Source organism: Lygodium microphyllum, chromosome 5 (genome assembly GCF_053477565.2).
Source record: "Lygodium microphyllum isolate KBCC chromosome 5, Lygodium_microphyllum_v1.1.10, whole genome shotgun sequence".
NCBI classification, from domain to species: Eukaryota; Viridiplantae; Streptophyta; class Polypodiopsida; order Schizaeales; family Lygodiaceae; genus Lygodium; species Lygodium microphyllum.
In genome coordinates this window covers 110,616,271-110,688,359 of record NC_141139.1, presented here as the reverse complement: position 1 = coordinate 110,688,359, position 72,089 = coordinate 110,616,271, and the positions used below count along the sequence as shown (strand labels likewise).

The 72,089-nt window shown below is 39.7% G+C and overlaps 1 pseudogene; it reads right to left on the bottom strand.

The window, feature by feature from the left end:
• Window positions 1-14,792: 14,792 nt before the first annotated feature.
• Window positions 14,793-60,573, bottom strand: LOC148036285 (putative MO25-like protein At5g47540 pseudogene; annotated as a pseudogene).
• Between the last annotated feature and the right edge of the window lie 11,516 nt (window positions 60,574-72,089).

The window sequence follows — 72,089 nt, the reverse complement described above, 5'->3', positions numbered from 1 at the left end:
CAGCCATGCTTCCCTCGGGCCGTGCATTTTGCCTTACAAAATCTTTTAGGGTTTTCATAAAGCGCTGTAGAAAAAACATCCACCTTGCATGAACTACCCCACAAATTGCGACCTCATTAATCAGATGTACGAGTAAGCGTACTTGAGTAATCAAAATGGAGCGAGGAAAAGTTTTCTCCACCAAACAAACCACCTCAATGGACAATACTCGAGCCTCTTGCAACGTATTTGGATTGATTTTCTTTGAACTCACAAATCTACCAACATGCAATTGAGAATGATGATTAGTTTTGTCCATAAATTCAAGCGGGTTTACTACGTGATGTACGTAATATGTAAACTAAAACATAAGTATATACATACCTCGCGAGCTCACCCATCTTGTAAATGATATCACGCACATCTTTCGAAACACAATGGGATATGCTAGTAGGAAGGATGAACTGTATGCAAATATTCATACACTGTTAATTAGTCTACATAGTTACTCCACTAATTAATATATTTATGGCTATGAAAATCCTTACTTGAATCATTTTGTGCTGATTGTGAGACTTCAAACCAGATAGTTGCTCCACACCTCTTTTTTTTTTTTTATGAAGGCTCCCTTGAGGCATCTCATATATCCTGTGGGAGTTCGAAAGCTACTTATATGCTGCTTCACCATCTTTTCTTTGGTCTTCGACAACATCCAAGGTGCACGCGGTAACTCGATCTTTCCACTGGGTCTGATGCGTGGCCAAGCTCATCTCATACGTCCAATGCTACGGAGATCCTCCCTTGCATTGACAGAATCACGAGACCCGATTAAGTGATCCCATAATGTAGAGGCAACCTTACGAGGCACATCCATTGATTTCATCTCCTTACGAGTCCACCTTACGAGGCACATCCATCGATTTCATCTCTTGGTTGTATCTTGGTTCACCACAAATAGGACACTATCGTGCAGATGCATGATCCCCACGAAACAAGATGCAATCATTGACACATGCATGGATTTTAACGTAATCGAGACCTCCAAGAGATGTCAAGAAACACCTTGCTTGCTTCCTTCTAGTTTGTAATTTATTGCCATTTGGAAGCATTTGTGACGATAACCTGCATATATTGTGCAAACAGAGTTAACAAACCGCGAATATTGTCTAGAAGCATTTATGAATTAATATCAAATGATACATACTTCAATAATGCATTCAAGCTAGCATTACTTCATCCATAAATGGTTTGTAAGTTAAGTATCTCGAGATATGCACGTAGAACGGAGTATGTGCAATCTTCGTACAATGGAGTTTTCAACGCTATGTGTAGCGGGTCATCTGTCTCTCTAGTGGCGCCCTCCCCCTGAACCTCATGGGAAAATAAATCGTGCACCGTGTTATTCAAAATCTCTTCTTTCAAAACTTGATGGGGCATTTGAAGAGGGCTGCTATCATCATCATCAGTCTCGACTCTTCTTGAGGACTCTGCCTCCTCGTGTCGACGCTTCGCAGCCTCTCGACGCTCTGGAGGGACCATTTGAGGATGTGGTACCGCATCTTGCTCAATAAAAAAAGAAGATTTTGTTTAATGGGAAGATGCAATATAGACCAATAATATTTGTGCAAATAAAGTTATAAAAATTACTGGGTCTTTTTCTTGGTTCCACTCTCCATACATGCTGAGGTGTGACATTGTGATTTGACGTGCTCGAAAAAACATCCTCGACAACGATCACACATACATTTGATTTTCCGTCATAGCCAAGCATCTCGATTGTGAAGATGCAATGTCTTGTCCTCACTGGAGGATGTACTATTTGTTGATGCTTTCGCGTATATTGGCGCGTCCAGAATGCAGAGTAGACGCGGGTATAGACGCGCTAACAGACGCGAAACAGAACTGCATCTTGTAAAGCTTCCTGATTTTGTAGTAATGGATTTTTGCTTGTGTAGATGTGGAATCCTGGATCTTTCAGCATTGATCTTGATTTGGAATGCATAATTAACAACACATTAGCGGAGTTTTGTAGAGGTGTTAGTAGTTTTTTTGGAGGTTTTCAGAACAAGGAGCAATTCATGGGGGAGATGACCAGTTATCTTGGTTGCCCTCCCACTGCAGAGGAGGTTTTTAGTGTCATGTCTAGGAAACCTATCACATCTTTGCCTAGCACTGCCGCACAAATACCAAACCTTGGCACACCAAACCTTGATATACCTTTAACAGGTACTCCATGCACTATGCATAGACATAGATCAATTGATGCGCAGGGATCAGCTGAAGTACATGGATCGGCCGAAGCATTGTATCTGCAGAAGCATGTGTATGGAGTGCGATAGAGGGTAGTGCCCGTCGAGGGAGGAGGGAGAGTCGTGCGGGAGGAGGGAGAGTCGTGCGGGAGGATGAGGAGGTTGAGGGCTTTGTGGGGGTTTCCTAGGAGGTGGCTCTCGATCACCCTCACCGGGAAATGAGAGAGGTGAGCCTCCACAAATGTACTACTCTGTCATAGATGTTGGTGGTATCTTGTATAACCCTTAGGGGAGGGAAGTGATAGCCTAAGTGAGGAGTGTCGTGCATGCCACATACAAAGATTGTATGATTCCCTTCAAGCACCAAAAAAGCGGTTTGTGGAAAGAGGTGCTAAGGGCAATACATAGAAGGTACTCTAATCCCGAGAATTCACGATTCTCAGATGATTGGGGACGGTCAAAGGTGAGAGACGCGCTTCATAACAAGAGGTCTCACCTTATGATGCGCGCCAAGGAGTCACTATGGACACAAGAGTAGGGGCACCCAGGATATGGCCAACCACCCAATTGCCACCGCAGGGAGTGGAAAGAGGCCAAGAAGAGAGCAGCAGAGAAAAGGACAAGTCGCCATCATCAATGCAGAGGCGCGATGTATCCAGATGGCAACCATGGGATCATTGCATTATGGATCGGGTGGCAAGGAGTCATGGGAGGCTAAGCTTGTAAGTATTATTTGATTTATTTTTTAATTAAAATTTATAATTTGTTTCAATTCATTATGTAGTGTGCTCTAATACGTTGTATGTTAAAATTGTTTTGTAGTATCATATCGTTGGTAGAATGCCTACTCCTAGAGAGGTAGGCTACCATCGAGGTCATAACCGAGCGTTCACTTGGCAGCATTTCTACGAGGAGGGACTGATCACGAGGAGCAATACAATCGTGCCATGAGGATTCCACAGCGAGAAGAGGTATGTTTTATTTTTTACATGAAAAGTATAGGAAACTCTAATTTATTGTTTGTAATGGTATTTATATACCTTAATTCTTTGTGTAGGCGAACCCTGATGTAGTCAAGGATAGTGAAGGGGAGACTAGCAGTAGCGGTGGCGGCAGCGGCGGCGGCACCAGCACTGGCAGTGGTGGTGGTAGCGACGATGATGCCTCTTTTAAGGAGATGTAGAGGAGCCGCATGCATACATGCCTCCCCTTGGCATTGTAGTTCTCATTTGTGATATGTATTACTTTCAGCTAGTGCTTGCGACCATGACTATGCTTGAGGTCACAAGCACTAGAACTTGTCATGTAAAAATGTTTCATCTTCATATATGAAATTTCGTGTTCTACATTGTTTTGTTTTCAGTACAAAAATCTTCGAAATATGTACAAATGTTTCAGCAGAGTACGCTCATCATGTGTGATTATCAATATATGGACTTTGGCTCTCCACATTCTTTTGCATTCAGTATAATAATCTTTCTCTGTTTTCCCTAAGCAACAATTTGATGGGGTGAAAAAAACCAGAGAGCATGTGTTTTTTTTTCATACTCTGTTTTGCACGTCTATCCGCACGTCTAAATTGCAGGAAAAATGCACGTCTATAATCGTCAAAAATTTGCAGAGTACACGCCTTTTTAGACGCGCAGTTACATGCCTCTATAGACACAAAATTTAAATATATCTACTTTTTTATAAATATGATTATATATTTATGGAACGTGTCAATAGATGCATCTATATTTGTGTCTGTTTTCGCATCTATATGCGCGTGTAGTTTTCACTATAAGTGCGCTTGTAGACGCAAAATTTTAGACACGCTAGTAGACGCGGTAATAACCACGCCCGACATTTTTAAACACAATTCAAATATTGCTTCTACAAGTGCATCTATGGAGCCTTTTGTTATAGTGGTTGAATATTCCGACATATATTCTAATTGAGGATACCATTGCATATTCTAGCGTAAGTATTGGCGCATATTGTAGCATGCATTCTCACATAGTTACCAATGTACTTTAACTTTACCCTTCAAGTGAAACTTCTCTTTTCTCTGTATAATTTACAAGGATACCTGTACCAAGAGCGAGCTAGAGCGAATGTGACCAAAAACACAATGGTAAGAGCTCATCCCCTCCATAATTCTCAAGTTTTTGGTTTCTTTATTTGCTTCATTTCTAAGCATTTTCTCTTCTCCACACTATCATTGAGAAAAACCATATTTTAAGTTTTGTTGTGATAGATTTGAGTGAGAGAGTTTAAATGTGTATGTGAACTCAAGATAAATAAAGAAAATAACAATTTACTTTGTTATTTTCAGTTTTAGTTTCTTAATCATGAAATTTGTACATAAGCAAGAGATAGAAAGGGAAAGACATATAATATTACGGTCTGGTTGCTTTAGAAAAAGAGAGAAAGAGATGAAAGCTTATAGTTTGATCACTTTCTTGGCTTAATTTTTTCTTTAGAAGAGAGAGAGAGAGATAAGGAGATTAGGGAAAAAAAAGATTAAATAGAGAAGAAATCAAGGGAGATAGAAAAAGATTAATAAAGAGACAAGTGTGAGGTCTTTCAAACCTAGATATAATTATCTAGTAAGGCATATACAAGTAGAGGTAAGCTTCTTATGTGTAGAGGCAACCAAAGTAGAAAACATTGAACATCGATATCTCCATCAAGCATCCATCAAGTATGCTAGTTAACGTTGTTAATTATAGACAAATTTATATGGTACAATTACTTGTTTGCTATAGAAAACATGACAAGTCAATTTTAATTTCGTTTTACCTTGCATTGACCGAGATTTAATATTTTGATACACTTCTTTATAATTAGAGTTATGGTTTATGTTTTAGAGGTCTTAAGTACATTGTCAAGCATTTTTGTGAAAATTGGATCTACCTCAAACAAGTTTGAAATGTTATCTCAATGAGGTGAAGCAAGCACCATTTAGCTCATAAGTTAGGCACACAAGGAACTCGTTTTTTCCAACTATTTGGAGGTGAAGGATTTTTTCAGCTTGACTGAAGAATTTTAGTACTTTTGACATCGATTCTATAATTTGGTGGTATTACTTGGTCTATATTGAATGTTGGAAATCCTTATTGTTTTCAAGATAAAAACATACTTGGATCTGTTGAAGGTGACCAAGATGGATGTATACTCAAACCATAAGAACTATAGAAAGAAATACACGAAAAAAGCTTTAAAAAAATAAGGGAAACTCATTAAGGTTTTTAAGCTTTAAATTTTTTTTGAAAGCTAAAAGGTTGTCGATTTTTTAGGGGCTAATTGAATATTTGGTCGAAGGAAAAATCACGAGGAGGGCTACCAAACAACATTCTAGAACGGCCAGTATAACTAAGAGGAGTTGGCTTTTGCTGTTGGAGGAGATATCAATTAAGGGTGGTATTCTTTTGAAGGACATATAAACGTCAAATTTTGGAAAGTATTGAAGGTTCATTATCAAGGCAAATCATCAAAGTTAAATACTATGGTGGTCGTCAACATGGAAGTGCTGGTTTAGAAGAGTCCAAAAAGGGTTGCAACATTTGTGAAGACCTTTTGATAACTCGATGGCTTAAGCTCAATATTTTCTAATTTTTGAAGATGAATGAGTAGAAGAGTCCAACAAGGGTGGCAGCATTTGGAAAGATCTTGTTTCATAGCTCCATCGCTTAAGCTCAATATTTTTTAATTTTTGAATATGAATGATGGTCTTCATGATCACACAGAAGGTGGCTATTCAACAATTCGAAGGTTGAGAAAATTGGGGTTGATAAGATATATTGAACAAAAAAAATAGAGCTTAAGGAGTAAGTATGAGGCTTAGCTCTGATTTGGGGGGAGAATTGGATAAATCTTAAAAATACAATTTGATCGTGGAGTAGATTTTCAGAGTGTTCAGGGCGGCTACGTTTTCAAGAAGACTATATTGGATGTACGGCTTGACTAAGGTGCAAATCGATAGAGCGGATTGATCACATCATCCTTGAAGAAGTTTCATCCATTAAAATTTTCATGTTTCAAGTATTTGAGCATTTGAAAAGAAATGAAACTGATGTGTGATAATAGAATATCATTTGAGCATAAGTCAACATCGCTAGAATTGCTCCTATGTTGAAGAATACAACTATGGATGAATGTGGGCAACAATTTATGTTTATCGATGTGGATTGTGATGGTGGGCCTCTTCAAACACCTAAGGGCATGCTAGGAGTAACTTGACGAGGGACTCCATGAGGTGCTTTTATCAAGTCTTATATTCTTGGATCCTTTTTTATGTGTGATTTTATTGCCTTGCACATGTTGTATTCAAAACTTTAGGGATGTGAGAAAAAGGATCTTTTTTTTTTCATCTAGCACTTTTTAATGGGATGCATGTATTCTACTAGATCTCTAATTGCGAGGTGATATTTTATTTGGTTGAATGGGTGGAGGAGTTAGGGGGATGCACATCAAAGCATTGAGTTTCATGAATTCTAGAAAGAGTTGTTTGGATAGAAGCAATTGAATTTTCAGAGTTTTAAAGACATCACACTAAGCCATAACTTATACCAACACACCTTTTTCTTGCATGTATTGGGTTGTGTGAAAAAGTTATTGTCACTCATTGCTCAAGATACATTATTTTTGGTGCCCCCACACCCTCAAGAGCACCAAAAGTGGTTTGGTGATATTTCCTCGTAGTTATTGGTGACAAACATGGCGACAGTTCACAAGAGATTGGACAAAGATGTTTATGCTTGGGTGGATTATATGGAGCAGTGTATGTGTATGTTTGATATTGTGGGTGATGAAGATATGGTGACTTTCTCCTTGAAACGGTTCAATGATTATGCCTTGGAATTCATCACTTGTGTTCTAGGTTATATTCTCAGCAATTCTGGGAAAGTCTCTCTTGGTTATACAAAGTTTCTTCTAGCATGAGTGACCAATCATATAGAAAGATTTAAAGACTATACCAGCTTCAACTCAATTTAGAGAGATGCAATCCAATTCTGAGGACTATATGGATTATTGGATCCGCTTTGACAAAAGGTACAGGATTTGGCATTTGGAGTATATCCACAAAGTAGTGATGAGTATGTTGAAGAGAAGGCATTTGTATGTCTGGATGAGAGGGAAGTATCCACATTGGTGGATTATTCTTTAGCTTTGGAGAAAACTAAATTTTTTTGTTGAACTAACAATTTATGATAGTGATAGAGAGGAGAAGGAGGGCTTCCAAGAGTCTCCTACATCTTGTGGTGATATAGGAGGTGTTTTGTCTACTGATATTGGTTTGGACTCTTTAGTTTGCAAGGAGGATGATGGTGTTTCTTTGGGATTTGGTGAAGTTTTGAGTGATGTTGAGAGTCATCATGTTGAGGTGTTCCATGATGATTGTGGTGATGTTTCTGGTATTGTAGGGGATGAGTTGGGTGTAGAGTTGGTTGTTGAAGGAAGTAGACAAGAGCATCTGTCTTGTATGCTAGAGGATAAGGGGATTCTTGAAGAGTAATCCTTGGAGTTGGTTGATGATTCTAGTATTGAGAAGATATTTTTGGATAGTTTGGTAAGTGATGTTGATGATGAGTTTGTTCTATGTCCAAAGTCGATGCAAAGTGATATGCATGGAGTAGAATGCCCACTTGTTATCTTCTCCTCTACTTTGGATGTAGATATATTTTATGACTTGTATTTGCAGGGTATGTTTTCAGCTTATGATAGTTCTAGGAAGGAACTTGCTATGGATATTTCTAATGGATGCTCTCATCTAGTAGAGTATGCTTATGAGTATGAAGATGCTGGTACAATATTATTATTAGATAAAGTAGTGCAAGATGTATCTATTAAAGAAGACCAAGGTTTGTAGATAGAGGAGGCTATTCCTAGCCCTTGGCAAATAAATTGTTGGATGTAGGTAGCAATGCGTGGTCTATAGGGTATGAAAGAAGAATACTTGATCAAGGCTTTGGAATCACCTCTTGTAAAGGAAGTTATATGGAATATGAGGAGGAAACATCCCTATTGCATTGAGGAGTCCAAGTCAAAGTAAGAGATCATGCTAATTGGCTTATATGTAGGCTTTCTTATTTGGATGCATGGTTGTTGGTAAAGCTTAGGAGTCTTGAGGAAGTGAATATGATATTTGGAGGCAAGGATTTGAGTTTATGAGATGATGAGGCTATTATTATGGATTTATATTGGATAAAGCATATTGCTCAAGATACCAAACTACATAACTTTTATGCATATGAGTTATATGGATTTCCTATTTTATCTTCAGGCCTACAGGAGTATCTTGCATGGGATGAAGAGCATGTTATCTATGTGTTTGATCTAGAAGTTCCAAAAGTTTTCTTTATAGAGAAAATTGATGAGAGAAGAATTAACTTTGTGTTTGATCTAGGTAGTCGACAAAACTTGTTTGTTGGCTATCATGATGAGGGTTAGATTATTTATGTCTTTGATCTAGGTGGACCGCTGCACATAAATGTTTGCAGACTAGGAGGAGGGCTAAATATGTCAAGCATTGTTGTGAAAACTAGATCTACCTTAGACAAGAAGTTCAAAATGTTATCTCAGTGAAGTGAAGCAAGTACCATTTAGCCTATAAATCAGACACAATGAACTTGTTTTTTCTAACTATTCGGAGGTGAAGGATTTTTTCGGCTTTATTGAAGAATTTTAACAGTCTTAACATTGATTCTTTAATGTAGTGTATTACTTGGTGTATATTGAATGTTGGAAATCCTTATTGTTTTCAAGATAAAGACATTCTTGGATATGTTAAAGATGACCGAGATGGGTGTATAATCAAACCTTAAGAATTGTAGAAAGCAATACATGGAGAAAGCTAAAGACTAATATGAGAAACTCGTTCAGATTTTTAAGCTTTAAAAAACGTTTGAAATCTAAAAGCAATTTGGAAAGCAATTGTGTTTAAGGATACATATTTAGAGGAGGATGGTTGTCAATTTTGAGGGGCTAATTGAACATTTGGTCAAAGGAGAGAAAAGCGAGGAGGGTTGCCACAAAACATTCAAGAACGACCAGTATAGGTGAGAGGAGCTGGCTTTTGTTGTTGGAGGAGATATTAATAAGGGATGGCATTGTTTTGAAGGACATTGAAGGACATAACATCAAATTGTGGGGATTATTTAAGGTTCGTTATCAAGGCAAAACATCAAGGTTAAGTACTATGGTGGTCATCAACATGCACTACAACATATAGACCCAATAGAGACGTTTGAAGCGACAAATTATTCGTGGGAAAATTTGCATCATCATCACTATTTGTGTTGCTAATAGCGACGCGATAAATTTATTAGTATATGCATCGCTATAAATAGATTAGCGACGTTAATAGCAAAAATTGTAGAGTAAATGTTCGATGCAAATAGTGATGGTTATAGAGGGGAAAACAATTAGGTGGTAGGGCATGCAATCTTGCCACCATTCTAGCTCTATGTACTAAATATTCTTGCATAATTCATTTACCAATGTCATGTACACCTAATGTCTAAAAATTATGCATCAAATCTTATAAAAAAGAGGAATCCACTAATTGCAAACTAGATATAATCAATTCAAAAAGGTATTATGGAAGGAGCTTTTTCATTACTTGCTTAGGCCCAAGAAGAAGAGCTTCACTTCAAGCTTTCATTGCACTCAAGACCCTAAGGTATGCATAAGTCCCATTGATCTTTTGCTCACTCCAGCTTATTCCAAGCTTGTTCAAGTCTTTTTTGGGGAGCATTTAGGCATTTGTAAGAGTTTTACCATGGCATTGGAGCCACAAACACTTATATAGGGAGTAGTAGTGTCTCTGAGCTATGCATCTTCCTTCTTTTTTTTACCTACATCTAAGTCATCTTCTTTCTTGGCCTCATCCTTCATCAAAGGCATCCGATGCCTCACAAGAGGGCCTCGACTTGACCTCACCCTCAATCTCAATGGATGGAGGTGTTTCAAGATCAAAAGAATCAAGCTCATCCTCCCCCTTCTCAAAATCCATTTCTTGAGCTACAACTTGTGGTGCAAGGATTGATCCTTCTAATATATCCATATATCTTTGTCTTCTTTGTTGTATCCTAACTCCATCACAATACTTTCTACCTTTCAACACACATCCATTCTCCATCCTTCTCCCTTCACATAATACTGCATCATTTCCTCCTCTTTCTAAACTCCGTCAGGTTGGCATTCTTCGAGATAGGGGTGGTTGGTGTAGAGGTATTCTCCTTCTAGGTGGTAGTTGATGGGAGAATATTCATGGTATTTGTTATAGAGGTACTGGTCTTTAGGGTAGCCTTCTTGATAGTAGTCTTCAGGGTAGTAGTCAAGGTAGCAACAATCAACTCCTTCTTGGAAACAAGTTGTTCCAAGATCTAGGTTGAGCTCATCCTCTTCCTTTTCTTCTTCTTCATCTTCATCTTACCAAAATTCTTCATCTTTTTTTACATGTTTCTTCTTTTCTTGGCTCCTTACTTCTTTTTTGGTCAGCTTCACTCCATTTTTCAGCTCTTGGACTCTTTTGGCTCTCATTTGCATTAAGTATGGTTTGGTCTGTTCTCTGGCTTTTTCAGATCTAGAGGCAGTCTCCCAGTTCCACCTCAGTATGCTTTCTTCTTGTAGCCCCATATCGAGGTCTCGAGCCATCTTCACTTGCCATAGCCTGTGTGTGTGTGTGTGTGTGTGTGTGTGTGTGTGTGTTTTCTTTACTTTTCTTTTACCTCTCCCTCTCTCTCTATATATGTGTGTGTGTGTGTGTATGTTCTCTCTCTCTATTTTCTCCTCTTTTCTTTATTTCTCTCTCTCCCTCTCTCTATCTATTTCTCATTCTCTCTCCCCCTCCCTATCTTTATTTGTCTCCTTCCCTCCCTCCCTCCCTCCCCCTTCCACCCTCATATATATATATATATATATATTCTCTCTCTATCTCTCCCTTTATTTTCTCTTATTGTCTTAATTTTTATCTCTCCTTCTCCACCCTCTATTTCTTTGACTCCCTCCCCCCTCTTCTCTTTTTTCCTTTCCTCTCTCTATTTTTCTCTCCATCTATTTCTCTCTCTCTCTCTCTCTCTATATATATATATATATATATATATATATATATGAATCTCTTCATAAACAATAAGAAAGAGAGAAGAAAAGAAAAGAGAGAAGAGATAAAGCACTTACCTCAAAGCTTGAAGATGTATTCTTTCACGCTTCTCTCCTCCTTCTTTGTCTCCTTCATAGGTTCCCTCCTCCTTTGCAGTTGTCCCCTCTCTATTCATGGTGGATGGCAGTGGCAGTGGCCTCTCTCTCAATCTCCCTTGCTATGATCTCTCTCCCTTCTTCTCTCTATACATCTCTTCATCAACAAAAAAAAGAGAGAAGTAAAGAAAAGAGAAAAACAAAGAGAGAAGAGATAATGCACTTTCCTCAAATCTCGAAGCAAAATCCCTTCGTACTTCCCTATATTTCCTTGTCCTTTGTGAGTTCCTTCCCTCTCCTTTACACTTCTCTCCTCCCTCTTTGTGGATGGTGGGAAGATTTTTAAAGTTGGTGGAAAATTTTAAAATTAGAAAAGTAAATAGCATTCATAGAAAATGCATAAAATAAACCTTTGTAAAATTCTCAAAATATGACAAAATGAATAATACTTAAAAGTTATAATTTTCAATGCATGATCCAATGGATGTAAGCTTAGTGGCTATAAGTGTGGTGAATGATAACATGGAAAAGGATTGTAACCTTTGTTAAAATATGCTTGATTGATAAATGATGCTTGACTTGGAGAAGACTAAAGGGAAGGAGTAAAACAAGTCTTTAATGCATACTTACATGCTTATGAGGGAGGAAAAGAGAAAAAAGGATGGCTTTTATGGAATCCGACCTCACATTGCACACAATCATAATGAGAGAAATTTGAAATGTCCCCTTGTGTGTCATTGGGTTTGCATTGTCTATTGGACAAGGAACATACTTGACCCAATGGCATGCACAAAGACTATAAGTCAAGTTTGGAATTCCTTGTTGTGATCATTGAGTCATCAGGTTTCTCCTCTTTCTTGTTGTTATTTGTTTGATGTGAATTACTCGTAAAGACATAAAATAGTATTTGATTGTGATGGCGGACCTCAGGATGCATGTACTCACAATTAGATAAATTCAAAATTTCCTTTTGTATGTCACCATTTTGGCTAAGTTTAATTAATTTTTGTTATATGGTCCCAAATCATAATAATCATAAAAATTAATTTCTATACATAGAACATGCATAGAGCCAATAGTGCACACATAGACTATATGCCAACATTGGAATTATCCCTTGCATGTCATTATGTCTAGGTCATCAATTTTCTATTCTTCGCAATCTTTTTCCTAATCACATGTTTGAGGCAATTGTGTCCAAGTGTCTAATGCTCACATTCTCAAGTTGATAAGATCAACAATTGATGCCAGGAGGCATATTCCATAGTGGATTCCGTGAGACAACTATGGATTCTGTGAGTTTTTATTCCATGGTGGATTCCGTGAGGTTTTGTTGTGGATTTCGTAAAACTCTATTTATTTGTCGGGGCTCGTACACAAGGTGGATTCCTTGTGCGAGAAGTTGACGAGGACACCTATCCTTTTCGGGTATCATGTTAATCTAATGTGCACATAGGTGACTCCACAGCGGGTGATTCTGTAAAATACATATTTAAATTAATGGATGTTCATGAGTTTAGAGTGCACTCATATTAAATTAAGGTTAGGTCGAAAGAGTTTCAATATATTTATTTATTTTGTAGCTGAAGATTGTTAGGTATTCACTTTTGTTGGTTTAATTTTATTATTTTCTAACAATTTTAAATGCTTCAATTGATGTGTAGAGCAGGCAACGGTGGCGTTGGGAAGCACTCGGCGATAGCATGCATTCAAACTATCTAGAAGAAATTATCATTTTTAATGGGCACACATCTTAATATTAAAGGCATTGCGCTAATATTTATTTAGGCACACTTATTTATTGAAGCGCTTGACAAATATTTATTATTTTGTATGCCATGGACGTACGATTTAAATATTTCATTATTGGACATTGTATTTGGGCACAATCTAACTTTTGGGCCGCCCAACCGCTTTATTCTTTATTTGGAAAAAAGCAAACATAAAAGATAAAGTATGCTTATTATAAAAGTGTGTTATTTTTTAAGTTTTGAGATGAATAAATTTATAAATACATACCTTGTGAAGCACTCACACAAGGCATGGGGGGAGATTGTACCCAATTTGTATTTTTGCCTCATGTCATGCAAATCTTCTTTATTTTTTTCTAAAGCTTAAGTAGAGTTCTTTGTTCTTCGGGACCTTCTGCTGCTCGTTACGTACATATCAAGCATCCAATTTGTGCACCAGTGGTATCAGAGCGAAGCTTATATCAAGGGCTTCCAATCGCTTACCATCTTGCGTGAAGGTGAAGCTCTTGAAACAACCGGCTCTATAGTCAAGAACTGTCAATACCAACATGTCTCTGGCGCATATTATTTTTGATACACTACCCAATCGAGATGTTGTGACATGGAGCTCTTTGATTGGAGGATATACCTAATAAGAACACATTCAGGAGGCTTTACAACTATCTGATCACATGAGTGATCTAGGTTGTGAGCCTGCTAGCTTCACATACAATTGTGTTATTGACTTTCTCATCAAGGCACAAAGATTTGATGATGCATTGGAAATGTACAACAGAATGCAGAAAGTAGAAATGCATCTAGATAGTCTCACTGTGGGTATGGTTACTCTTGGACTATGCAAAGCCAATAAAGTAGATGATGCTATAAAGTTGGTTATTGACATAGCTGGAAAGGAAGACATTGTTAATGCTCATGTGATACCAGGCCCCGGTATTGTGGATGGGCTAAAGCTCAAGGGTCTACCACGCCATTGTGGATTACTTCTTTTGGCGGAAATGAGTTCCAGTGGAACATTAGCTAAGGATGATTATACAACAGTTACAGCAAAGATAGCTGCAGATCATCCTGATTTTGTTATAATTGGTTTTATTTCAATAAATCGTGTAGCATGGCCTATGGGGCTAGGGAATCCTGCTTTGATACATATGACTCCCGGAGTACAAATTGGCGGTGGTGGAGACTCTCTTTGGCAGCAGTACAATGCTCCAGAAAATGTTATTGGAGAAAGGGGCAGTGACATAATTATTGTTGGTCAAGGGATTCTGAAGGCAAGTGATCCTTTAGCTGTTGCTCATACTTATCATCTACAAATGGGCAAGGAATTTGGAGTAAGCCCCGCATGGGAGTCGAAAATCTGCTGCTATTGTGAGGGGCCACTTTTCTGTATGAAAAAGTGGTGTGTGATTCTCAGCGAGCGCCTACCGCAGAAAAGACATAAAATTTTCGCTCCCAACGGACAGAAAAGGAATGAATATACAAAGTGTGAGAGAGCCTATTATTGATAAGGAAGACCATACAACTTGATACCAGATCTCATGTTTTGGATTGCCACTTACTCCATCCCTAGGATTCTTTGCCCCTTCGTTTGACCTGCTGCTCAAAAAGATAGGGGTTGCTGCAATTGAACCTTTCAATTTTCTCGGATAACCACAGGAAAAAGGGGGTTCCAGAAGCTTGCTGTTGTATTCTGCAAAAAACCATTCATAATTCTTGGTGAGAAACTCTAACACTGTTGATTTATGTCTTATCAAAAGCTCCTTGAATGTTGCACCAGCATCTGATTGCACATTAGAAGCTCCTTGAATGTTGCAGCAGCATCTGATTGCACATTAGAATTTGGAAGCTCCATATAGCCAAAGAATTTCCTTAGATTATTTGACTCTAAGACATACTTTGCTGCACTTTGATGTCTTATGCATTCCCGAAGCATCATGCCATAGTGAAGAGCCATGTCTGTATTCTCATAACCTTCGACAAGGATGTCCAGTAAATCCTTATTCTGCTCCAGGTCAAATTTTGGAAGACATACAACAAGGTATCTCATAATGTTCTCACGAAAGAACTCTTGGGCTCTTGTATAAGGTGTTGAACTGCGATCTACTCTCTCTTCAAGGATCGCTGTGGTAGAAGAAGTCCAACACAATGAAGAGGATATTCAAATCCAAGCCCAGACTCCTACAGAACTCGTTCGATCCACCAAGGAACTACTTCTAAGAGGGAACCCGTGTATTAGATCAGGTGCGAGTCTTTATGTGAGTATGGCTTCCATCTGCTTATCCAACTCAAGGTTGCTCCTGTAGCTTTTGGCCATGGGTGTGAGGGGAAATTAGCATTTTGACACGAAACTTAGCCCTTCCATGATGCCATCAATTCAGGCTAGTACTCGGAAGCTAGAGACATTTGCGATGCCCTCGAGCTTGAGCGTATACCCACAACCATAGAACAGAGCTGTCTAGAACAATTCGACAATGCATGTGGAAATATGACCATGCTGGTATTCATAATGCTCTTCGAAGCTACAACTGGAGTCCAGTTGTTCAGCAGATGATTGCTGCATTTTCAGTTTTTTTTTCTTGCAGAGGATTATTCACATGATTGATATTCTATCTTGAAATTTGTCAAGGTCCCCTGTGGACGTTGGCATCATCAGAAAACTCCTGACCTCATGTCATAGCAAATTCATTTGGTCAAATATTTTTATTAAAAAGCTTTAGCTTAAGGTTCTAAGCTGAGATTAAAGCTTAAGAATTTACTCTTTAAATCTCCTTCTTAGTAGCTGTTCACATTGAGTTAATTCCAAAATCGTTTTCAACCTTCCAGCAAGCCCCTGTTCATACCTGCACTCTGACAGAGCCAATTTTCAGCAAACAGATTGCTATACGTAATCTACACGGACAAAGTATTCATTGGAAGAAGGACCTCATCAATTTCCATACTTGTAAAAAGAAGAAAGATGGAAAAAAGCTATACAAAAAAAAAAAGAAGTAAGCCTTGTGAACCCAAGTTTGAGCTACACTCATCTCGCTAATAAGATTTCAAGTGTGTGAGGTTGTTTGAAATTTTGCAAGATGTCTGATCAAACCTTGGAAGATTTTATGGCCGAAGGTGATTTACCGGAATCAACGGTGAAGAAAAAATAGAACCTAATTATGATGTAGCTTCAAGAGGAACGAAGAGCACATCAAACTTTGCAAGCTCAAATGGCTACTCTTCAATGATATACTACCGATAAAGATGGACCGCAACCCAAAGATGTTATACGACGTATGATCAATGTGACACTCAAAGCACAATCTATCAGGAAAGAAGCCAAGATAAGTAAAAGAAATTTCAAATTCCATACTTTTTATGGGCTACATGACGGAAATACTATTCTCGCTTTTATCAGTCAGTTTAATGATTATTGCCATGAAGAATAGTATGCGGAAAAAGAAAAACTCAAGTGTGTCCCTAACTATTTAGTGGACAGAGCATTGTTATGGTAAATGGGCTGCTTTAATTCAAATATTTCATCCACTTATGCAATATCGACTTGGAAAAGTAAATTTTGTTATCCATACCTTAAGTTGAAGACCAAGTATCCATAATATCTCTGTTATATCTTTTGATTCCCTTATCCCTATGAAAGATACCTATGATTAGGACCCCAGTTTTCAAGATGATTAGAATAAATTAGTTGCAAACAATTGGATTCCAATAGATTCATTGTCTTATTCTGAAGGATTTATGTTTTATGAGAAAATGTTGTGTGTAACTATTACATTTAGATTATTTGTGTTGCACGAAATTCATTGTCCTCCATATCAAGGCCATAGGGTATTATTTCTACTTTGTGTACATTGGTTGAATATTTTTATTGGCCATAAATTGAATCTAATGTTTTTATATTTGTATATGAGTGCTTAATTTGTTAAGGAGTTAAGGGACATCATAGTAAGCAATATGGTTTGTTAATGCCTTTACTGATTCCTGAACGACCATGGGAACATATTTCAATGGATTTTATTACTAGTTTGCCTAACACCCAAGCTAATCATGATATGATTTGGACTATTGTAGATCGATTTAGCAAACAAGCATATTTCATTTCATACAAGAAAACATTAACTGCATCTCAAGCTGCACAACTGTTTTTGAGAATTGTTTTAACTAACCATGGTTTACCAAAAGTTATTATTTCTGATCATGATTCTAGATTTTGCAATAGTTTTTGGAATACTTTGTTTGCTAATTTAGGGACAAAGATTGATTTCTCATCTGCATTTCATCTTGAAACAAATGGGCAAACAGAAGTTACTAATAGTACAATTTTAGATCTTTTGCGTGCATACACAATTTCAAAATCACAAACATGGGATACACACTTGTATTTACTTCAGTTTGCATATAATAATACACCATATACAGCTATAGAGAAAGCACATTTTCAAATCATTTATGGACATAGATTGCCTACACCTGTTACATCATTGTCAAACAAAGTTAAAGCTGCTAATGATATTGTCAATATGCATGCTACTATTTTTTCTTAAGTTAAAGACATGATTGTGAAAGCCTAGCAATCATACACAAAATAAGCTAACAAGAAAAGAAAAGCTATGAGTTTCAAAATTAATGATTATGTTTGGTTACACATTGATAAGAGAATATTACAAAGTATTGAGAAACACCTTGTTGTTAAGTTAGCCCCTAGATTTTATGGACCTTTCAAGATCATTCACAAAATCAATGACAATGCATTCAAATTAGAACTACCCCAACATTGGAAAATCCACAATACTTTTCATATCAGTTTGTTACGACCTTTTCGAGGCCAATTACATGTTCACCCTATTTATGGAAATCCTCCTTTGTTAGAAGAAGAAACTGAAATCCTTGAACCTCAAACTATTCTAAATACTGATTTTATGACCACTAGAACTGGTCATTGATACTCTAGATATTTGGTTAAGTTTAAAAATCATCTTGTTAAAGTGACCTAATGGATGCACTACTGTGACCTAAGTGCTTATCCCTCACTGCTCGCTCCACATTGAGCTAATAGCACTATGATACTAGGAGGCATATTCCACTGTGGATTCCGTGAGACCACCGTGGATTTCATGAGTTTTTATTCCACGATGGATTCCATGAGGTTTTTGTAGTGGATTTCATGAAACTATATTTATTTGCCAAGGCTCGTACACAAGGCGGATTCCTTGTGCCAGAAGTTGACAGGCCGCCTGTCCTTTTCGGGTGTCATGTTAATTTAATGTGCATGTCGGTGACTCCACAGTGGGTGATTTTGCAAAATACATATTTAAATTAATGGACGTTTATGAGTTTAGAGTGTACTCATATTAAATTAAGGTTAGACAGAGTTCCAACCTACTTATTTATTTTGTAGCTAAAGACTACTAAGTATTCACTTTTGTCAGTTTAATTTTATTATTTTCTAACAATTTTGAATGATTTAGTTTATGTGTAGAGCAGGTGGCGGTGGCATTGGGAAGCACTGGGCGATAGCGTATATTCAAATTATCTAGAAGAAAGTATCATTTTAATGGGCGCACGTCTTAATATTAAAGGCATGGCGCTAACATTTATTTAGGTGCGCTTAGTTATTGAAGCGCTTCACAAATATTTATTATTTTGTATGCCATGGGTGCACGATTTAAATATTTCATTATTGGACATTGTATTTGCGCACAGCCTGACTTTCGGGCCGCCCAATCGCTTTATTCTTTATTTGGATAAAAGCAAACACAAAAGCTAAAGCATGCTTATTGTAAAATTGGGCTATTTTTTGAGCTTTGAGATAAATAAATTTATAAATGCATGCCTTGTGAAGCATAGGGGGAGATTATACCCAATTTTATCGCTACGTACGCATCCATCATCCAATTTGCGTACGTAATTATGCATGGGGGGAGATTATGCATGCTCGCTACGTACGCAAATTGGATGATGGATGCGTATGTAGCGAGCACTGAAAGTATGCTCACACAAGGCATGGGGGGAGATTATATCCAATTTGTCTTTTTGCCTCATGAGTTCTTTGTTCTTGGGGACCTTTCAGCGCTTGCTACGTGCGCATCCATCATCCAATTTACGTACTAACAATGTTTATGTTATTGATCTCTTTATCTCTGCAAAAGCAAATTCAAACTCAATTGATTTTTTTTTGTAAGAGATTAATCTTGATGAACTCCAATTGTTTATCATTTCCTATCATGAGGGGTATATTCTTGTCCACTTAATTCTTATGCAGATATTAGTTTTACGTATTGCATTGACATTATGCTCAAATATATTTTAATGTGTAGTTCATACTAGAGCACGCCAATTTTGGACCTCAAACTTAGGAAAATTTACCTTATGAATTCTCTCAATGGTTTCCATGAGGATGTTAGACTCTAAATATGAATTGAATTTTCTTCTACTAGTGGTATGTGCCAAGTGAACTTCTAATGACTATCACAAGCATATTGAACAAGCTTTTAAAAAGATTATTTTTTGCCCTCGAGGACAAATTTCTAGTGCTAATTTATTTTTTTCCCCTTGAGGACAAACTTCTAGTGCTAAAAAGGGATAAATAGATATTTGTCTACATCCGGTAAGTCCCTTGCCAGCATGACACATTGTGAATGGAGGGTAATTGCAACTTCATGGAGATTTCTTCATGTAAAGTTCATGCTTAAAAATAAAATCAATAATTGCAAGTAAGTCTCAAGTTTCTAAGCATTATAGAAATATATTTCTATTCTTCTTTATATCTTTCATCTTATTTTTGCAATAGAGTCAAGGTTTATCCAAGAAAATAGCTACAATAAAGAAGGTAGCTAATGCAACGAAGCCAGTTGCAACCAAGAAACTAATTGTGATATTCTAACTTTATTTTCAATCTTCCTGACATCTCACAATTAGATTTGAAGAATTCTAGACCATTAAATAGAGGAAGTCTCGAACAAAAATAGTCTAAAGTTCGTAACTCGACCTAGGTTGATAAGGATTGCAGCCATCCTTCACGGAAGTCCCCACACAAACGCAAGTCATGAGCCATGAGTTATAATTGACCAAACCCACTTGGCAAAGCAAGGGAAGTTTAAAAGCTTTAAGCTTTAAATCTTAAAGCTTTATGAAAAAAAGAAGATGATTAAGAGGAAGATGACGACGAATAGGCCACTGCTCCCCCCCCTTTCTTTTGACAAAAAAAATGGTGCACAAATTTTCCTAAATTTGGAGATTCTGAATACACGAGAAAAAGCTTGAATTTTGCTCCTCAATCATAGCAAAAAACTCCAACAATCTCCCCGTCTTCTCAGTTCGACGAGAGGCTTAGAACATGTCCATTTATGATTATGCCTTGAAGATCAAAAGTATTGTGGAAGCTTATTAATGTGGTAATTAATGATGATGATGTTTTGGTGCATTCTTAGATGGACTTGGAGAAGAATAAAAGGGCTTCAAGCCATCTATGAGTGCGAGGAATGATATCCTAGATTTTGTGAACTTACTTTCTATGTTAATACTTGAGGAGAAGAACTTTGGCTTGCATTCCTCTTTTTCTCAAAGCAGATGCATCACACACACACACACACACACACACACACACAATCTCTCATGCACACTCCCATGTGCGCATGTACATAGGAGCTCGGGCACATAAGCACAAACAATGTTTGAGTACTCAAACCATTGAGTACACACACAAAAAACATTAGACACTCTAGCATTCTGGTGCATAAACTCTTGTCCACACACATCAGTTGTGCATGCACTAGGAATTCTCATGCACATATCTCTAGCACATACATGAACCCTTAGGCACACAAGCACACAAACCTTTTAAGACACATTCTTGAGCACATAACATCAGCCTCATGCACACACACTTTGAACATAAACTAGAGCTCAAAAATTTTGGTCTCTTGGATCATGGCTAGTATTGCAGGGATGGTTGTTCTGCCCTATTCTCTTGCCTAGGTTCTACCCCTCTAGTGTTGGACAATTTTGCCATTTATACACATAGAAAGAGAGTAAAGGGTGAATGAATTTCGCCAAATTGATGATCCAAAGAATAACAAACCATTAGCATTCTAGACATTTAACAAGATTGAGTATAAATTAGCCTTGAATGTTCTCTTACAATTCTTCTTAGCCATTTTGGTTTTTATCCATGCATCTTACCTTAAAGGGAATTCCTTAAAAATGACTTCCTTTCTTAACACTCTTTAATGATTTCCATCTAGTAGATTTCTAGCTAGCCATCCTACCACACCCTCTCAATGGTGGTGGATAGCTTCCTAGATGGAGGTTGGGGTGGAGGTTGTCTTCGGTGTGTGTTTTTTGAACAAAGGGTTTTATTGAGTATGTACGTAAGAGATGGTGTCTGTGTACAAGTTGATGTACTAACATCCTTAGGGAGCCATGAGTTGTAGAAGTTTGAGATATACTAGAGGTTGGCTAGGGGGTCCAAATAGAATGGAAGATTGAGTAGCTTGCAAAGATAGATGATGATATCAATATAAGTAGGGTTAACAACTTAAGCCAGCTTGCAATGTGTATCTCTTCCTCAAGGAGTAATTTTTCTAGAAGTGGGTGTAGTTCCAACTCAAAGGGATAATTAGATTTTCAAGGTCATAGGGTTTTGTGATGGTGGCCTAGCTAGTTTATGGATTTATATGGAGGCTAAGGCTTGACATTAGGTAAAGGTTTGCTTTTGGGGAAAGAAAAGTAGGTGAAAAAGAAAACAAGGAGGCTTGCTAGTGTGGGAAGAGAAAATGATATATTTTTTACTTTTTTATTTTTGGGTATTGATAAGAAGAAGAAACACGTAGAGAATTGCACACAGAAAGAGAAGGAGCAGGCCGCAATAGTGGAGCAGTAGAGGGAAGGATAAGAGAAGATGAACAAGGGTTGATGTCAACAATGGTTAGAAAACTAGAGGAGAAGGAGGAGGAGGAGGAGGAAAATCCATAAGCAATAGGTAGATCTTTCAACACAATAACTATGCATGATCCCACCTCTACCTTAGTGCTCAACTCCCTTTTGCCTTGTAGTTTAGCATCTAGGCTAGTTTTGTGATTCAGACACCTTGCTTGTGGACTTGACCTATTGCTATTGTTGTCCACCCTTGGACATGTGTGGTCACCCTTGACCAACAATAAACCAAAACCCTCACTTCATCAACTCGATAGTTTGTGGCTTGTTCCTGGTGGCCTCCAAGTCCTCAACCAAAAGTAGGCCCCAATGCCTTCACTATGGCCACATGAGGCCTTGGCCCTGACCCCCTTAGACCATAGGCCTTAGCCCTTGTGGCCCTCCTTCCCTAGGCCATCGTGACTCAGACTACAATCCACTTTGGCATGCACTAATAACAATGGCCACCTCCTCATCAAGCCCAAGTAATGGAATCAAATAGAAAACTAGCAAGGAATATAAGGAGGTGTTATTGTTCTTTGACATAGAGCATCACTCTAGAGATAAGGCAATAGGTGGAGCTTGAGTTGAAGATTGAACTCTATAAGTAGACTTTGAAAATTGTAGTTTATTTGCAAACTAAAGATCCATTTCTTCATGATGATAGCATTGTTTGTCGACATTACCTATTGTCTAGTAAGTATCTATAAATATCTCTCATGGAATTCACCTATAGTTTTCACCAATGTAGCTACTTATTAGGATTGATTCTTCCTTTGTTCTTAAGCTCACATAAGGGCTCTGGAATTAGAAGTCTTGAGCCATGAACAACATTTGCAGCTCTTGATGCATTTGGAGAACTACATTGAAACATCTTTATTTCCAAGATTTGTATGTAATTTGGCCATTGCCACACTAACAAGACATGGAGGCTCAACATGCATTTTACCAATGCACTATAATAGTGGCTATGGGATTGTCCTTAATTCAGTGGAAGTTATGGAAATATTGACACTTGCTATGCTTTGCTATCACATGCTCTATTGAGTCGACTTGATTGCGAATAAAAATTACCAACAAACTAGTTGTCTAAGGCTACTGAAGAGCTTGTCAACACTCTATCCTTAAGTCAATGAAACTCTAGTATCTTAGCTAGCATGCCATATACACATGAATATAATCTATTTACCATCCTTACTTTGTTGCAAGTATGATAGCATGCTAGGTATGCCAACATGCATAATGGATATGCTAGCTCCCATACATTCAAAGGTAACTTGGAATTATATCAAGCATATTAGGTATGTTAGCAATCATAATAGGTATTTTTCCATACTGGAAATAATAAATAGTTATCCAGTATACCAGTATGTTGGCAATCATACCTGGAAAAAATATTTTATGCTAGTTATATAACCTGCATGCTAACAAGCATACTTGTAGCATATTAGATGTGCCAACTATCATGCTTAGAGTGATCATACCTATTTTTAGATTAGTAGTTACACTACAAGTAATGCCAATTAGCATGTGTGTATGATTAGTAGCATACCCTTTTGTGCTATTTGAATCTTCACATCATACAATTAATGCCAACCAACATACCAAGTATATTGACTAGCATACATGTTATCAACTATGTATACTTTTGTTGTAGACATGCTAAGTTCAATATTTGGTATTTCCTTCCTCTCACTAGGTCTTAGTTTTGTGGTTTGGATGCACTATTTGTTGAGTGGTTTTCTTCTTTAGATTTATCATTTTATGTGTTTTGTTTTTGTTTTGAAACTAGTTTTATTATTAAATCATGCAAAATGGAGGTGCTAAGTGCACAATTAGGCTTTCTATTTTTTAAAATAATCAATGTGTCTCAATGCAATGCAACTTTCATGTGCTTATGGTGCTCAAACAAGTTCTTTACTTTCCAATCAAAGTACAAAAGCATAATCAATTTCTCTTGATCAATCAATCACTTGAACAATCTAGATGCTCTTTCCTTACAAGCCAACGACTTTTTCAAGGTTTATCATGGGCTGTTTGAGGAAAGGTCTTTGTTTTCTAGAGTGGGTCATTTCTTTGATATATCTAAGTATGCAACTTGGATAGTCAGTCTCAATGTTCACCCCACACAAGGTCTGAAAGTTGACAATTACTATTAGCTAGCACATCAACTCAAGGTGTTCTCAAGAGTGGTCCTTTGCAAGCACACAAATGGATTTAGATTGGCTAGTCAAGCTTACTTCCTAAATTGCTCGATGGATGGTGTTTCAGAGCCTGTAGCACTTTCTCCATGAAAGTGAGTGAAGTAGATTTTTTTCTCATGCAATGGTGTTTCCAAGAATTTATCAATCCTTGACTTCTTAGGCCATTATGGATTTATAATGGCTTGTTGTAATTCTACTTCTACTAGGATAATTACTTTTATATGGTGCTTATCTACGCCCAAACTCTATGTCAAACACTGAGGTGTAGCAAGTCAACCAAGGGTTTCTATAAGTTGCTTTTGTTTTGGATGTTTATAATTGAGCACAAGGTGAGTGTGTACTTCACTTCAACGAGTGAACCTATGAAAGTCAATCTTAGTCTCGCACTACTCTATACACTTTGGAGGCACTAATTTGGTTGGTAGAATGTTCTTCTCTCATTCCTTGCTCGGCCTAGAAGCTCCTTTGGAAATCTTGCAAGGTGTGTAGCCTTAGACATTCAATATGCTTTACACAATCAAATGGGTAACCTGAAAGTGTCTCTACACAAGATTGTTGATGTGAAGCCTTGGATTGGTGTATTTGATGGAACTAATGGTGCTAGAGGTTGCATGGAAGCAGGATTCCTTATGGTCACAACCCTCCAAGTTAAATTTGTATGGCTAGAGAAGATGATTACAGTAAAATAATGGACAAGAATTCTATTGAGAAGCTTGGTTAGTGACCATAACTCGAGATCATGCACAAGCTCTTCTAGGGTGGGCTTGTTGGCCTACTCACATGCTTCCACCCTATAATCTTGGAGTACCATTGGTGGTGTCTTCTTTAAGTAAAGTGTGCATAGATCTTGGTCCTTAAAGTCACTATCGTTGATTTTCCCTTGTGATGGACATGCATCTATTGTTGTGCCTTGTTTGGGAGCTTGCGCCCACTAGGACTTTAATCAAGAAATATCTGACTCACAATTGTACCCTGAAAGGCATTAAATATAATTTGAGTAGACAAATCAAGGGGTGTTAACCCTTTATGGCTATCTAGTTATTAGGTTAGGTCCCCTATAGCAAACCACTGAAGTATTGGATCTTCCAGAATATCCCTATGCACTCCTGATTATGGGTTAAACATCAATGAAAAGTTTTGTATGCCATCATGGTCTGAGTGATGGTGATGATTGGCCACCTAGTTTTGGCATCATGGAAAGCTACCATACATGATGATGTGGTGCATGTTCTTTGGTCAACAATGTGACATGCCTTCTAGTTTTGGAAAAGCTACTTCTGACTCCTACCACTTTGCTTTTGAGGTCCTATTGGATATTCATTAATTCTCTTCTCAAATTGAGAGAAACTCACTAAAATATCTACTAGAAACCGGCGACGAATATGGAGATTATATTAGTCTTTGCTAAAGGCTTTGTCAAGGAGTTTAGTCATGTAGTGCTTTCAAATGGAATTGCCATGAATTCTAGTTATGCATAATTTTCATCTCAACATTTGTAAAACCTTCAAGAGAAGAGTTACTTTGATGGCTGCCTCAACAAGTGGAGGATCCATGACCAATATTATTAGGCTCCAGAAGAGGAGGAAGAGAACATAGATATCGGTGATAAGTGGGAAATGGATGGCACATCAACTTGAAAGGCCATCCTACTACAAATTAGTACATGATTTTTATTCAATTCAATCAATTTCCTAAGTGTATCCAGTTAAACTTACATGCTTCATTACAAGCACAAGTAATTCTTCCTCAAATAGTATTTCTACACAAATAGGGAGACAATCAAGGCAAGATCTTAACTTAGTAGACAATCTTTCCAAATTGGTCCTATTCTTAGCTTCTTCGATTTCTCCTATTTTTTCTTCAGATTTTTCTTTTATAGGCTCCCTTTTTGAGATATAAATTTTGATTAGTCTCCCTTCGTTGGATATTTTCTTGGTTATTATTAGCCTCTCTTTGCAATCTTGTTCGTAACCCATGAAAGAGACTTGCTTGATTGATAGTCCTAGGAAGTACATTCTTTAATAGCTTTTTAGCTGCAATACATGCCTCACACTTCTCTTATGGGATTCCGTTACATGTGCCTCTAGCACTACACACACATTTTAACAAGACCTACATATAAGTGATTGAGGCTTTCATGAATTCGAAGCTTGTTGGCAACGTGATGAAGAATGGAGTCGTGGAATACAATTTGCTGTTGCAATTCCTTTATTATCTAACTATGACAACAAGGTTTTCTTTCAACTTCTCTTTTCCTTTCTCCTACTTTAGGAAGTACGGTGAGTGCAGACTTTTATTCAACATATTATTGTTGGCCAAAAAGATAACAAGAAGGCTACTTCGCTCTATGTTGTTGATGGTGTGTGTCACATGTTAGAGGTCTCATTAGTGAGAAAAGGGAAACTAGAATTTCCATGTTTGAGGGATTTGTGTATTACAAAGGCTAGGTACTATTGACCAAGGCTATATATGCTACTCAAGTCAATGAGGAATTTGAAGGATTTACGACAACATAATAAAATTACACATTTCTTTAGGAATGGAAAGTCTTTCTTGCATGGCCTTGTTTAACACTCGCATAGTCTAAAAATGTGCAGCTCTTGAAGCCTAATTTTGAACTTTGTGGTGCTTTATTAGGGAAGAATATGCTGAAATATATAGTCATTTTTGTACTCGGATATAGTTCTTGAATCAAAAGTGATAGTCTATTGGCCCAACCCCATAGTTTTCACAGTGATACTCACAATTTCGTAGCAGTAGCCCTACAACAGGTCTTGAAGCCTTGTAGTGTTCAATAAAAAATGAGTATGATGAAATACATGCTTTTCCACATTGAAATACAAATCTGGAATAAAAAAGACAATTTGCTACCTAGGATCTTGCAGTCTCTGTAGCAATACTCACCACTCTGAAGTGAGTTCTTAAGCTTTATAGTGTTTATCAAGGAAGAGCATACTCAATATAAGCCTTTTCACGCTAAATACATATTTGAAATTAAAAGAGGCAGTTAGCTATGCTCAACTATGTAGTCTCCATAGCGGTGCTTGCAACCCCATAGTGGATTTGCAGCTCCTAAAAATGAAGAATCTATAAATTTGAATTAAATTTCAACTATTAAAAGGCTAGTTCTAAGTGACCTTGTTTTACTTTCTGCGGTGCTGATTTGAATAATTTTGTTAAGAGAGATTCTTGGCTTTTATCTTGTGGTGGTGTTTTGGGAGGTGATAAGAGAGTAACCACCCAATTGACCTACCAATGTGCTTCTACAATGTTTCATGTTGGTCTTTTTTGAACTTGTATAATTTGATATCAACAATAATATCTTCATTTGACTAGCTAGAGGTGGATAAAATTATCACCCCATTATAACCCATGTTGTTGTTTTGGGGACAAGAGTTAGATTGCTCAGTGGTAGTGTCATTGGCATGTATTTTTAGCTTTTGTAAGCCTTATTGATATTGGAATCACTCAATTAGACTAAGTTCCTCCATGAGGTAGTGAATGAAATCATGAAAGCATGGAACTCACTTCATCCAATGGTGTCCACCCAATCAAAGTTAGACAAGGTGAAGGATTGATTCCTATCCCATTAGGGTCTTGCCAACTACTTTGATGCTATAGATTACACCCATATTAGCATGATTTTACTACCAAAAGAAACTTCTACTACATGGTTTGATCACTCCAAGAATAGCATGAGAATTCAAGGTATTGTGGGTATTAAGGGAAATTCCTTGATGTCACATACATGCATGCAACAAGCCAGTTACATGCAAACCAACATCCAAGCCAATATGCACCTTACACAGATTTTAATGAGTAGGGAAAAGGGAAAGAGGCATGCTAATTTTCAAATCTCAATTTTGACCAATCTTAAAGCATAATAAACCATGTATTCAAAAATCAAGGCCTTCAAATGTTGGTAGCCCTCCATTCTAAACATTTACCAAGTATGGTTGGAGGGGGAGGGGAGGTAAATTTCTTCAAATTTTGATTAATGAAAAAAAAATCAATCAACATCACAATTTAGAGAATTAAAAAATTTTCAAGTGCATATTAATTTTGATAATGAAGTCCCCCATCTGGTCCTAGCATGAAGGGAGGTTAATCTCGACATCATGGTAGGTTAAGCTCACATGAAATCACATAATTGAGCACTCCACATGTGTTTAGGTCTATCAACATGAAGGGGGAGCTATTGTCTCTTCCATAGCCCCTATTTTTTTATGCATGATAGAAATGAAGGGCAAGTTTAATAAACAGCACGATGTCAAAGAAATTACATAGTAAAACAAGAGCAATCAACATGATGTCCAACTTTGGCATGAAGAGAAGGCTATTTTACAAAGACCCCAATCATAAACACCATTTCAGTATGCATGGTAGAGCCCAATGGCATTTCATAACACAAAAAATAACAACTAGTACTAGGGGAGAAAGGCATACCTCTTTTTTTTTTGGGGGGGGGGGGGGATTTTTGAAGAAGAAAAAACACACATGCTCTTCGAACCTTGCAAATTATATAGCTTGAACCAATGGCAAGGGGCACAAGTTAGCAGTGACATAAGGTAGGGAAAGTACATGTTTCAAGTGGAGGGAGAGTTCATTTGAGATTTGTATGCACCAATGCCCACCATTGAATTGATCCACGACAACAAGGAAAATGAGGGAGTTGGCGCCGGGGGGTCCACCTATAAGAAATCATCTATATAACATGCGTTCAAAGGATATTAAGAAATTCCATTTTCTTACATGCTATAAGACCTTTAAATGACCCCTTTTACTTTATTGATCTTACGGATTTTTTTAAAATCACATTCCATTTCTTTTGAACACACGTAGTATCTTACATGTTCTATTAGGTGGACTTCCCAAGGGCGTTTGCCTTTTATTCAACTGGAAATAGCAAGTTTGGATTGCTAGCACTACCTTGACGTGCAGGGAGATAGTGGGGATATTAAGAAATACCATTTTCTTACATGCTATAAGGCCTTTAAATGACCCCTTTTACTTTATTGAACTAATGGATTTTTTCAGAATCACATTCCCTTTCTTTTGAACGCACGTAGTATCTTACATGTTCTATTAGGTGGACTCCCCAAGGGCGTTTGATTTTTATTCAACTGGCAATAGCAAGCTTGGATTGCTAGCACTACCTTGAAGTGCATGGAGCTAGTGGGGATCCAAATTTTTGAGATCCCCCACTATCCCTACACTATGGATCGGGTCGTGCTTGCTTGGAACTTGTGGGAGAAAGCTCACCCCTCTCACACTATAAGTACATGGTTGCACTATAAGGGTTGGGTTGAGTAGGGGCATTATAGATCCTCAAAAACCCCTACAAGCACCTCTTCAAAAGGGGGTTATAAGATTGTTTTAGCGAGGTTAGGGATTCCCATTCTCTAAAGAACAAGATCTTCCATATCCTCTGACAAGGAAAGCTAATCCAATCGAGCACACAAGGCTGTAACATGGCTCACACAGAAGACATTAAATATTTTGACAAAGCTTTGACATGCTCACACGCAAGGCATTAAATATTTATTTTGATTCTCCTTTCCCTAAACCTCTACTGGTGTGTGATCACGAACTACAAGTCTACCTTCCCACCCACTCATGCTAGTGTGACGCAACCCTAAATAGGATCTTGCTGTGAGTGCCAATGGAGTGGAATGGTTCCACTCCATCCACTTTCCCTAAATGTTACTTCACTATAACAACTTTGACAACTCCAGTGAGTTGTTGACTAACAATCATCTTTGGCACACATTGGAATGCACTGTTTATCAAACTCCATCTACATCTATGTGCAATTCCACTCCACCCACTTCCCCTAGATGTGACTTTACCATAACAACTTTGACAGTTCAAAAGAGATTTAACAATCATCTTTGGCACACATTACAATGAGATGTTATCAAATCACCAAAATTGAACCAAACTCAATCTACATCTAGCCTTAAGCAAAAGTTTGAGATAAATTCCATCCAATAGCTTCAACACATCCGTGAGAAAAGGGAGACCTTCAAGCACCAAGTTAGAAGTGAAAGCTTCAAGGACCGAGATTTTTACCTAAGATAGTCCATCCAGTAGCTTTAGCACATCCTTGAGAAGTGAGAATTTGAGTTGCCCTATATATGTTTTGTGTGGCACTACTCCTTGGGTCAATTCGTTGGCCTTAACAAAGGGGATATAGTTCTTAACAATGGGATAATCAAGTACTACTTCCTAAAATTTGAGTGTGAATGGTTCTCTAGGGGTTCACATAGAAGTGGAATTGTAGGTTTAGCACATCCTCATGAATGGTAAGTTTAGCACATCCTCAAGAAGTGAGACCTTGAAGAAGCATCCCTATATATAACATTTATGTGCCACTATTGGCCTTGGCATTTAGTGCATCCTCGAGAAGTGAGATCTTCAAGCACTGAGATTCCCTATACATGTGCCACTACTCCTTGGGCTCAACTCATTCGCCTTGGTGAACAGACATGCTTCTTAACAATGGGAAGATCAAGTACTTCCCAAACTCAAGCATGAGTGATTCTTTAGGGCTTCACGAAGTAGCCAATGAGAGCTTCAAGCATTGAGTTTCCCTATACATGTGCCACTACTCCTTGGGTCAATTCATTGGCATTGGCCAATGGACATGCTTCTTAACAATGGGATGAAACTCTTAAGCATGAGTGGTTCTCTAGGGGTGGGATGAAACTCAAGCGTGAGTGATTCCCTAGGGATTCACATAGAAGGAGCCGCAAACCCCCTACGTATTGCTACCTATAATGGCACTCTTCTTTGCCTTTCCTATAATGGAGAGGCTCATTATGCTTTAACAATTTTTCAAAACCACCAGTTATTCCTTTGAAAGGCGTCTCAAGAACCACCAATTACATCCATTGGTAAAAATGGCCAAAACTACATAAATATATTTTAGGCTCGGGGTAGTTACTATAAATATATCCTCTACATCACGTGTGTTCAAGGCCTATTTATAAATATCTTTATCTAAGATTTTTTTTGAAATAAAACATAACCCTTTTCTATTCAATCTATAAATAACCCCTTTATATTACACCCTTTATGTAAAAAATGTATAAATATGGTATTTTAAAAATATTATCTTATTTTGAACCCACATGATGCACACATATATTCATGAGTAACTTACTTGAGTTTTTTAGGTCTTCTAATATTTAATTTTTTCTTTTAACCAATGATGAGATCAACTCTTGTCTTCTATGCTTCAGATGATTCACACACCCCCTTGAAAATCATCCTTTGAATATTTTGACTATTTCCCTCGACTAGAGTAAAACAAGTTATCAAACCCCTCCACTGTCGATTAGAACATAAAACACACACTTACAATATTTCATGGAATGCTTGTATTGCCAACACATTAAGGCAGAACATGTCAAGATGCATGGGAAGCTGCAACCTCTTGGCATTCCCCAAATGAAGTGGGAATTCATCAGCATGGACTTTGTTGTTGGGTTACCCTTGGTTCAAGGAGGATACAATTCAATTATGTTTATAGTAGACATGCTCACCAAGGTTGCACACCTCATTCCAGTTAAGACAAACTATAAAGCTTCAGATATTGCTAGATTATTCATCAAGGAGATATTCAAACTCCATGGGTTGCCTACGAGGATTGTTAGTGACCAGGATTCCCTCTTTACCTCTAACTTTTGGAGAAAGATATTCAAAGTCATTGGGGCTCAACTGTGTTTCAGTACAACCTATCACCCTTAAACTGATGGCCAAATGGAGAGAATCAACGAAGTCATTGAAGATAACCTTAGAGCATATTGCTATTGCAAACATTGGAAATGGATCCAATATCTACCATTGGTAGAGTTCACCTATAATACTTTCTACCAAAAAAGCATTCAAGTGACACATTTTCAAGAATTGTATGGGCATGCTTGCCATATTTCTTTTGAACTTTTAAAATCCTACCTTAAGCGTAGAAGCTTCCAACAAAATTCTTGAGGAAATGGATGAGCAGGTCAGGGCCATCAAATAAGACATTAGAGCCGCCAAGGATAGGCAGAAAGCCTATGCAAGTCTAAATAGACAAGAACGACTCTTCAATGAGGGAGATATGGTTTTTATTCATGTACGACCCAAGAAGAGTTCATTATCATTGGGAGAACTTAAGAAACTGAGTCCAAGGTATTGCGGACCCTAGTGCATCCTCAAGTGCTTAGGGCCCAATGCTTACAAACTCCAACTCCCTAAGAACGTAAAGGTTCACAATGTATTTCATGTTAGCCTACTAAAGAAATATGTATCTAATCCTAGCCATGTACTGAATGACCAACAAGTTTTAATACCACAGGATATATGCCTGTAGAGTTGATGTATGGTCAGAAACCGGTTATGCCAACTGAGACTTGTGCTTTGACTTGGTCAGCTTTACCTTGGCAGGAGGATTTGACGAGAGAGGAGCTCTTAGCTCTTCGGATTCGGCAGTTGGAGAGAAGACCAGAGGATATTCAGCTAGCTATTGACAGGTTGAAGGTTGCTAGACTAAGAAATAAGGACAGATTTGACAGCAGGCATCGCTTGCGGCCTAGAGCAATAAAAGAGGGAGACTGGGTATTAATCTTTGATAGCAGCCTTGAAAATCAGCATACTGCACTTCGGAAGATGGTGAAAAGATGGTTTGGACCATACATAGTCAGACATGTCTTTGACAATGCAACATATGAGCTGACAGAATTGGATGGGACAATGCTTAGAGTGCCTATTACAGGAAAAATAATCAAAATTTTCAAGAAAAGAGATGATGAGGATTATGCATTGGAAGAATTTACAAGAGAAGAGCAACGAGAAGAAACTTCAATAGAAGAAACAGATGATATGACAGATAATCTTGTTGATATACCGGAAATGCACAATGAAGAGATTGATCTGTTTGTGGATCTTGATGATAATGATCATGGGTAGTTGGCCCATCCGGAGGATGCGCATGATTAGAGGGGGTGGATGTCGTGTTGCTGCGCATCCGAGGTGTGAAATCCACCCAAAAGTTGTGTGTGTGGGATTTGATACTTTGTACATACTTAGTCGTTATGTTTGCATCTTTATTCTGCATGGTAATATAGTAAAGAGAGGCTAGAAAAGGATACTGTTGTTGGTTGTGCATTGGTTGGTATGTATGCCATGTGTGGTTTATTTGCGGAAGCACAGAAAGTGTTTGACAAGCATCGACTTTGTAGCGTAATCTCATGGAATGCTGCATTATCTTGGCTTGAAGGTGACAAGGGGTTTTGTTTGCTTGTATTGTGATGATCAAGGAAAAGAATTCCAAAGTTTGGAGGCAGTTTGAAAGCATATGATATGAAAGAGCCATTGTAAGCTATGATATGAAGATGAGGGCTTGTATGCCTTTCTAAGGGCCGCTTTTCTAGAGCCAATGATGGGATGACTATTTTCAAATGGGCTTTTTGGGGAGAAGAGGCTTAATTGAGAAGAAGGAAGGGAGAAAGCTACGAATTTCAAGCAGAGAAGGGAATAGAGACAAAACTGTGGGAAAAAGAGAAAAGTGTGGACGGAACAGGGGAGCTACAGAAGGAAAAGGAGGGAATCTCGGCAACTGGAAAGAGAAAATTAGAGAGCGCTACGTCAACTTCGGGTCCTTGGTATGCCATCGCTTTTTTTGCAAGTCACTTTTTGGAATGCCTCTCGGAGCTTATCGATGTGTCGGCCTCTCGAAACCTTCCTGACATTACTCTCTGTATTGCTGATCATTATGTGGAAGATGGAGAGGTGGAGAGATGGAATGTCCAGTGTGAGTTCGGGGGCTTCAAGGCTGACGACACAGGAGACCTGAGCTGTGACTGAAGATCGATTGACTGATCGATCGCATCATCCTTCGCAACGCCTTCACCTCATGGACAAAGCCATGCCGTTCTGACACCTTTTGGAAACTGAAAACCAGGACGAAAGCTGAAGAAGGAGATCTAAGCTCCAAAAAACCTACACAGGGTGTCGAGTTGAAGGGAAGCAGAAGAAAAAGTTGATCATAAGGAAGACGATCAATCGGAGGGATCTCTGCGACTAAGAGGAAACGGAACGGAAGTGAAGATGACAAGACTAATTTTCTCTTATTCATCGCAATTCACACACTCTTATCTTCTGTAGAGTTCTTCTTCTCTACCATGCTTCTATGATTGTAAAAGACCGACTGTGATGACGAAGGCTCCTAGCCCTTGAGCAAAAGAGGCCTCCTCTTCTTCACTGTGGCTTTGTTGCTGCTCACGGCAGCACTCTGGAGGATAGACGTACACTATGCATTCAATTGGAAGATCCTTACCAAGAAGCTGTTCAATATTAGAGGCAAAGGAGGCATTAGATGGGCTTCGGACTCCACGAAGTGATGCTGCTCTTGAGAAATTTTATCAAAATTGGATCTTTATTGACCAGAAAGTCCTCCATTTCTGAGGTGAATGTCTACAACAGAGAGGAGAAGCAATAGAATGAAGCATTTTTGACACCGTGCATCTATACATGAAAGGGAAAGAGAGGCAGCATTCTGGACCTCGAGTCTCTGACTGAACAGGGGCTCTGTGCCAGCAGTTTACAGTGGAAGTCATGCTCAACTCTTCCACTTGAAATTCTTACTTGAACCATGTTAAGAGCAAGGAGAGTTCTGCTTGATACTCAGACATTATGACCTAGATAAACCTTCAAATCTTGCTTGTAAGAGTGTATTTCATATAGCACTGAAGTTCCCTCCGTCACAAGGAAGATTTTCTATAGGGTTCAGAACTTTTCAAAGGTATGAAAGGACAACAAAGTGAGGCAATGATGAATCAGATATTACTCAAGAAAGAAAGATGACGCAGGAATGATTTGAATGTATCTGTTATGTTGCCAAATTGAGAAGTTTGTTATTCAGTAAAGAGATCCTTGATTTTGGTCCAATGTTATTGGATTTTGTATGAATTTTACAGTACTGGACATTATTTTGATATGCACCAAAACTGTTCCCTAAACCTCTTGTATACACCTCTGAGGATCCTCCGTACTTGTCCTTTATTGTTGCTGTAGCTAATCTGAAGGCTGAGACATACAAAATTGTTGTCTTAAATTGGATTCAGGATTCTCAAAGGCTGTGGATGTGAACATAGACAATAATTACCTGTTTAAATCAAAAGAACATGTTGTGATAACAGAGTTCAACTTCTCTGATGTAAAAGAGGGAGATGCTAAACTAGAAAGTTGTTTGTCTCATCAGTCTTCTGAAGAGTTGTTGGAATGTAAATATGAACGTTGTGGAGGCCGCCAATGTAAGCTGATTTGGCTTTCTATTCATCTTCAGTATTGGTAGAAATAAAAACAGAGACTTGACATCATTTTCTCATCTTGCTTATTTGCTTGATTGATCTTCTATCTTGGAATTTCTCAAGGACCTCTGTGGTTGCAACTTTGCTTTCGAAAACCCTTCGACAACGGGAAGCATCATTACTTCTCTTGTTGATTTCCTCTGTCAATAAAGCACTCTCAATATCTTTGATTTTCAGCCTATCAATCTTGTTCATGCATATGGTAGTACGGAATACATCCCATGATTCAGGCAAGATGCCAAGCAAAACAATGGGTGCAACTTGTCTTTGAACTCAATACCCTGTGATAACAGATTCTTCATGATAGCATGAAACTGACTGAAATGAGATGATAGGGATGTCCCCTCCATGCGAAGTTCAATTAACTGCTTCAGCCAATACATTTGTGACGCAAGACTCTGCTCACTACAAGGATATGAGGGTATAGCGATAGCCATTAGCGACCAGAAATAGCAGCATCGCTATTTGCATCGCTATTAGCGTCGCATTTGCGATGCTAATATAGCGACGGTACCTAAATGAAAAAAACGTGGCCCAAAACCCGAGCGCGTCATTTTTCACGCATTCACGAAAGAGAGAGCGAAAGGGAGAGCGTGAGGGAGAGTGAGCATCTTGCTGAGAGGGAGAGAAAGAGAGAAAGAGGGAGAAAGAAGGCTTCTCATTGCCACCGCCATCGCCGCTACCATTCGCTAAGAAGAGGAGGAGGTGTATGGAGGGTGAAGAGGAGCCGCCGTTGTTACGCAAGCGATGATCGAGAGCAAGCCTCACTCACAACCCGATAATGAGACGTTAAGGAGTGCCGATTGGGGTAATTGACTTTGTGGAATGCACAATACAACTTGAATAATTCAATTATTCGATCATATACCACAAGCCACACAAAAACAAAACAAAGCCTCTTATAACTCAAAAAAAATTTAAAACCCGTATGCGGGTAGAGTATCACACAACCACAACACAACAAAAATACCAACAATTCTAAAATTAACCAAGTGAAATATATTCTCGTACCTTAACAACCTTGATCCGATGCTTTGCGCTTTGAAACCCAAAAGCTCCAACTTCCAAATTGGCATGACAAGAGCTCACTCTAGCATGCAATCCTCCACTCTCCTCTCTCACATAAAATACAATTGTAATCAAGGGAGAAGGCCCCTTAACTCTTCAATCTTCTCTCCTTATATAGTTTTCTTTCCACACTCACAAACATTAGGCTTTTTGCTTTTAGCTTTTGGCTTTTTCTTTTCTACTGTTTTTCACTATTTTCGTTTTTTCTGCTCCATGCCGGTTTGTAACTTGTTTGGATCATAACTTCCTCATTTGAACTCCGAATATAGTTGTTCGGGTACTCAAAACGATTGGAACACTTCTGGTCGACAAGCTAGCAAGGGCAGAATTACAAAAATCTATCAAAAATGGGGAAAAATATTGCTTTTCGTAAATCACATCATTTTTCTCCATCTTTTAACTTGGATGATTTATTCCCTTCCTTGGCCTATTGTTCTTGTAATTGCACATACTTTCAGCACACATGTCCTCTTTTTCTTCAAGAAATACTCGTTGATGATATAAAATATACAATCTTTTCCTTTGATCCTTGAGTCTTCAAAATGAATATTCTTTGGATATGAACCTATTTTTTATGCAGTGTGCCCTAGCAGGAATATGGTTTTTTGAAATGAACTATGTGCCCAACCATACATGATTTGAGAAAACATGCAATTGATCGAATCCATAACATGCTACTTTTCAAACAATGCTCACACAAAAAATATGGATGCACTAGAAGAATTGTGCCTAGTCTATCTATATGTGATCGTGCGTCATGCAAAATGCAAAAAAAATTCATTGTTAATTTAAAATCCTTATCCTCACCTCTCAATGCTCTTCAAAAAGATATGATATACTCCGCTCCACCCATCCAAAATCTCACAATCACTCTAGAAAATGATGGCCTTCAAGATACTGACCAGATAAGAAGAATCCATCTCACAATTGGCGGCGTCCTTCACGACCCTCTAAACTAACCCAACCTCCTTACACACTCAACCAGAGGTTCCTAACTTTGTGATGAGCATCCCAAATATCGTGCGTGTAAGAAATGTGCATGCTCAATGACAGGTGCTCTCTCATGTGCGCGCGTATCTAAGATTTACTACATATAGCTGCAACGGACCTCATGCCGTGCTAGTGCTCAATGATGGTGAAAAACGTTCATAATCCCAACCCATGGCATGGAAGTATTTGATAAGAACAAGAGATGACCCCCGAGTGCAGTGCATCAACAAGTGCAACGTGAAGTGCTCGTGAACCCATTATCCCCGTGATGTGCAAAAGTCTCGATAAAAAAACATACCTTGCTCCTCACTGTTCAGCAGCTATTGACAAAAATAAGCTTCATCTTGTTCAAAAAAATACCAAGCTCGACCAAGGCTATTAAGTTTCATACTGAACAAATCAAACAAAATGATAGAACCAAATCCTAGGCTAAACAAATACAAGAAATCCAACTACGAAATAACAAAAAAAACTATCACGCAAATAACTAAGCTTGCAAAAATCAAACCTAACTACAGTTTGACTAGGGCTTTTCAGTTTCCACAAAAACACTTGACATATTTAGCCCTCCCCCTAGTCTGCAAACATTCATGTGCAGCAGTTGTTTTCATAAAACGATGCAACATTTATAAGCCAATCAAAAATCAAATCCAATGATCTATCCACAATCTTCTCAACAAACACAAATGGCACATTTGTCTCAAACGACTCCTTTATAAGTAGACAAAACTCATCCATGAAATTCTCATCCAAATCCTTGAGACAATCCTCTCCATCTAAGAAAAATACATCATCCTCCAAATTCTTCAAATCCCAACCATAATCCAAAATCTTCATATCCCACCCATCCTCCCTAGGAAAAACCATGTTACTTTTAGAGTCTCTAAATAAAGTTTTGACCCTTTCTTTGTTGCCAATCTCAAATTCATCCACCGCTTCATCTACAACTTCTCCTAAAGATACTATGTAAGGATCTCCCAACTCAATATCCGAATGAAACACAACATCAAAAGGAGTCAACTCCAAACTCATAACACCACAAGAACCAACAACATCTACAAATGGGGTCACTCCAGGACACCAGCCACATCACTTAACTCATCAATAATACAAGACTCCATCGAGTCTTTCACACACAAAGAGTGGTAAACACCTTCCATAGTATCCTTACAAGCAACCTCACAAGAAACATCATCATTACAAATAACATCTTCACAATGCAACAACTTCGGGTCAATAACCTCAACCAAAGACTCCTCAACTACCAAATCCCCAATTGCCTCCTCACAAACCTCTTCCAACTCTATTTTCTTGATTTTAAACCGCTCTTCCCTCAAATTCTCAATCTTTTTTAAAGCCTTACTCAAATTCTCTCTCACGTCCTCATCAATGTCACTCTTAGGATCCTTAAAACCCCAATCAGAATCATTACAAACAACATCAAAACCTTCAAGAGAACTCAAAGAAACTAAAAGACTATCAGATGAAGTTTTCTCTTTGATATTGTTGCCAAAATCAACCAAACAATTATCTACACAACTATCAAGGAGTAAGAGATTAGGTCTACTCAAAATAACATCATCAACACCACAAACAAAAGCCTCTCTAGGGCTACTCAAACCATCAACAACCAACTGACAAGACTCATTAGAGTCAGCAACACCAACACTAAAATCACCACAAGAGTCAGAATCTAAATCCTCAATACTCTCTTGATCATCAAACTCATAACCAAACTCACAACAAATCTCCACAAACTCATTAGGCAACAAATTCGAACCCTTAACTTCATCTTGAAATCTTACAGTTTCTAAGCCCTTCCCCTCATACTCTTCTAACAAACTCAAAAATTTATACTCTAATCTCTCTTCATCTTTCAAGCAATTACATCCATCTATACTATCGCCAAGGAAAGCAGTCTCACTCTCTAAATTGTATTTACTTTCTTGAACACTGTCATGACTATCAGAATTTTCATCGCACCTTCCCTCATCAGAAATATCAAAACTTTCTTGACTCTCATCCTCTTCCAAAGAACATGAAAACTCTTGGTCCTTAAAACAATATGGTCTCTCATTTTCTTCTTTACAACTCAGATCCATCTCTAGCTCATCTCTAAAGTCCTTAGGCTCCAAAGTATCATCAGTCGATCCCTCTTCTTTAGTAAAATCTCTAATCACTGGACTAGAAGTATCCGTGGTCAATGGGTATGGATTCACACTCCTAGACTCTTCACTCCAATCAATCAAACAAGTATTTTTCTCCTCAATCACCCTAGGGAGTTTCTCCTCACATACTTCAATTGATTTCTCACAAGTCAACTCATCTCTCCTAAATACAGAATATAGTATACCTCTCTCAGGATAGGCATAACTAACTCTCTTCTCCTCAAAAACTTTTCTCTCAACTCGCCTTGAACTCAACCTTTCCCTTCGTTCATCAAACCCTAACTCTTTTTTTCTTTTGGTCTTTCTCTCTTGATATTGAGCTATCTTCACCGCTTCCTCAAAAGTCTTAAGGTTTTTTACCTCTAATTTCACTCTCCAATCTTCTAATTTTAACCGGCCATTTACAAAATACATTATCTTCAACATAACTAGGGCTATCTCACCTTCTAACAATGCTAAAATCCATCGATTCCACAATCTTTCAAACTCCCTCGCAAAATCCTCAACACATTGATCATCTTTTTGAACACAAGTTTCTATTTTTACCCATATCTCACATTGACTTTCTCTTTTTTTAAACCTGGATAGAAATGCATTTTTAATGGTCTCATAGCCCAAATTTTGTCTCCTAAATTTCAAGCTTCTCTCAAAGTCAAACAACCAATTTCGTGTTTCTCCTTGCAATTGATATCTAAAAATCTGGAGTTTATCCTCAAGATTAGTCACTCTCTCTATCAAACAGCACATCTCTATTTTTTCTAAAAATCTTTCGGGATCTTCAGTATGATTACCATGGAACTCAACAAAATCATTAGTCATTTTCAACAATCACAAGAAATCAAAACAAACTCATATTCAAAATAACAACAATAACAATTTCGGCACTCCTCAGCGGGGGCACCAAAAAAGAGATGTTATGTGAGTGGTGATCGAGAGTAAGCCTCACTCACAACCCGATAACGGGACGTTAAGGAGTGCCAGTTGGGGTAATTTACTTTGTCTAATGTACAACACAACTTGAAAAATTCAATTATTCGATCATATACCACAAGCCACACAAAAACAAAACAAAGCCTCTTATAACTCAAAAAATTTTTAAAACCCGTATGCGGGTAGAGCATCACACAACCACAACACAACAAAAATACCAACAATTTGAAAATAAACCAAGTGAAATATATTCTTGTATCTTAACAACCTTGAGTTGATGCTTGGCACTTTGACACCCAAAAGCTCCAACTTCCAAATTGGCATGATAAGAGCTCACTCTAGCATGCGACCTTCCACTCTCCTCTCTCACATAAAATACAATTGTAATCAAGGGGGAAGGCCCCTTAACTCTTCAATCTCCTCTCCTTATATAGTTTTCTATCCACACTCACAAACATTATGCTTTTTGCTTTCAGCTTTTGGCTTTTTCTTTTCTACTGCTTTTCTCTATTTTTGGTTTTTCTGCTCCATGCCTGTTTGCAACTTGTTTGGATCATAAGTTTGTCATTTGAACTCGGAATATAGTTGTTCCGCTACTCAACACGATCGGAATACATCTTGTCGACAAGCCAACACGGGCAGAATTACAAAAATCTATAAAAAATGGGTAAAAATATTGATTTTCATAAATCGCATCATTTTTCTCCATCTTCTAACTTGGACGATTTATTCCCTTCCTTGGCCTATTGTTGTTGTAATTGCACACACTTTCAGCACAAATGTCCTCTTTTTCATCAAGAAATACTCGTTGACGATGTGAAACGTACAATCTTTTTCTTTGATTCTTGAGTCTTCAAAATGAATATTCTTTAGATATGAACCTGTTTTTTATGTAGTGTGCCCTAGCAGGAATATGGTTTTTTGAAATGAACTATGTGCCCAACCATACATGATTCGAGAAAACATGCAATTGATCGAATCCATAACATGCTACTTTTTAAACAATGCTCACACAAAAAATATGGATGCACTGAAAGAATTGTGCCTAGCCTATCTATATGTGATCGTGCATAATGCAAAATGCAAACAAAATTTCTTGTTAATTTAAAATCCTTATCCTCACCTCTCAACGCTCTTCAAAAAGATATGATATACTCTGCTCCACCCATCCAAAATCTCACAATCACTCTAAAAAATGATGGTCCTCAAGATGCTGACCAAATAAGAACAATCCATCTCACAATTAGCGGCGTCCTTCACGACCCTCTAAACTCACCCAATCTCCTTACACACTCAACCAGAGGTTCCTAACTTTGTGATGAGCATCCCAAATATCGTGCGATTAAGAAATGTGCGTGCTCAATGATAGGTGCTCTCTCATGTGCGCTTGCATCTAAGATTTACTACATTAGCTGCAGCGGACCTCATGCCGTGCTAGTGCTCAATGATGGTGCAAAACATGCATAATCCCAACCCATGGCATGGAAGTATTTGATAAGAACATGAGACGACCCCCGAGTGCAGTGCATCAACAAGTGCAATGTGAAGTGCTCGTGAACCCATTATCCCCGTGATGTGTAAAAGTCTTGATAAAAAAACATACCTTGCTCCTCAATGTTCAGTAGCTATTGACAAACACAAGCTTCATCCTATTAAAAAAAATACCAAGCTCGACCAAGGCTATCAAGTTTCACACTCAACAAATCAAACAAAATGATAGAAGCAAATCGTAGGCTAAACAAATACAAGAAATCCAACTACGAAACAACAAAATAAACTATCACGCAAATAACTAAGCTTGCAAAAATCAAACCTAACTACAATTTGACTAGGTCTTTTCAATTTCCACAAAAACACTTGACACCGTCACGAAGAGGAGCCACCAAACCCTTCTTTGAGCCTTTATGGTGCGTGCATTGTCCATTCTTGCTTTGGTTTTGTGTTTTCCCTCTCTCTATTGCTTGTTTTTTGTATAATTCATATGTATTGAGAGAGGGAGAGGAAATGAGAGAGAAAGAGAGGGAGAGGGAGAGGGAGGGAGAGAAAATGGGAGAGGGAGAGAGAGGGAGAGGGAGGAAGAGAGAAAGAGAGGGAGAGGGAGAGGGAGAGGTGGAGGGAGAGAAAATGAGAGAGGGAGTTTTCTCTCTCTTTTACTTGCTTTTGAAATAATTCGTGTGTATTGAGAGAGGGAGAGGAAATGAGAGAGAAAGAGAGGGAGAGGGAGAGGGAGAGAGAGGAAAATGAGGTATAATTCGTGTGTATTGAGATAGGGAAAGAAAACGAGAGAGAAAGAGAGGGAGAGGGAGAGGGAGGGAGAGGAAATGAGAGAGGAAGAGGGAGAGAGAAAGAGAGGGAGAGGGAGAGGGGGAGGGAGAGAAAATGAGAGAGGGAGAGTGAGTTTTCTCTCTCTCTTTTACTTGTTTTTGGTATAATTCGTGTATATTGAGAGAGGGAGAGGAAATGAGAGAGAAGAGAGGGAAAGGGAGAGGGAGGGAGAGAAAGAGGGCGGGGGAGAGAAAGAGGGAGGGGGAGGGTGAGGAAATGAGAGAGGGAGAGGGAGGGAGACATTAAACATAATAGGGAAATGAGAGAGGAAATGAGAGAGGGAGAGAAAGAGAGAAAAGGAAATGAGAGTGCGAGAGTAGAGAGAAAAAACATTAAACATAATAGGGAAAGAGAGAAAGAGAGGAAGAGGGTGAGAGAGGGAGAGGAAATGAGAGAGGGAGAGAAAGCGAGAAAAAAATGAGAGAAAGAGACAAAAAAAAATGAGAGAGGGATAAAAAATGAGAGAAAGAGAGAAAAAAATGAGAGAGAGAGATGAGAGAGAAAAAGAGAAAAAACATTATACATGATAGGAAAATAGAGAAAGAGAGGAAGAGGGTGAGGAAGGGAGCGTATACGAGAGAGGGAGATAAAGAGAGAAAAGGAAATGAGAGAGAGAGAGAGGAGAGAGAAAAAAAATGAGAGAGGGAGGAGAGAGAGAAAAATAGAGAAAAAACCCATATACCTAATAGGGAAAGAGAGAAAGAGAGGGAGAGGGTGAGGGAGGGAGAGGAAAAGAGAGAGGGAGAGAAAGAGAGAAAAGGAAATGAGAGAGGGTAAGGAGAGAGAAAAAAATGAGACAGGGAGAGGAGAGAGAAAAAGAGAGAAAAAACATTAAACCTAATAGGGAAAGAGAGAAAGAGAGAGTGAGTGTGAGGGAGGGAGAGGAAACGAGAGAGGGAGAGAAAGAGAGAAAAGGAAATGAGAGAGGGGGAGAGAAAGAGAGAAAAGGAAATGAGAGAGGGGGAGGAGAGAAAAAAAAAAAGAGAGGGAGAGGAGAGAGAAAAAGAGAGAAAAAACATTAAACCTAATAGGGAAAGAGAGAAAGAGAGGGTGAGGGTGAGACAGGGAGAGTAAGTGAGAGAGGGAGAGGAAGAGAGAAAAGGAAATGAGAGAGGGAGAGGAGAGAGAAAAAACACTAAACATAATAGGAAAATAGAGAAAGAGAGGGAGAGAGTGAGGGAGGAAGAGGAAATGAGAGAAGGAGAGAAAGAGGGAAAAGGAAATGAGAGAGAAAAAATGAGAAAGAGAGGAGAGAGAAAAAGAAAGAAAAAAACATTAAACCTGATAGGGAAAGAGAGAAAGAGAGGGTGAGGGTGAGGGAGGGAGAGGAAATGAGAGAGGGAGAGGAAGAGAGAAAATGAAATTAATTGTTGTTGTTTGTAGTAGTAGTAGTTTTTTCTTTTCTTTTCTTGTTTATTGTTGTTTAGTTTTCTTGTTTTTTGTTGTTGTCGTAGTAGTAGTAGTAGTAGTAGTTATTGTTGTTGTTGTTTTTTTAATTATTCTTTTCTTGTTTATTATAGTGGTCATAGTCATGGTAGTGGTAGTGGTAGATGTGGTTGTCATAGTCGTGGTAGTGGTAGTCCCGTCATGGTCATGGTCGTGGTCATAGTCATAGTCGTCATAATTGTGGTCATGGTCGTGGTCGTGGTTGTGGTTGTGGTCGTCGTCGTGGTCATGGTCATGGTCTTGGTCCTAGTCCTGATCATGGTCGTAGTCATAATCATGGTCGTAGCCATAGTCGTGATCGTGGTCGTCATAGTCGTAGTCATGGTCATGGTCGTGGTCATGGTCATGGTCATGGTCATGGTCATGGTCATGGTCGTGGTCGTGGTCATGGTCGTAGTCGTAGTCGTGGTCGTGGTCTTCATTGTAGTTGTAGCCGTGATCGTTAAAGAAAACGAGAGAGGGGGAGGAAGAGAAAAAAGGAGAAGGAATGAGAGAGAGGGAATAAACATACAACATAATAAAGAAAGAGAAAAAGAGAGAGAGATAGAAGGAGAGGAGATAATGAATGGATAAAAAACAAAGAGAGCATGGTGGCGAGGTCGAGTACAACACTACGAGACGGAAAACACTCCGACATATATATGTTAATATATGGGTGGGTAGGTGGAGACTTTACATACATTAATTTTTGTTGAGTTACAAGAGAAGAAATCCCTTGTCAAACAATTTAGGAAAGAAAAAAAGAATGATAACAAAAACAAATTGTTTGTCGTAATGTAGACAAAATGGAAAACGATGAAGGTCTTGTTGTTCAAGATCGCGAGGCGTATCTTAATCAGTATGTCCCATGTCCTTGCTCTCAATGCAAGCTGGCAATTAGACGAAAACGTCAATTGTCTATAGAACACGTATGACGCTTCGACGAGTTTCAATCTATGATCATTGATCAGGCGATCTTGGATTCTCAACAAACGGTAAGAAAAGTTAACATCAATCATGTATTGTACTTGCAAGCTAATTGAATACCATATACAAAAAGATTGGGTGTGGCTGGAAAATTTTCTATCCAGGGAGGTGACGTCTCATCCAAGGGAGGAGTGCACCCTTTGTGGTCAATTAGAAGAGTTTGTGGGCGTGCGATGGATGGAGTGCTGAGTCAATCCACCACTTGGAAGGTACTACCCAATCTATGCCATCAATACCAGAGGAGACATGCAGCATTCCAGACCTACCTACAATCTTGGAGCCTGAGATGGAGACAATGATCGATGCATTGATTTCCATGGATGTCGAGACTTTTGATCTGCTTAGAGAGGAAGCATCCATACAATTATATGATGGGTGTTGAGTATCTCGCCTGAAGACACTGCTTGCACTCCTAAGTGTGCAAGCAAAATATGGGTGTAGCGATGCGAGTGTCACCGAGTTGTTCAGGTATCTTGTACGTATGCTTCAATGATTTCTATTCGGCACTATCATTAAAAACATTTATACTTTTTCAAGATTTTTTATGATTTATTTCAGGTTATTGAAATATCATATATTACCACCTGCAAATACCATACCCGAGTCTCATGATGATGCACGACATGTTTTACGAAAGCTTGGCATGGACTACAACAACATCCATGCATGTATCAACAATTACATACTGTTTTGAGGAGAATACGAGACTATGGAGACATGTCCAAAGTGTGATGCTCACAGGTATCGACAGGACTTGCAAAGGCACACCATCCCTCAAAAATTTATTAGATACTTTTCACTTATCCCCCGCATAAACCACATGTTTCGTACGTCTGGCATGGCGAGCTTGACAACGTGGCATGCGCAAAATAGATCCACAAACGGAGTTCAATGAATATCAGCGGATTCATGCACATGGAGCCACATTGACTCTACCTTCCCAGGCTTTTTCCAAGAGCCAAGGAATCTTCGGCTCGGTCTTGCAATGGATGGCGTAAACCCATTCGGTCTGCACTCAACTTCTTACAGTGTGTGGCCTATAGTCCTTCTCAACTACAGTATTCCTCCATGGCTTTCTACGAAGAAAGGACATCTCATTCTTAGCTTACTCGTCTCCGACCGCTACAAAGTAAAAAATATAGATGTGTATCTTCGTCCATTAGTCAATGAGCTTAAGATTTTGTGGGAGGAGGGGGTCACCGTGCAAGATATGAGAAAGCGCGATGGTCGACGGTCTGCCAATATTTGAGCCATTCTCATGTGGATGATGCATGACTTTCTAGGATTCGGAGAGTGCTCAAGTAAATAGGCTTCTATTCTCATTGGTAATATCTATATTTTATCTCGTTCAAGTTTGTATTCATTGGATAAAGGTGTTGGAATAAGTCTGGTTACCTTAAGTTATCATGCATATCCATTGTATGGGCCATAGTTAGACTCCTAAAGGTCATGAACCATGAAGAAGATGGTATATCAAGGACACGCCGCATTCTTGCCAGAGGGTCATGAACTCAGGGAAGGTTTTCTTGGATGATCTCCAACACGTATGAATGCTGCAAGCTAGTATGAGCTGAAAATGGTCCATGCAGAGTCACATCCAAACGGAATGCGACAGTTCTTAGTTTTCTACGAGTTGCCATATTGGACCCACTTACAGATCAACCACTTGTTGGATCCCATGTATATCTTCAAGAATGTGGGCAGCTTTCTATGGGACCACATCACAAGAAAGAGAGACATTATAGGAGCACAAAAGGATTTGAAAGAGGTAGACAAGATGGAGGCGCTTTGGCCACAGTCAAGTGCTTATGGTCGCCTGCACGTACCTAGAGCTCATTGGGTTTTGTCCACTAAAGAAGAGTGCATTGTGAAGCAAGTAGTCAAGTCTATCCGCACTCCAACGGGTATGATGCGTTCTCTCACGTCTGCATTTTCTAAAGACGACCAATTATTAGGGCTAAAATCCCATGACTGGCATAAGATATGTCAGGTTTGTACTACGAATGGATTGTAATTGGTGTGCACATTTTGCTATTTGGAGTGTAGCCATTGTTCATAATGCGGAGCCATTTACAAGTTGTCGACTTTAGTACAATGGATCTCACAGAAGGAGATTAAGACATCCTCTATTGAATCCGCAAGGCAAGGAGGAGCAGTGAAGATGGTCTGTCTCTTTAAGAAATACCTGCCTACTAGCATACTCATGATACAAATCCACCTTCTTGTGCATCTTGCAGATAAAGTGGAGATTGCTAGACCTGTCCATACGCGATGGATGTTCTTCTTGGAGCGCTTCATGAAAACCCTGAAAGGTTTGTGTGACAATGAGCTTCGCCAGAAGATAGCGCTGAAGGTTGGTTGGTGTTTGAGGTGCTAGTGTATATTTAACAATGGCTATCAATGGTAGATCCAAAGACAACAAAATGCTATGGTCACTGAAGGACGATGATAGATTGACCGGAGATGTGGTGGTTGGAAATGGGGTAGAAAAAAGAATGGATACTGCAATGGAGGTGAATGTGAATCACTTTTGTATGTTGCACTATGCCTCTATGGAGACGTGGCTCGCCAGGTACCAGATTGCTAGGCAAGATCGAGAGGAAGCATGATCGGAATTTCGACGTAGTACACGGCATCGACCGATTCGATATCCCGAGGGCATGAAGGAGATGCCGCGGTTCATGTCAACACGATGGTTGCATGGAGCTTTGATCGCAGTGTCTCGCGAAGGAGCGGAGGTCTCGATTGAGTAGTGGGAATTCTCGAGGGGATGTAGTCCAAAGATGATGACATGTTTAGGATTTGTCGTATCTATATTTTATATGCGACAACTAATTTTAGTGTTTCAATGTACAGTACAAAATATATAGTTTAGCATGGTCACGCGGATGACATTTTCGCGTGGAGTGTATTAACAAAATGTGTTCCACAATGGACTGTGGTATCATGGCAAGGTTCGAGCAGGAGAGCCACCTGATGAGCAACGGATCCAAACATGGATATAGATGACATGGAGTATTTTGGGAACTTGCAAAGTATTGTTACAGTGGATTACCATAGCTTCTCCATGATACTATTCGATGTACAATGGTTCAAAGTGGTACTTGAAGGAGCTGGAGTAATAGTTTGAGGAGGTCCATCTGGATTTCTCGAAATAGATTCCAAAAAAATGAACGGATTTGCACGACACCTTTGTGTTGTCGGCCCATTGTGAACAGGTGTGTGAACTCATTTGTTTGTTAATTGTATTACGACATGGTACATGTCACAATCGTTTAATATCTCTTGTACGTGTTTGTGAACATGTAATCTTCTATCCAAACCCCCGACAACCTCAATGGTGGTATGTTATACCTTCAACTCCCCAAAGTGCAAGAGTATATGATCAAAGCGATGTTCCGAGCATAGATGAGGACAATATGAAAATAGAGGGGTCGATATTGCAAGGGGTGGGGGCCACCGAAAGCTTGGAGCATGTAGAGGAGCCAACATTGGCTAACAATGATGGAAATACACGAGTCTAAGAATTCTTTAAGAACGAGTGGACTCATTCTTTTGTGGTGACATGTCTATCGACCTTCCAATATATGCGGACTTGTGTCAAGATATTGACATGGGACCATAGGATACTTTATACTTGGAGCATCCACTTACTCAATTCATTGACTAATTGCTTATAAGGGTACATAAGATATGCATTTTAAGTGAAACCATTTTTTAAGGATTTATATTACCGTGCTTTGCATGATTTAAATTGATTATGCTAACATCAATTTTTGTCTGTACAGATGACATTTTCAGGATGAGTCTAGGGATGAGCGATGAGGAATTGCAGGATATCTTCATACGCATGTCTCTAGATCAAATGGCGAGATTCAGAGACATGGTGGACCAGGAGCTATCTCGGACATCGTCAGGCCGCTCTATTACATTTACTTCAGCGCAATCAGATGCTTCAACTTCGAGTAGACGCGGTCAATGCTCCAAACTTGGGCCAAAGAGAGGGAGTGCTTCAGGGTCAGGGGGATACTATAGAGATATGGAGGTAGTGAGCCCGCGACCGGCACGGGATACAGGTGCGACTCCTCACTCTTATGGTGGTTCCAGGGAGTGTGGCTCAGGTGGTTGTTGTGGTGGAGGCACGAACGCAGTGTCTCTGTCTTGTTGTTCTGCTGGAGTTGCGTTACCTCCAGGATTTATCACACCTATGGGGACGTCTACTCCAGTTACTCTGGCTTTTGCTCAGCCGTCGCAGGTGGCACCCCTATGGGTGCTACACCGATAGATACTACCCCGATTGGTACATTGGATGTACAGGGGTCTCCTGGATATCTCGAGGAGCGTGGACGCAGGTGGGAGAGGACCCATCTTAGGCATACCCTAGAGGGATATGCCTATCTTGTCGATGATAGGTCAGGAGCTATCATCATGAATGATGAGGGGAGGAGGGTGATGGCTTGCATGAGAGAGTTGTGCCAACAAGTTTTTCGGCACGCCTTAGATCATTGGAAAAACATACGGGAGGGGAGCAAGGACTACATAGTAGCATCTTTGCATGAGGAGTTTCCGATTCCAGCCACAACAAATAGATTTTCTACGGGTTGGATGATGGATTGCATTCGTGCATATATGTCACAGAGACGATCGGATGCACGCAAGGCACTCAAGAGTGGGGCTGCAAAGCCCGACTTGCTAGACATGGACGACTGGCGCCGATTGAGAGAGGAGGCTACAGATTCTCCAAGACGTTGGAGTCAGCAGTGCGAGGCTTTGTAAGTTTTTCTTTTGTTTTGCTTGCTTTTTTTTAGCAATATCCTTTTTACTGATAATCATATTTCTAACAATTAGTATTTTATTTTCTTTGCAGCAGTCCATTACAAATCGCGATCTGACCGGCCTTGAGACGCGATATGCAGAGAGGTACGGTCTCACTGCATTGATCGACCGATTGTATAGATGCGACGGCCTTGTAAGTCACTCATCTTTCTTGTCCGTAGTTACCATGTTTAATTAGAATTAATTATTGTATGGTGGGTTGATGTATAGTTATTTCTTTTTTTGCAGAGTTCGTTCAATGCTCCTTTGAAGCGGAACAAGCTTTCGAATGGTGAGGATATATAGCTCGCCCTTGGATCCCTGGAGCTCACACACCCTTCTTTTTTTGTCGCTTGATTTGTGTAGACATTTTCTATGTAGTAGTGATATCTTGTCATGATTGTACCAGTCGCTTTCATTATGGGATCATGTATTTATTTCATGTATCAGTATTATGATTTAAGTACACTTTGTTTTTGTCTACACGAGCATTGTACACAGTGTAGAAAATATTTTGTATGGCCCAAATAAAGCATACCATAGCTGCCCTGCCACAAATTTTTTTTCCCTGTTACCGTTGTTATTAGCATCGCAAATTTACATGTATGTGTCGTTATTGGCATCGTTATTAGCGTCGCAGAGCGTCGTTATCAGCGTCGTTAAGCGACTAATAATGGCGTTGATACTGACTGTTCTGCCAATAATGACGCTTTCTACGATGGCGGGGGAAAATTTTGTTATTTATATTTTCGTCGCTTTTAACGTCAGTATAAGGCCTATATCTTGTAGTGGTGGCTGCGCATAAAGCTCCTGAATCTTCTCCCATAAGTCCCATCCACTCTGATTCTCATCTTCAACAACATTATGATGGACCTCTTTTGAGAGTGACAAGATAATGGTAGACTTGCATAGCTCATCATCATCCATATCCTCGGGTTTAGCACCCTTGAAACACAATGGTTTAATCTGCAACTTCTGCACCAAACCCTGCCATATCTCAATCTTCCAATACCCATAGTTTGTACCATACAACTTAGCAATGTTAAAGAGAGTTCTGTCTTTCAGATGACTAGCCATACTGTCCCAAATCAAAGCAAACATGCAAAATTGCATGTTGTTGTAATTAGCAAAAAATGCAATAAAATCATTGCTAAAACTGGCTAAAAGAGTTAATATTACCAAGAGAACCATTGGTCCATCAAATCTGACCAAGATAACATCAAATAGTAAGCATTACCCTCATACAAGTGCTTGAAATCTATACATTTCAGCTTGTTGGAATAAATTACATAAATATGTAAAACTGTCTGAAAGTGAAGCAATCATTGATACATATGTCACTGCAATTGCCAAGTAGCAAGATATATTTAACAATGAGTGTCAAAGGGCAAGAAGGTACCAAGAACTGTCAACCCAATAACCTGTCAGGAAAGATACATCTCATAGGTCTAGAAGTTATGCATGTAATGGGTCTCGAGGTAAGAGAAGAGACCAAGGACAAGCATAATTGATAGAGAAAGAAGCTCAATGCATAACCATCCAAGATGCATACAAAACGGACAAACCTGTGACAGAGATAGGTGTCTGTCCCAATAGGCGTATCAAATCAGCCCACTACAAACTAACTGCCAACATAAAGCTCTCAAGAGAGCAAATGCATATATTTGTCCCACAAGCTCAAGTGTAAGTAAACACTGTGTATATTCGAATATGCCAAAAGGCTCCCACTGGAAGTAAAGTCAAATGCAAATAGAGTAAGCAATGCTCAAATACATTGAATACATAGCATTAGACATTCCAAATCCCAGTAGAGTACATCTGGAGCATAAATCCAGAGCTATCTCAGACTCGTAAAGCATAAGCCTGAAAGAATTCAAATAACATGTAAATTCAACCAAATGTAATGTCCAGTAGGTCCAAAATGCTCAAATACATCCAAAGACAAAGCTCCAAGTGGTTGTCATGTATGGGCAAACCAAGTGATAGCCATATCTGACCAAAGCATAAATGCAAGAGGCCTAAATGTCAAGCAGTGACAATAGGCATAAACCGGTCCAAAGCATGCCAACTCAATCCAAATGCCAGTGAATGACGATCAAGACAGAGCCTAATCCAAGCTCAAAAGCATTTTGGAACCAAAAAGAAGCATTTGACAATCTCCAAATACATCGATATGATCATTCAAATCTCTTGTAAGCACCCGTATCCAAGAACCAATGTATACACCAAGTAAATGATCTTCAACCCACTATATTATAGCAGTATATTCACTGTCAAATGAAGCTCAATTAGTGCTCAAATCTGCTCCGAATCAGTTTCAAAGCATAGACATAGCATCCCATAACATCCGGGCATCAATAGGCATCAAAGAAGCAATGTACGGAAGCATCAAACATCAAATTTCAAGTACGTACTGCCCCGTTTTTGACAGTCCTGGGACTATGTATACAACAATGGATGGAGGTGGAAGCACTGGTATTGATCATAGGGAGCCAAGAACCAATGCCAAGGAGTCTGAAGATGATTAGAAAGGTTGCAAACAATGCCGGGAAGTCGGGAAAGGAGCTCGATATGCCAGGAGTGGATCAGCCCAGTCCCCTAAAAATGCGTTGCATTTTTTGTTGGCTGCTCCTAGAGGTTGGGGAGTCTTCAGTAGTGCTATTGAGAACTTGGCAATGATTAGGGGGTTTCAATATAGCCGTGCAAGGTTCCGAATGAAGGCTGGAAGATCAGGGTGGAGGCAGGATATCAAAACATACCTACAAATGAAGGTGCCATGGTTGCAATTGAAGCTGGAGTTGAAGCTCTTCAAATCCGGGCTGAAGAGAATGCTCGGCAAGCTCCAATTCCTTTGCTCTGATACCAGTTGAAAGGGAAGTAGAACCCAAGAGGAAGAAGCTTGGTGGTGAGAGCTATGACGGATGGAGAGTAAGAGCAAGAGAGAGAGAGAGAGAAAAACTCAAAGTGAGAACTCCAACAACCACAATGTGTGGCCGGGCCTTCCTTTATTCAAACTCACTAAAATAATAAAAAATAAGTGACTATGATGGGTTCCCACCACCTGCACTATGCAGTGGCGGGTACTATTAGTGTAGTAATACACGGGCGGCTAGGTGGAGGCGCCTTTACCCCCAACAGGAACTAGTGGGAGAAAGCTCACCCCTCTCACACTGTAAGTACATATGGTTGCACTACAAGGGATGCGTTGAGTAAGGGCATCACAAATCCTCAAAAACTCCTACAAGCACGTCTTCAAAAGGGGGTTATAAGATTGTTTTAGCAAGGTTAAGAATTCCCACTCACTAATGAACAAGATCTTCCATATCCACTACAACAAAAAGGGTCCATAGACGCGCTTGTAGACGCAATATTTGAATTGTGAAAAAAAAATCGGGCGCGTTTATTAACGTATCTATTTTCGCGTCTAATCGCGTCTAAAAGCGCGCTTATAGTCAGAAGTAGACGCACACTTAGACGCGCATATAAACACGCTACGTAAATATATAATAATATTTATCAAAAAGTGGATATATTCATATTGTGAGTCTATACACATGTGTATCTATGCATCTAAAACCATGCTTACTCTGAAAGTTTTTGACGAGAATAGACACACATTTATCCTGCAATTTAGACGCGCTGATAGACGCGCAAAACAGAGGTATGAAAAAAAAACCAGAGAGCATATGGCCTGGCAAGCCACATGCTCTCTGGTTTTTTTTCCCCCCATCAACATCAAATTGTATACTTAGGGAAAACAGAGAAAGATTATTTCGAAGATTGGATATTGAAAACAAAACAATGTATGTAGCACACGAAATTTTATATATATAGATGAAACGTTTTTACATTATGAGTTCTAGTGCTTGTGACGCTATGATCATAAGCACTAGCTGAAAGTAATATATATCAAAAATAAAAATTACAAGCCAAGGGGAGGCATACATGCATGGAGCTCCTCTATATCTCCTCAGAAGAGGCATCATCATCGCTACCACCACCGCTGCCTGTGCCGCTGCCGTTGCCGCCACTGCTACTGCTAGTCTCCCCTTCACTATCCTCAACTGCATCAGAGTTCGCCTACACAAAGGATTAAAGTATATAAATACCATTACAAACAATAAATCATATTGATCTATACTTTTCATGTAAAAAATAAAACATACCTCTTCTGGTGGTGGAATCCTCATGGTGCGATTATATTGCTCCTCCGTGATATATCCCTCCTCGTAGAAATGCTGCCAAGTGGATGCCCGGTTATGACCTCGATGGTAGCCTACCTCTCTAGGAGTAGGCATCCTACCAATGATATGGAACTACAAAACAATTTGAACATACAACGTATTAAAACACACTACATAATGAAGTGAAACAAATTACAAAATTTAATTTTTTTAAAAAATCAAATAATACTTACAAACTCAGCCTTCCATGACTCCCTGCCACCTGATCCATAATGCGACGATCCCATGGTTGTCATCTGGATACGTCGCGCCTCTGCATGCTGGCGACTTGTCATTTTCTCCGTTGCTCTCTTCTTGGCCTCTTTCCACTCCTTGCGGTGGCAATTGGGTGGTTGGCCATATCGAAGGCGCCCCTACTCTTGTCTCCGCAATGACTCCTTGGCGCGCGTCATAAGGTGAGACCTCTTGTTATGAAGCACGTCTCTCACCTTTGACCGTCCCCAATCATCTGAGAATCGTGAATTCTCAAGATTAGGGTACCTTTTATGTACTGCCCGCAGCACCTCTTGCCACAAACCATTTTTTTGGTGCTTGAAGGGAATCATGCAATCTTTGTATGTGGCATGCACGACACTCCTCAAGTAGGCTATCACTTCCCTCCCCTCGAAGTTATGCAAGATACCACCAACATCAGTGATAGAGTGGTATATTTGTGGAGGCTCACCTCTCTCATTTTCCGGTGAGGGTAATCGAGAGCCACCACCTAGGCAACCCCCACAAAGCCCTCGACCTCCTCGTCCTCCCGCACCACTCTCCCTCCTCCCTCGACGTGCACTACCCTCTACCTCACTCGATACACGTGCCTCTGTAGATGTACGTGCTTTGGTAGATCCATGTACCTCAGCTGATCCCCGTATAAGCAAATATGTGATAGGTGTCCCAGACATCACACTGAAAACCTCATCTGCAGTGGGAGGGTGACCAAGATAATTGGTCATCTCCCCCATGAATTGCTCCTTGTTGAATGGGGTGCTGGAGGATCCAGGATTCCACATCTACACAAAAAAAATCATATTATCTTGTGTAGATAAAACATATTACATACAGCGTCTATACCTGCGTCTCTATACGCGTCTATACCTGTGTCTCTGTGGGCGTCTGTCAGCGCGTGTATCCTCGCGTATACACTGCAGAGCACACACGCCCGCACACACGCTCAAAGATGCATCCTCACAGAAACATTTTCCGCGTCTATATCTGCATCTACACTGGGATGTAGACGCGCTATCAGACGCGCTTGGTCGAATGATTTTAACAGACGACCGCCATTATTGATTTACAAAATGCAATACATAATGAAATCACAAATCCTAAATACACAGACAGAGCAGAGAGAGGAAGATAGAAAGAAAGAGAGAGAGAGAGAGAGAGACTCACCATGTGTGTTTGGTGTGGCGGGTGGTAGCGCTTCTTCCTTCTCCTTCTTCCTCTTCTTGGTAAGTTACCCTCCCTTGATGCTTGCTTCCTTGCTTGCTACTTCTTCTTGTTCTCCTCTCTCTTGTTCTCTCTTTCTTCCTCTCCTTGGCTTTCTTTTTTCCCTTTTTGTGTGTTTGAAATGAAAGAAGAGGTGAGTCATGAGGAGGTGAGGCATGAAAAGACTAGGTGAGGCATGAAGAGACTGCATATCGGCTAAACTTAAGCTTCAGAACCGCAAAAAACGTAGGAAAGGAAAGTCGTAGTTTGAAAAGAAATGATTTAAGTATGATTTGAATTTTGACGTGTGCATCTATTTTTGCGTGTATAAGCGTGTCTATTTGCGCGGATATATAGACGTAAAAATCGCGTCTATTTACACGCACATTTAGACGCGCCTATAGACGCTGTGATAGACGCCCCTGACTTTGCGCGTCTAACATGCGCGTCTATGCCTCGTTTCTGTTGTAGTGATCCTCTAACAAAGAAGGCTAATCCAATCAAGCACACAAGGCTCTAACATGGCTTACACAAAAGATATTAAATATTTTGACAAAGCTTTGACATGCTCACACACAAGACATTAAATATTTATTTTGATTATCCTTTCCCTAAACCTTTGCTGGTGTGTGATCGCGAACTATAAGTCTACCTTCCCACCCACTCATGCTGGTGTGAGCCAACCCTAAATAAGATCTTGTTGTAAGTGCCAATAGAGTGGAATTGTTCCACTCCATCCACTTTCCCTAAATGTGACTTCACTGTAACAACTTTGACAACTCTAGAGAGTTGTTGACTAACAATCATCTTTGGCACACATTAGAATGCACTTTTTATCAAACTCCATCTACATCTAGTATGCTATTCCACTCCACCCACTTCCCCTAGATTTGACTTCACCATGACAACTTTGATAGTTCAAGAGAGATTTAACAATCATCTTTGGCACACATTACAATGAGATGTTATCAAATCACCAAAATTGAACCAAAATCCATCTACATCTAGCCTTAAGCACACGCTTAAGATAAAGTCCATCCAATAGCTTCAACGCATCCGTGAGAAAAGGGAGGCCTTCAAGCACCGAGTTAGAAGTGAGAGCTTCAAGGACTGATATTTTTTTACCTAAGATAGTCCATCTAGTAGCTTTAGCACATCCTTGAGAAGTAAGAGTTCGATTTGCCCTATATATGACATTCGTGTGCTACTACTCCTTGGGTCAATTCATTTGCCTTAACAAAGGGGATATGCTTCTTAACAATGGGATAATCAAGTAGTACTTCCTGAAATCTGAGTGTGAGTGGTTCTCTAGGGGTTCACATAGAAGTGGCATTGTAGGTTTAGCACATCCTCATGAATGGTAAGTTTAGCACATCCTCAAGAAGTGAGACCTTGAAGAAGTAGCCCTATATATAATATTCGTGTGCCACTATTAGCCTTGGCATTTAGTGCATCCTCAAGAAGTGACATCTTCAAGCACTAAGTTGTCCTATACATGTTCCACTACTCCTTGGGCTCAATTCATTAGCCTTGGTGAACGGACATCTTCTTAACAATGGGAAGATTAAGTAATTTCCAAACTCAAGCATTAGTGACTCTCTAGGGGTTCAAGAAGTAGCCAATGAGAGCTTCAAGCATTGAGTTTCCGTATACATGTGCCACTACTCGTTGGGTCAATTCATTGGCATTGGCCAATGGACATGCTTCTTAACAATGGGATGAAACTCTTAATCGTGAGTGGTTCTCTAGGGGTGGGATGAAACTCAAGCGTGAGTGATTCTCTAGGGATTCACATAGAAGTAGCTGCAACCCCCCTTCGTATTGCTATCTATAATGGCACTCTTCTTTGCTTTTCCTATAATGGAGAGGCTCATTATGCTTCAAAAAAAAAATTATTCCTTTGAAAGGCGTATCAAGAACCACCAATTACATCCATTGGCAAAAATGGCCAAAACTATAGAAATATTTTTTAGGCTTGAAGAAGTTACTATATATATATCCTCTACATCACGTGCGTTCAAGGCCTATTTATAAATATCATTATCTATGAGTTTTTTCTAAATAAAACATAACCCTTTTCTATTCAATCTATAAATAATCCCCTTATATTACACCCTTATGTATGTAAAAAATGTATAAAGATGGTATTATAAAAATACCTTATTTTGAATCCACGTGATGCACATATATATTCATGAGTAACTTACCTAAGTTTTTTGGGTCTTCTAATATTGAATTTTTTCTTTTAACTAACAAAGAGATCAACTCTTGTTTTCTATGTTTTAGATGATTCACACGTCCCCTTGAGAATCATCCTTTGAATATTTTGATTATTTACCTCGACTAGAGTAAATGAAGCAATCAAACCCCTTCACTATCAATTAGAACATAAAATACACACTTATAATATGTCACGGAATGCTTGTCTTGCCAATACATTAAGGCAGAACATGTCAAGATGCATGGGAAATTGCAACCTCTTGGCATTCCCCAAATGAAGTGGAAATTTATCACCATGGACTTTGTTGTTGGGTTATCCTCAGTTCGAGAAGGATACAATTCAATTATGGTTATAGTAGACATGCTCACCAAGGTTGCACACCTCATTCTAGTCAAGACAAACTATAAAGCTTCAGATATTGCTAGATTATTTAGAAAAGACTTGCATCTAGATTTGTGTGGCATCATGGATAGTTCCGGTTGCACTACATAATAGGGATTCATCTTAAAAGATAGATTCAAGATGTACATGTGAATCGCTATACTTAATTGCAAGAGGCAATTCGGCAAATGAAATCCTATATGATAAGTAAGGCTAGGGTTTAATTAGACTCATTTAGGATTGAATTGTAAATAAGTCAAATTATTGTTAAGATTATATGTTGACTTAGAGTCAAGTAAACACGCTCATTGGTCTCCATTCTAACAACTAGCTGCGATAAGTTCAAAACTCCCTTGGAGATATCATTCTAAATTATAATACAACTCGAAGCCAATACAAGAAACTCAAATGTTGTATCCACACGAAAGAACGACCATTTGCCACATGAGTTTCAATGCTCGCAAGCCTTTAAGGATTGCAAAAGGGCTTAGTTTACGCTTGACTTGCGGAAGGAATGAACAAAAGTTTTTATCACGAATTCTTAAGGGAGTGAAACCTCAAGGTAAACATAGAAACCTCGATAAGGTTCTAAGGATAAAAAATGATTACAAAATAACCAAGTAAAACCCTAGATTGAATTATTTAAGACCTATGATCCTAAGACAAACCTTGGACTAAAGGCTAGCAAATTAGGACACTACCATTGGAAAACTAATAGATATAAATCCAATAGTGTAATTTCTTGCTCCTATCACATAAGAATGAGAGAATTCTCTATCCCTTGGAAGGACATGGTAATTGGCACCAAGGCAAGAAAGACCCAAGAAGGGTGAATGCTTAGTGTTGAAAAATAGGAACTCCACCTTAGCAGATGTCCCGAGCACTTACCTTCATTATTCCTTGTGCTTGTAAATTTAGAAACACCGTCTGTGAAATGATTGTATGATCCCAAACTCACAAAAGAAATTGGAGTAATGAAAAAGGTTAAATTCATGGAGGGCGCACCAAACCACCCCCAATTGGCCGCCAACCCTATCCAAGGGGGTTCTAAATAATCGGTGATGGGAATACGGACAGAACCTGCCACAAGAGGTCTCTCCGTGGGTTAGTTTGAATGTAGAAAGATTCTTGGATACCAAGGGAGCTTTGGCTATAAATTCCTTGTCTCCGAGTCCTACTCAAATGATCTACGTAACTCAGATGGATTCTCGAGGCCCTGTTACTAGTGTAAGGGTGAAAACTTGGAGGAAATAAGATGCATCCTCACGGATTGCAAGAATCCTCCTTTTTGGACAAGACTTATACCTCTGTTAAAATGCTAATATAAAGTTTACTCCCAAGGAACCAGTCTGAGCTGTTTTTGTATCATTTTCATAAGTTATGCGAATGAACCCTGTTCCTTAAAAGGCTTAATTAAATAAGCTAGGTTTAAATGTCACACATAAATGTGGTAGGACCTAATTAGATAACTAAAGAATGCCTATTGAGAGAAGCGGGTGGGTAGAATCCACGATGGGTCTGTGACGCATATCAATTAAAACATATCCATTATGTTCATGTACCGTTCGATCATCGCAAATAATGCAGACAATTATAAGAGAGACAATAGACAATTATCAACCGATGAGATAGAACATATGGCACAGACAAAATAGGTATAGATTATGTTAGGTTTCATATATATTAAAATGACAAAATCTACTAGGTTCATATATAAAATGACGGTGAATGCATCTAAAATAGATATAGATTATAGTAGGCTGATATATAAAATAAAATGAAATGGGAGGCAATGCATCATTTAGATGACATACATCGGGACGACCTCGCACGGCATTCGCGAGGGCGAAGGTTGCACTGCTGGAGGAGGTGCAAGGACATTTGGGCAGTTCTCTGATGCTGCTCCGACTCCTGTTCTCGTCGTTACACCCAGACGTCCTCCTCTTCATAACGACGCACCACGCGCGGGACGGCTGCTGCTGCATCACCCCTTTCCCCTCAACTGACCTCCATGACAAATACGAATTGTAATACGGCGACGACACTCTTTCCTCCTCCACCTCTCGTCATTGCTGCCTGAAGAAATTGTCGCACGCCTGCAGCCTCGCGTGCCACTCCTCCCTCGACCCTTCCCCTCTTCTCCTCTCCCTCTCCCTCCCCTCTTCCTCCTGACGTTGCTCCTCCTCTCGATAGCGGGACGTCGCCGACACTTCAGTCACTATCACCAACAGCACCAACAGTGCTCCCAACAAAAACACACGAGCCGCTATATTGATTATCACCACCAACTACATACAAGCTAACAGGAGCTATCGTACGGGAAGCCTCACACCAGCCGGTATGCTGGCAAAATGCCTGAGGCCTCGACCATACTTAAAGGCGAGCGGCCCCTGCCCTGGCCTCGATGTGACCGCGCGTGATATTCTCGTTTCTGCTCCACACTGCCGCCGCGTCTCCTAGTATCCTCGAGGGCGACGTTCCCTCTCGATAAGCATGCCACTCTCCTGCCACGCACCTTCCATATTGGCACCTTTATTGGCCCGATCCCATCAGCCAATCTTACTAAAAGATGAGCTTCTTTCATCGAATAAATATAGCGTAGTCAAGTGGAAATTTGAGAACACCAGACAATCTCTGAGGTGAATAGAGAAGAGTCATTGACACCACCTTCCATATTGGCACAATCCCATCCGACAATGTTACTAAAAGATGGTCTTCTATACTCGAGTAAATACAATCTAAACGGGCGAAAAACCAGGCAGGGCAGATTTTCTTAGGGCGATAGGAAAGAGTTATTAATATCGTAGTTAGTCAAGTCATATGTTTGCCTCTATCCTAGTCAATTCTTAGAATATGTATTCAAATATTCTAGCTAAATATTTGACACAACTATCTTGTGCTGTCGTTTAGAAGGCCACAAACATATGCAAGTCTTCATTGCTAATGATTAGTGAAGACTGCATCCATTACTCAACCAAACATCCTAGTCTTGCAATGCTCTCACATAAACACTCGATATCTTTCATATGCAGACTTGGACAAAGCTATTTAAAGAAGTGTTCCCATTGTCTAGAAACACTTAAACAAAATTCTTTAATATGCGAACCCTTAGCAATAATAATCTAGTTGTCTAGACACCCATATCATATATGTACCTTTCCTATACCAAAATATATTATCAATAGTGCTATCATCCCCATTTTCGCAACAACAGGCTTACACTTCTATTCCATGTTGGAAGTAACTTCTCTTGATGAGTGACTATACAATGGTGGTTCTTATGAGCTAATCGTCCCCACTTCATCCTTGGTGTCACTTGCTATATGGATCATGAGTCCACCACAAGGTTGTAAAGCACGTTGCAACATTTGAAATTTGGGAAAAATGTGTAGGAGTTGTTTGCATGATGTTTGATGTAGATTTTGTTATGAATTTCAAATTCAAAATTGCAACATCATTTAAGCAACAAACAAGAGTGTTACTCTACAAGTATCACTTATGAGACCAAGTTTTGTATATCATTCAATGTTTTTAGTGACAATGAACATTATAAGAGATGAGGAGAATTTTGAGACTAGTTTCTCAAGCATTTCCAAAAAAAAAAGGGACGTGGCTAGAAGCACCAATATGAGCTTTGAAAAAGGTGTGCACGTTATAATCACCAATATTTCCACATGTAAATACAAGTGCTTATACTGATCCCATTTAAAATATTGCCTAACCGAAATGACAAAACATATTCCAACTCTAGTAGAAAATACTTACAACCATGGGTTTCCTTTCTTTATTTTTGATGATACGATCAAGCTTAAAGGTAAGTCCATAAACCCAATTGCAATTTTTGTTTTAGTTTTCCTCTTTTTTGTGTCATTTAAGATAGATTAACTCACTTAAGTGTATTGTATATTGTAGAAAGTAAAAAGTTTCCATTTTTTGTGTGTTCTTATGGGGTCAATGGATGTGTGGGTGGGTGGATGGGTGCATGTGTAGGGCATATAATTTGGCAATATCATTGGAATAAGGGTGATTGTGTCGCAATCAGGCAACATGGTCACTCTTCATTTGACATATGCTAGGTACAAGCATGCTTGAAAATTGATACTTCATTATTTGAAAAAGTTGATTTATAATTTGGTGAAAAATAGTGATTAATTATGAAATAAAAACTATAAAATTAATTAGTTATAATTTTAGAACTAGTAAATCAATTGTAAAGTGATTTGGAGAAAGAGAGAGAAGAAAGCTAGAGTAGAGAGTAGAGAGGGGAGAGAGAAAAAGTTCGAAAGAGTGAGAGAGAGAGAGTGGAGAGAGTAGAGAGAGTAGAGAGAGATTGGCATTCCATCTAGCTTGGGTAAAATAACCACAATGACAATCTCCTCAAAAGGCTCTAGTTAATGGCATCCAATCTTAAGAATAATAAGAATCCAACAAATCAAGGAGTGGGTTATGACAACATCTTTTATCTCTACAATTAATGCACTGCAAGCACATCGCAACTCTCCAAACATTGAGAAGAGGATTGGTAGACTCTAGCAAACTATTGGACTACATTAAATCGCAATTATACTGACAAGAGTTTCTAACGAAATTGCAAAAAAAAAAAGACTACGCTCGATACTATTAGTATTTCCTATGTTAAAATTACCATAATAATTGTCTCAATATATGCATCAATAATACATGGTTGAATATTGTGACACATATTCAATTGAGGATATCATCACATATGCTAGCATAAGTATTAGCGCATATTGTAGCATGCATTCTGACATAGTTACCAATGCACTTTAAATTTACCCTTCAAGCAAAACTTTTCTTTTATATCTATAATTTACAAGGGTACATGTACCAAGAGGCGAGCTAGAGTGAAGTTGACCAAAAACACAATGGTAAGAGCTCATCCTCTCCATAATTCTCAATTTTTTGGTTTCTTTATTTGCTTCATTTCTAAGCACTTTCTCTTATCCACACAATCATTGAGAAAAGCCATGGCTTCAAGATGAAGTTTCTTGTTTTTGCATATATATACACGAAAAACCCAGATTTTATTCTTTGTTGTGATACATTTGAGTGAGAGAGTTTAAATGTGTGTGTGAACTCAAGAGAAGTAAACACTACAAGGGACTGGGGCAATAGCGACGCCGATTAGCGACGGCGTTTATCGGCGTCGCTATTGGCGTCGCTATATGCGTCGACGCAAATAGCGACGCCGCAGGGAAAAAAAGCGCGGCCGAAACCAGAGCGCCGTTTTCATTTTTTTTTCTTTGCCTTTTGAGAGCGAGAGCGAGGGAGAGAGCCAAGGCTTTGTGAGAGAAGAGGAGGAAGAGACTTGTTGCCGCCACCGCCACCGCCACCGTCGTTGTTCGCGAAGGAGAGGAGGAGCCCTCGTTGCAAAGAGAAGCCGCCCACGCTCGCCATATCTCATTGGTGAGTCTCCCTCTCTCTTTCTTTTACTTGTTGAAGGTTTAAATCGTTCTCTTTTGTTTATTTAGGAGAGGAAAAGAAAGAGAAGGAGAGGGAGAAGGAGAGAGAGGGAGAGAAAGAGAGGGAGAGGGAGAGAAAGAGAGTGAGAGTGCATTCTCTCTCTCTCTCTCCCTTTTGCTTGTTTAATGTTTAAATTACTTTCTTCTTTGCTTGTTTAGGAGAGGAAACGAGAGAGTAAGAGATAAAGAGAGGGAGAGGGAGAGGGAAAGGGAAAGAAAGAGAAAGAAAGAGAAATAGAAATAGAGGGAGAGGGAGAGGGAGGGGGAGGAAATAGGAGAGGGAGAGAAAGAGAAAGAGAGGGAGAAGGAGGGAGAGTGCATTCTCTCTCTCCCTCCCTCTCCCTTTTGCTTGTTTAATGTTTGAATCACTTTATTTTTTGCTTGTTTAGGAGAGGAAATGAGAGAGAAAGAGAGTGAGAGGGAGAGGAAGGGGAAGGAAATGAGAGAGGGATAGAAAGAGAAAGAGAGGGAGAGTGCATTGTATCTCTCCCTCTCCCTTTTGCTTGGAGGATGTTTAAATCACTTTATTTTTTGCTTGTTTAGGAAATGAGAGAGAAAGAGAGATAGAGAGGGAGAGGGAGAAAAAGAGAAAGAGAGGGAGAGGGAGAGGGAGAGGGAGAGGGAGGGGGAGGGGAAGGAAATGAGAGAGGGAGAGAAAGAGGGAGGGGGAGGGAGAGGGAGCGAGGGAGCGAGGGAGAGGGAGAGGGAGAAAGAGGGAGAAAGAGGGAGGGAGAGGGAGAGGGAGGAGGAGGGAGGAAATGAGAGAGGGAGAGAAAGAGAACGAGAGGGTGAGGGAGAGGGAGAGGGTGAGAGAAAGAGAGGAAGAGAGGGAGAGGGAGAGGGAGAGGGAAGGGAATGAAATTTAAGATAATATACGTATCGATAATGGTATGCAATGTGCTTTGCATAAGGCCACGTACTTCATCAAAATTAACCCAAAATTATTGTTATAGAAGTGGAGATCCCTTAAATTGAGTATAGGATAATTTCTCTCAGGTCTTATGACTATGAGTAGAATTGATTGAAATAAATTTTATTACTATAGTTGTAAAATTTCATAGATGGCGCGCATTAATTTTAAAATGGATTACTTATACTCAAAGCCGAGATATAACAAAAAATTATCTACCGGGACAAACAAATCGTTGAGCATGATACAAGGCCGAGATATAACATCGGAAAATCTCTCGACTACTATAAACAATGCAAGGTTTATGGTCAACTTGCAAGTTGACGTACATCTCCAAAAAGCTATCCATTTAAGCCTCGTTTGCTGTAATGTAGATAAGATGGCAAACGAAGAAGGTCCTATTGTTCAAGACCGCGAGTCGTATCTTAATCAGCGTGTCCCATGTCCTTGCTCTCAATGCAAGTTGGCAATTAGACAAAAACGCCGATTGTCTATAGAACACGTACGACGATTTGGCGAGTTTCAACCTGAGATTATTGATCAGGCGATTGCAGATTTTCAGCAAACGGTATTTTCAAGTTAGCATTTTTCATGCATTGTACTCTCAAGCTAATTGAAAACCATACACAATAAGATTGGGTCTTGTTGGGAAATTTTGTGTCCAGGGGGGTGATGTCTCGACCCAAGGGGGAGTGCACCCTTTGCGGCCAATTAGAAGAGTTCGTGGACGTGCGATGGATGGATGGCAGGAGCCAATAGACCACTCGCAAGGCCCATCTATATCGTCAATGCGAGAGGAGACAGACAACCTTCCCGACTTGCCTACAATCTTGGAGCCTGAGATGGAGGCAATGATCGATGCATTGATTCCCATGGATGTTGAGAAATCTGACCCGCTTAGAGAGGAAGCATCCATACCATTATATGATGGGTGCCGAGTATCTCGGTTGAAGACATTGCTTGCACTCTTAAGTGTGCAAGCAAAATACGGTTGGAGCGATACGAGTGTGACTGAGTTATTCAGGTACCTTGCATACAGACTTCATTGTTTTTTTTAAAAACAGTATTATTGTAAATATGGATGGATTTTTTAAGGTGTTTTATGATTTTTTCAGGTTATTGAAATATCATATATTGCCACCTGCAAACACCATGCCTGAGTCTCGTGATGATGCACGACATGTTTTACGGAAGCTTGGCATGGACTACAATAACATCCATGCATGTATCAACGATTGCATATTGTTTCGAGATGAATACGAGACTATGGAGACATGTCCAAAGTGTGGTGCTCACAGGTATCGACAGGACTTGCAAGGGCAGACCATCCCTCAAAAAGTCCTCAAACACTTTTCGCTCATCCCCCGCATAAACCACATGTTTCGCACGTCTGCCATGGCAAGCTTGACAACGTGGCATGTGCAGAATAGGTCTACGGATGGAGTACAACGAATATCAGCAGATTCGCGCGCATGGAGCCACATTGACTCTACCTTCCCAGGCTTTGCGCGAGAGCCAAGGAATCTTCGGCTCGGTCTCGCCATGGATGGTGTGAACCCATTCGGTCTGTGCTCGACTTCTTACAGTGTGTGGCCTATAGTACTTGTCAACTACAACATTCCTCCATGGCTTTCTACGAAGAAAGGACATCTCATCCTTAGCTTGCTCGTCCCGAGCCGCTACAAAGTAAAAAATATGGACGTGTATCTTCGTCCATTAGTCGATGAGCTTAAGATCTTGTGGGAGGAGGGGGTCACGGTGCAAGATATGAGCAGGCGCGATGGTCGGCGGTCAGCCAACATTCGAGCCATTCTCATGTGGACGATGCATGACTTTCCGGGATTGGGAGAGTGCTCAGGTGAGCAGACCTTTGTTCACGCCGGTAATATCTATATTTTATTTCATTCAATCAAGTATTCACTAGGTCGTGGATCGCCTTGCAGGTCTCGTTACCTCAGGTTATCATGCATGTCCATTGTGTGGGCCACAGTTAGACTCCCGAAGGTCACGAACCATGAAGAAGATGATATATCAAGGACACGCCACTTTCTTGCCGGAGGATCATGAACTCAGGGAAGGTTTTCTTGGACGACCTCCAGCACGTATGAACGCTGCAAGCTGGTACGAGCTGAAAATGGTAAACCCGGAATCACATCCAAATGGAATGCGACGGTTCTCAGTTTTCTACGAGTTGCCATATTGGACCCACTTACAGGTCAACCACTTGTTGGATCCCATGCATATTTTCAAAAATGTGGGCAGCTTGCTATGGGACCACATCACAGGAAAGAGAGACACTATAGGGTCACGAATGGATTTAAAGGAGGTAGGTAAGATGGAGGCGCTTTGGCCGCAGTCGAGTGCTGAAGGGGGAGTGCAGCTTCCTCGCGCTCCCTGGGTTTTGTCTACCAAAGAAGAGCGCATTGTGAAGCAAGTAATCAAGTCTATCCGCACTCCAACGGGTATGATGCGTTCTCCTAGGTCCGCATTTTCTAAAGATGACCAAATGTCTGGGCTAAAATCCCATGATTGGCATAAGATATGTCAGGTTTGTGAACAGAATGGATTTTAATTAGCGTGGACATTTTGAAATTTGAAAAGTGACCATTATTCTTAATGCTTTCTCATTTGTGGTAGTTTGTCCTACCGATCGCGATCGCGGGATGCCTAACTCCAGAAATTCGCGGGGCCATTTACAAGCTGTCGACTTTGGTGCAATGGATCTCACAGAAAGAGATTAAGACGTCCTCTATTGAATCCGCAAGGCGGGGAGCAGTTGAGACGGTCTGTCTCTTTGAGAAATACCTGCCCACTAGCATGCTCACAATACAAGTTCACCTTCTTGTGCATCTTGTGGACGAAGTGGAGATTGCCGGACCTGTCCATACGCGATGGATGTTCTTCCTGGAGCGCTTCATGAAAACCCTGAAAGGCTTTGTGCGACAACGAGCTCGTCCGGAAGGTAGCATGGCGGAGGGTTGGTTGGTGTCAGAGGCATTAGTGCATATCTCACAATGGCTACCAACGGTGGAACCAGACAATGAAATGCTATGGACGCTCAAGGACGATGACAGGCTGACTGGAGATGTGGTGGTTGGAAATGGGGTAGAAAAAAGAATGGATGCCTCAATGGAAGAGAAGGTGAATCGCTTTTGTATGTTGCACCATGCCTCCATGGAGACGTGGCTCGCTAAGTACCAAATTGCAAGGCAAGATCGAGAGGAAGCGCGAGCTGAATTCCGACGCAGTACGCGTCACCAACCGATTCGATATCCCGAAGGCATGGAGGAGATGCCGCGGTTTATGTCAACACGATGGTTGCATGGAGCCTTGATCGCAGCATCCAGCGAAGGGGCAGAGGTCTCAATGGAGGAGTGGGAGTTCTCGAGGGGATGTAGTCCAAAGGTAATGAGGGGTTTAGAATGTGTCGTATCTGAATTTGTTTGCTACATCTAATTTGAGTGTTTCAATGTGCAGTACAAAATATATAGTGCAGCGTGGTCGCGCGGACGGCATTTTCGGGTGGAGCGTATTGACAAAATGCGCTCCACAATGGATTGTGGTGTCATGGCAAGGTTTGAGCAAGAGAGCCGGCGACGAGCAACGGATCCGAACACGGTTGTGGATGAGATGGAGTATTTTGGGAATTTGCAAAGTATTATTACGGTGGATTACCGTAGCTTCTCCATGATAATATTCGATGTGCAGTGGTTCAAAGTGGTACTTGGAGGAGTTGGCGCAACGGTTCGACGAGGTCCATCTGGATTTCTCGAAATAGATTCCGAAAAAAAATGGATGGATTTGCGCGACACCTTTGTGTTGCCGGCACATTGTGAACAGGTAATCTTCTAGTCATTTGCTTGCTAATTGTAATACGACATGCTTTATGTCACAATGGTTTGAAGACGGTTTGTAAGTGTTTGTGAACAGGTAATCTTCTATCCAAATCCCCGACAACCTCGATGGTGGTATGTTATACCTTCAACTCCTCGAGGTGCGAGAGTATACGATCAAAGCGATGTTACAGGCATAGATGAAGAATATATGCAAATAGAGGGATCGAAATTACAAGGGGTGGAGGCCACCGCAAGCTTGGAGCCCGCATCGGCTAACAATGATGGAAATACTGAAGTCGTAGAATTTTTTGAGAACGAGGCAGACTCGTTCTTTTGTAGTGACATGTCTATCGACCTTCCAGTGTATGCAGAGTTATGTCAGGAGATTAACATGGGACCATAGAATACTTCATTCTTGGAGAATTGTATTACTCAATTTGTTGTTTAGATCTTCCATAAAGGTAGATAAGATACGCATTAAAAGATGGATTTTTCAAAAATGATTTATATTAATGCGCTTTGTATAATTTCAATTGATTATTCTAACATTATTTTTTATCTCTGCAGGTATCGATATTTTCAGGATGAGTCGAGGGATGAGCGATGAGGAGTTTCAGGAGATGATGGCACGTATGTCTCCAGATCAGCTCGCGAGATTCAGAGAGATAGCAGATCAGGAGCTGTCTCGTTCTTCGTCAGGGCGCTCTGCTAGATCAGCTTCAGTGCGATCAGATGCTTCAGCTTCGAGCAGACGATCTCGACGCTCGCGACTTGGGCCAGAGGGAGGGACTGCGACTGCAGGAGGATCAGGGGGGTGCTGCTGTGGAGACACGGACGCGGTGTCTCCGTCTCGTCGTTCAGCTAGAGCTCGGTCACCTCCAGGATTTGTCACACCTGTGGGGACGTCCACTCCAGTTACTCCCGCTTTTGCGCAGCCGTCGGCAGATGTCACGCCTTTTGGTGGCACTCCTTTTGGTGGCACCCCCTCTGGTGGCACTCCTTTTGGTGGCACCCCCTCTGGTGGCACCCCTTTCAGTGGCACTCCGGGAGAGGGTACCCCCGTCGGTACACCGGATGTTCAGGGGTCTCCTGGATATGCCCAGGAGCGTGGACGGAGATGGGAGAGGGCCCATACAAGGCACACTCCTAGGGATTATGGATACCTAGTAGATGGCAGGTCAGGAGCTATCATCATGAATGATGAGGGGAGGAGGGTGATGGCTCGCATGAGGGAGTTGTGCCAACAAGTTTTTCGGCACAACGTCCTGGATCATTGGAGGAACATACCGGAGGGGAGCAAGGAGTACATAGTAGCATCCTTGCACGAGGAGTTCCCGGTGCCAGCCGCAGTGGATAGATTCTCTACGGGCTGGATGATGGATTGCATGCGTGCATACATGTCACATAGATGATCCGACGCACGCAAGGCAATCAAGAGTGGGGCTCCAAAGCCCGAGTGGTTAGATGCAGAGGACTGGCGCCGACTGAGGGAGGAGGCTACAAATTCGCCAGGACGTTGGAGTCAGCAGCGGGAGGCGGCGAGGGCACGAATCGAGGCCAGATCAGTACATCATCTTGGGAGTGGCGGCCACAGGACATATTTGGAGGACTTTGTAAGTTTCTCTTTTGTTTTGCTTATTTGTTTTTTTGAGATGTTATTTGTACTGACAATCATGTTTCTAACAGTTAGCATTTTGTTTTCTTTGCAGCACTCCATTACAAATCGTGATCCGCAAGGCCTTGAGACTCAATATGCAGAGAGGCACGGTCTCAGATCATTGATCGACCGATTGTACAGACGCGGCGGCCCAGTAAGTCTCTCATCTTTCATGTCCGTAGTTACCATGAGATATTTGAATGCATTATTGTATGGTGGATTGATATGTTGTTTCTTTTTCTGCAGAATCCGTTTGATGCTCCTTTGCAAAGGGACAAGCTTTCGGGGGATGACGATTTGTAGCTCGCCCTCGGATCCTTAGCGCTCACATACCTTTAGTTTTTAGTCGCCCGATCTATGTAGACATTTTCTATGTATTAGTGATATTGTTTTATGATTGTACCAATCGCATTTTATGCGATATCATGTATTTATTTCATCTATCAGTTTTATGATTTCAGTATAGATTCTTTTTGTTTGCAAACGCTTTGTATGCAGCAGTGTAGAAACTATTTTGTATGGCTCTCATACAGCACACACAAAATTTTTTTTTTCTCTGTTACCGTCGCTATTTGCGTCGCAAATTTACTGCAGGCATCGCTATTATCGTCGCTATCAGCGTCGCAAAATATCTGCACTGTCGCTATATGCGTCGCTATTTGCGTCGCTATATGCGTCGCAAATGCGACGCATATAGCGACGCAAATAGCCACGCATATAAAATGCGACGCATATAGCGACGCATATAGCGACGCAAATAGCGACGATTCCATGGCGTCGTCAATAACGACGCTTTTTGCGACGACGGGGGCAAATTTTGTTGTTTGTATTTTCGTCGCTTTAAACGTCGCTATAAGGTCTATATCTTGTAGTGAAAGAAAATACCAATGTACTTTGTTATTGTTAATTTTAGTTCCTTTATCATGAAATTTGTACGTAAGCAAGAGATAGAAAAAGAAAGACATATAATATTATGGTTTGGTTGCTTTAGAAAAAGAGAGAAAGAGATGAAAGCTTATAGTTTGATCACTTTCTTGACTTTTTTTTTTCTTTAGAAGAGAAAGAGAGAGAGATAAGGAGATTAGGGCAAAAAAAGATTAAATAGAGAAGAAATCAAGGGAGATAGAAAAAGATTAATAAAGAGACAAGTGTGAGGTCTTTTAAACCTAGATATAAATTATCTAGTAAGGCATATACAAGTGGAGGTAACTTCTTATGTGTAGAGGCAACCGAAGTAGAAAACATTGAACATTGATATCTCCATCGAGCATCCATCAAGTGTGCTAGTTAACATTGTTAATTATAGAAAATTTTATTTAGTACAATTACTAGTTTGCTATAGAAAATATGACAAGTCAATTTTAATTTCTTTTAACCTTGCATTGATTGAGATTTAATATTTTGATACACTTCTTTATAATTACAGTTATGGTTTATGTTTTAGAGGTCTTAAGAATATTAGCATGCATTTTTGTGAAAACTGGATCTACCTCAAACAAGTTTGAAATGTTATTTATCTCAATGAGGTGAAGCAAGCACCATATAGCTTGTAAGTCAGATACACAAGGAACTCATTTTTTTCAACTATTTGGAGGTGAAGGATTTTTTCAGCTTG